Source organism: Dufourea novaeangliae, unplaced genomic scaffold (genome assembly GCF_001272555.1).
Source record: "Dufourea novaeangliae isolate 0120121106 unplaced genomic scaffold, ASM127255v1 scaffold7, whole genome shotgun sequence".
Classification (NCBI taxonomy): domain Eukaryota; kingdom Metazoa; phylum Arthropoda; class Insecta; order Hymenoptera; family Halictidae; genus Dufourea; species Dufourea novaeangliae.
Genome location: NW_015373896.1, coordinates 2664200 through 2734446, shown reverse-complemented (window position 1 = coordinate 2734446; position 70247 = coordinate 2664200). Strand labels below are relative to the sequence as shown.

Genomic DNA, 70247 nt, shown 5'->3' with positions numbered 1-70247 from the left:
ATAATATCGCACCAGTGGTGATTCTGCACGGGCTCTGCTTGTGATAACTGTAACGCCTCGAAGGGTTATTTATTGCGTGAATTCCGTAGTTTGGACTCTTGCGCGCGCACGACCCCTTTTATTTTCATCGACGGGAATAGACAATAAACGCTGTGTCATCGTTTCATCCGACGCTTTTGTCAACCCCCTTCGTTTCTTCTTCACGGTGGCCATTATACGGCGGAAAATAGGGGAAACTGGAACCTTTTCAGGCTTTGTGTCGGACTATTTTTCCTGTAAAAAAGAAATGAAGTTATTTTCTTATTACTTCGAACACTCATCGAGGATTTACTGTAACCACTATTATTGGAACAGCGTATTTAATTATTTCGAAACTAAATACGTACAAAGTTTCAACAATAATTACTGAACCATTTATTCCCAGATCTAATTACATATAATACACCTTTTAAGTCTGTATCGAGGCCGGCAGAGAGCAGTGGCGGGGCGTCGGCTGAGGGCCTAAGCCTAATTTATAGGGATGTTTCGTGTCCTCCACAGTTGCTCTGCAGCCTGTGTCCTATTACTCCTATTCTCTATTATGCCGTGCCCGCCGTAGGCCGGAAGCTCCCGATATCTATATGCCATTCTAAATTATTCCGCATTGTCCTCCCGTGATTCCATTGTCCGCGTCTGTCTCCACCGTGCCGGTGATACGCAGCGCGCGGCGGGTTTGGGGCGTAGACCTACAACGACGACGACGACGACGCGCTGTGCCTCCCACCCCTCTGTCTCTTCAGCTGCACCATACCGTTCGCTTTGCCCCCGGTCACGTGTGTGTTGTATCTGCTTCGAGTGCGTCTTGTCATCGGTCAAGAGAATCCGCCGTCGTTGCCGCCTACGGACTTGTACCTACGTATGTACACCAACCGAGGACGACGTCTAATTAATCGTGTACAGTTGGGAGCAAACTCGGCTTCGACCAGGGGAAAAAGTAACGAATTAAGGAAAACGCCACTTACCACTTGGTATTGGGAATTATTGAAATTTATGCCAAATTATCACTCGGTTTAACATTTATTACAGTACTTGGAATAAATTTACCAGGTGGTAGGAGACTTTTCTTCTATGCCGCTTTTTCCCCTAGTGGAGAAAGTAACGTAGGGAAAAGGCCTCCTACGTTTTGGGTATTATTAAAATTCCGAAATTGAATAAATGAATTGATTTGAACTGAGAATTCCAAGCTCTGTCACTGTGTTAAATCTTATTGAAAAATCAGCGTTACATCTGGGGACTGTGCCCTGTTAGCGCCGAGGAGCCTTCGAACACTCATCGATCATTTACTGTATGTTGATAGAAACCAGATAGGTCGAGAAACCTCGCATAAAAGTTACACAGAAATCGTCGTAAACGCGATACTCATGAGCGTATTAGGATTCTGAACGTTCGATTATGAACCGGAACGGATTATCCGGGTCGGTTTTCGTATCCGAGGGGAGTGATGATCGTGCCTCTGTGAATCAATACGGTGGAGAAAAGGTGTGAAAACGGAGACCATTGTGACAGGCTACGCCCAGAAACGCGTGGACCAGCGTGAAAAAGAAACGACGGGAGCACAGTGTCGCGATCTATTTAGGAATTTGTATTTTCTTTTTTGTCCCCCGTATCGGAGCTATGGTCTCGTATTTCGAGAAGGGTGCTCGCAATTTATTGTAATCTCTCTCTTTCTCTCCACACCTCTCCGTTCACTTGGACACACACGGCCGACGGAATCTAACTTTCTCCACGGTGTAACGTATCCCGATGTATTTCGAGACGTCAAAGGTGAGTTAATAAAACTCGTTTCGATGTCGAGGAACCGGCTGATAGAACCTCCCTCTGTAACGTCAGACGATTTATTACCAGTTCAGATCACCGAATGGAATCCCTCGTTTGACACTGTGCGTCAGAATCGCAGGAACGAAGGAATGGGGGATCGAAAGTAGGGTAGGTTTCGATTCTTTTGGAATTTCTTTCAATGAAATGCCTAATCGATGGCTAGAATCGGGGAATAGATGCTAAATAGTCTTAGACATTGGCAATTCGAACATAAATTCATGCGTCGGGTGCTAATTTTATAAAAAAAAAAAACAATTCTTCTACAAGATATCAGAGAGGTACAGTGAGTTAAAAAACATTCTCCGGAAAAGGGGTTTAATTCGACGCAGATGAAGAAAAGGAACACCACGGTAATTAACCAAAACGGTCCCCCTAGTGCACTTGTTATATAGTTGCTCTGGACGAAGATCGGAGTGGCACTCGAAGCAACCTTGTTATCGGAAGCGTGTGCGCGCGCGCGTCAAGACCAAGGAACAGGAAGCTCGAGGGATGAAGAAAGAGCTCTGGGGGGTGGTCGGGCGTAACCGCCAGAGTGGAAGCTACATTTTCTCGTTCCTCCACCCTCTCTTCGTTCGCTAATAAACGGCCGGTTAAACTTTTTAACGAGCGGTCAGCCGAAGCGGAGTTTCTTGAGGCGGGCAACGCAACCCCCCACCCCTTTTGGAACACGGGGATTCTTTCACGCATTGCTGGGCGGTTGAATGGCCCCAGTGCCACGTGCATACGCCTCCACACGTTATAACCGCGCACTCGAAAACCCACCCCCACCCCTTGGTATTACGTTCTGCGATTATGTGGAGGGGGGTGGGGTTATATAGGTACGTGTGGACCCTCTCGCAATTATTTCTGACAACCTCGAGAGAAAGAACCGACCAGGGTTAACGTTTCAATTCTTCATCTGGTTTCGATCGACAGGACTCGAGCCCTCGTGATCGCGGTGGTGGTTTCCGGAACGATTTCGAGATCCTTTTTGAGGTGGTTAGAGTAACGACACCGAATATGAGATGTCATTTATGTTTCATTAATTATTAGGGAATAGAAAGGGATAAAAATTAAAAGTTTTTGCGCTACTGTATTTGTCAGGAATTTTGTACATACTTAAAGGTGCGTCTCCATTATGCCGATCGGCAGAATCGAACATATGGGGATATGTCATAGGCTGCGCGGCATAATTGGGACGCAAGACTGGCCGATCGGGTTTTTTCGATCGGCATAGTGGAGACGTAGCTTAAGAAAATCATTAGTTTCTTGGATACTATTATTTAGTACGAGAGTAGAGAAAATATAAAGGAGTACAGAATTAATGGTTTTAAGAAATTCCTCCTGATATGAGACCCTGCTTAAAATAATAAATTAAAATTATCATTAAAAGTTAAAAGACACTTGTTTTATTTTACTTTTTTAAGACAATTTGAACACATAAAGGCAGCATCAGTAGCCTTACTTGGATGACGTCATCATTCACTAACAGTGTTCCCAATATCTTGATGAATGTCTGAATTTTTAGAGAATGTTTTTTTTTTTATTTTTGACTGGAATTGATGACATTATTTTGGGGTTCGCTCGATTCTCTAACCGTGTTATGGAAATGTACCGTGTTGCACGAGGGTTGCCTATAGTTTCCAAGTTCCGATGTTTGCTTTCAAACATTTCCTGGTAACGAGGCCCCGTAACGACCACCGAGCGGAAAAATAAACGAGTCGGTTCTTGGTCTTCCGTTTCACTTGAACCCAACCGTCCCCGCAGAAATACAAGTTTCGAGCGGCTTGGTAACGACGACCGAAGAAACTTGAACAGCAGCCCCCGCCACTGACCGCCATTAGACTCACCGTCTTTCTCGGCATGACGACAGTCCAGGAAACCAGAAAGAAAGTTGATTACGTTTGCTGTAACACCAGTGACGTTTGACCTGAATCTTAAATCAACTCCGATACCGCAATATCTTAAAAGAGGATCCATTAACGTTAATAAAGAACATTAGAGATAGCTCAAGCTTCTGTATGGTACTTACAGTAAGTCAACATCGGGCCCAAATGATTTATTCAAATCCAAGCTAACCTTTCTACTACTCACCGTACAATATCATTTCATTAAGGTAAGAGTGGTATTTTTCGATTGCCCCATAAATATGTATTTCATTTTACTAAAACACTAACCAAGAAGTGTCTACAACGTGGAGATCACTGACGCCACTGTTTTCCACTGAACCGACTCAGGCCGAAAAAATTCATCCGAATCGATGCTACCCTTTTTACGATCTACTTCATAATATCATTTCACTAATATGGACAGATCCTCCTCGACTGCCCCATAAACATTTATTTCATTTTGCTAAGACCCTACCCAAGAAGTGTCTACAACGTGGAGATCACTGACGCCACTGTTTTCCACTGAACCGACTCATACCCAAAGAATTCATCTTAATCGAAGCTACTCTTTCTACCACGCAGCTATCATTTCACTAATGCAGATACATAGATCCACCTCGAGTGTGCCGTAAACACGCCAACAGCCCTGCCGAAGGGTATGTACAACAAGGGACATCAGCTCACGTTACCATGGGCTCTCGAGACCCCTGTTTGCGGGTTGCGCGTCGACCAAGAGGGCGATATATACGGGGTTGGTGGGTAAGGGTGGGTCCAACAGGAGGAATGATATTTTAATAACTGTCTCATAATCCATCCCAGCTGCGGCCGGCAGGCCAGACACGCGTGTGTCCGTGATACGACCCGGAGAAGGGACGGAGGGAAAGGCTGCTTTCCCTTTTGTGTCCCGAAAGGCGCGACTGGAATTCCCCACGGGTTACATTAACACCGGCGTCCCGATATTGCATTCCTTCTGCATCTCCCTGGCCCCCGGAAGCCGCTGTCGATCCTCGTTAATGTTGTTGCCGGCGGAAATTAAGCGTGAGATGGACCGAGAATTTAGCGGCAATGCACGAAGATCAGGGGATTCTTTCTTTTTTAGGGGTCCAGGAGATCGATTATCTAAGGTGTTCTTTAATCTCTTAATAGTCGCCGGTTAATTGTTGGGATGTAAAGAAGCGTAATGTCAGAGTTGGGCAGAAATTTATTGGAGTAATACATAAAGTATAAATCACTCGATTGGTGCTCAAACTTTCCACATTTAAAATACATTTTTTCTGCAAAACTAGACCAACTCCGTTTTGCTCAATTTTTTTCAAAAATTCAAGCGCACAATTGGTTCATAACATTTTGATATTTAAAATAAATTTCCTAGATCATTTTTCCGGGTTTCGATTACTTTGGAGAACGTGTACCAGGTTCGAGTGTACATTCTTCCTTCGGGTACAGAATCTGTGGGACACGTTTCCATCATGAATGGTTGAAACCTACGATTGCTTTTGTACGGCGAACTTCACTAAACCGCTCGAACGGGAGTGTATAATGCTCGAGCCGGCGGGGCCCGTGGCCGGCCGGTAAACACCGCGGGGTATCGCCGGCAATAAAAGATGCACAACGTTTTTTCAAGGGTGTCGAGGATCGGTAAGAGTCAATTCGGCGTGCGTCGTAGAACAATACAAAGTGTTTGCTCGCCGGAGAATTTCATCGGTATTGTGCGTACTAATGCGTGCCACTCTCTCCCTCTTTTCCCCCTTTTTTTTTTTTTTTTTTTTTTTTTTTTTTTTTTTTTTTTTTTTTTTTTTTGTTTTTTTATATTCGAGCGATACGCCCCTGTTTTGTTCCAGGCACAAAGAGGTCGAGAATCTCTGAGAGCACTACGGGAACAATGCTCTCCACGAGCGACACCGGTAACGAAGACGACCGTGACTCCGATTCTGGCGGGGAACTTCTTGCTGACCGTCCATTGGGTGAGTCCCCGTCTAAAGTCGTATATACAGGGTGTAAGAAAAGTGTTGTAGGTCCCTGAAATGGGAGACTCGTGAGGCGATTTGGAGCAAGTTTTTCCTTAGGAAAAATGTTGTCCGAGGCTTTGTTAACGAGATATCGACGAAAACCCCCGACCAATCAGAGTTTGGACCGCAGACTCGCAGTCTGATTGGTCGGGGTTTTTCGTGTTTCGACCAAACTGTAATTTCACCACGTATCTTTGTCAGAACTTCTGTTAAAAAATTTTTAATATCACCAAAAATCTGAGGAAGCAATATATCCTCAATATGGATAATATCAAGAATTTATTCTTATTGTATATTTGTAAACAGGTATGTTGAAAGCACAGTTTGGCCGGATACTTTTGGCAGCCATTTTTATATTTAACGTAAAGTTTAACAGGACCGTTTTTGAACATTCTGTACTTTATCGTTCGCGTGACAGGAGTACCAACGTCGGTCGGATTGACGGAGAACGAGACGACAATGAAACGGTCCAGTAGTTTAAATGATTCCGAGGAGGGAAGTCCGGATCCAGGCTCGCAGAGCCCGACTCACACGCCTCCGCTGACGCCAGCCCTGACGCCTCAACGAGAGGACACACCAGCGCCGGAAAACCTCAGTCTTCGTAAAAGTGGAAGTCCACAACAAACGCAACAGACACTCCAACCGGTGGATCTGGTGCAACCTAGACCTAGCCCACCGTTACCTTCGCTGGCGGTAAGTTCCTTTCGTCGAATCCATTGACCTCTTTTAGCCCGTTGTGAAAATTGCTGATTATCTAATCCAGTCCTTTTTGGCGCATTGGGAAAATTGATAACAACCCAGGAGTCTTTAGCTCATTATCAAAATTGCCAATGATTTAGGTTAGGAAAATATAATTCGATACAAACAGGTATCGATACTTTTGTTTCGATACCGAATAAGTATTGATACCTTCATGCAATACCAGCAATGAGTAAAAGTATCGATACCGTGGCAGTATCGATTCAATCCTACCTGTAAGTCCCCCCGATACTCCAATAGCTAAATGGTGTCTCAGCAAGAACTTTTATTATTGATATCTTCAGAGTTATTAATGACACTAAACGTGAAATAAAATGTCGGTCAAATGACCACCGATTTTAGAGACATCCTTTACTTACCACCCCAATTGTAACAGAAAATCAGTGATTGGGAACCGAAAAATATGGAAGTTCCTTTTGTTCCAGGCTGCAGCGACGGCGGTTCATTTCCCTCCATATGCGCCACTCTACGGGCCAGCGGCCAGTTCTCTCTACTGTTCACCGGCCCTCTACCAGCATCAGCACCACCATCACATTCCGGAGCATCGGGAGATCCAAATGCAGATGCAGATGCAGAGCATCCAGCAAACCTGTGGGCTGCAGTTACAGCAGCAACAGCAGCAACAACAACAGCAACAACAACGGTCCCCGGTAGACGTTTTGCTGAGAGTGTTTCCGGGAAGACGTCGCGCGGATGTCGAGGCTCTGCTGCATCGATGCAAAGGTAGGCTGCAAACACCTGGAACACGATCCGTGTACAATCTCATTCAATTCGCGGACAGAACACGATACGGCCGTGGGCCAGTCCCTTTTCAGAACGTTCTGCGCGGCGGTCGATTCGGGAACCGAATCGTTCTCGGGTTTCCACTTCGAACCGTCGCGGTAGCCTGAACCCCTTGCCCCTTAGGCGGGAATTTTGTCTTCGCGTTAGGATCGAGTTTAGGGACTTGGTGATTGTTTTTGTTTGTTTTCTCTTTATTTCGGTCGTGATACAGATGAATTATAAATAATGGAGATGCGGGGTTTGTTGGTTGGGACACTTGTCGGGCTCGATCGAAAGGGTGTTAGAGGAACGGACCTTTTTCGGGGTTTCGTTTTCGGTGAATGGGTTGTCAGGATTCCGAATTATGGGTATTGAAAAGTTTTATGTACTGTTCTTGGTGTTAGGAGGCTGCAATGTAATTATAGGATTTTTTACTAGTACCTTCTATGTGATTTTGATTCGTTATTTTCGAGGCCGATTCAATTTGATCGTATTCAAGGCTGAAAGGTCCAAGTCTCACTGTCTGAAAATATGAAACACAATTGTAATTTTCCTTCGTGAAAATTTCACAAATTCTCGGAATCACTGATCCAATAGCACGACAAAATACAGTATTCTCTCTCTACAATCCCGCATGAAACATGATCGCACTATTTTCACATGAAACTTTCTCAAATTCTTAGAAGACAATGATAGGCTATTATTATTATTCCTTCATAATCTTCTCCCCAAAAAATTCTCACAAATGCTTAACCCTTTATTGCCCGGGCTCTTAAATCGTTATTTCAAAATGATGAGACTGATATATACAATGTACATATATTTGAAGTCAGAACTTCGATATTAAACAGACCTATTTTATTTCTTTATTTTTGGAGGGAATACTTGAATTTCTCAAGTGAAACCATGGATATCCACTTGACATCAGTGAAACTACAGATCCTTGCTGATAAAAGTTACATATTAACCGGCGACAGAATTCGACAAACTTTTAACTCTTTAACGCCCAGTGTGACTATACGTCACATCTAGAAAGTCATATTTCCCGGGGTTTTATCGTGAAAATACATACGAGGTGCACGTATTGGTACCATACTCGAGTAAACTAATCGTAAGAAATAATTTTCTCCCCGGAAGAGGTGTTTGGGCATTAAAGGGTTGAAAATAAATTAAAAACATTTTCTAAAACAGATTGATTTAATATGGATATTCTCGACTTCAAAATACGAAGATAAAAAATATACATCAGTCTCATAATTTTTTAATAACAATTTAAAGGTCTGCAAATTAAAAGGTTCAAATCCCCATCAATCTCCCGAACCAAAAACGCCATAATCCTCACTCTATAATCTCTAAACCCATCGTACAACCATAGAAAAAGAGCCAGTACCAAGCAGTTAAAGGACAACCAAAGCCCAAAAAGACAAAAAAAAAATAATTACCCAATACCCATAACTTGGAATCCACCGATCAGTTACCCGAACCTAAAAAAGAAAAGTTCTGTCATCCCCTGTTGTCTCGACTGTACAAGAATCCGAACAGGAGGACAGACTCGTCAGAAAAAAGAAACAGCAAAGTCTCTGTCACAGGCGACGTGGTCTCCGCTATGGAGGTGTTGGTCTGCGAGGACAGTCTACAGCCGAAGTCCGCGTTCTCCCCATTAGCTGGTGCCCTCGCCTCGGCCGCAGCGGCGTCCGCCTCGGTTTCCGCTGCCGCAGCTTACGCTACGCGTGCTGCGTACTGCACGACACCGATCCCCTCGACCAGACACCGTTTCCTCGCCGCCCCGTACGCCGGGACCGGTTACCTGCCCACTGTGATCAAGCCACCCAATCAGAGCCTGCACGCAGCGGCGAACGGGACCGGGGACGCCTATCGGGAGACCAGTCCCGACGACGCCAGCGACAAGACCAGCTACTCCGAGTGACCGGACGACACCCAGCAGACGGCCACCTGGTCCTACCTGCAATAGTAGCCACGATGTAAGGGGAGCCTGGATCCGAAGAAGAGGACACTTCGATTTTCGAATGGAGAAAAATGGCGCCCGCGAAACCACGATCCAGGAGTTAGACATGGATCTGGAGAAAGGGACACTTCGATTTTCGAAGGGAAAAAATGGCGCCTGCGAAACCACAAGGTTCCAGCGACGATCTAGGAATCAGACTTGGACCTAAACAAGAGGACACTTCGATTTTCGAAGGGAAAGAATGCCGCCTGCGAAACCACAAGCTTCCAACGGTAATCCAGGAGTTAGACTAAGACCTGAAAGAGGGGGCAGTTCGATTTTCGAATGGAGAAAGATGGCGCCAGTGACACCAAGCGCTTCCAACGACGATCCAGGACTTATTTGGATCCTCTAAAGGCTCTGGGATTGGGACAAAACATTCTGTGGTTTCCAGAGACGCTATGGGACTCTAGGGGGTGTTCAGGAGCAGTTTGTTGTGTGTGACCCCAGTGAGATTGATGGAATCGTTGAATGGCCGTGTTGGGGGCCGATAAGTGAGTCTGTGGAACGTGGAGGTGGTCCGATGGTGAATATCCCTTTGTGGATTGGGATTGTCTTGAGGACGATGTACTCGTGGTGGTCTACGTCTCTGGGAGGAGATTTAAATGCTGACTCTCTGTCCCTTTGATTTTGAGAGGCGTGTGGAATGAATTTTGAGGATGATTGGTGTCTGGAATTAGAATGTGTCACGATGGTTGCGGTGTTTATTTAAGGGTCTTTATCTACGTTATCCAGTGCGACCAGGCTGGAGTCACAAGATGCTCTGGGTCTTGAAGGAATGCCTTCGGGGAGGGCCTGCTCTGTGTAATCGTGTATATGAGAGTTTAATGGTTTGGAGAGTAGGGAACGGAAGGAAGTTTAGTTTAATAAGCGACGTCGTCAGCCCGTGACGAAAAAAAGGGTCCCATAGAAGACCCTAGACGCAAAGCTCCAATCGATGATGGGATGTACTAATTTTTTGCCTGGAAGTGAAACGTACTATAACAGATTACATTGTTCTTCCCAAGTTATTCAGGATCGTGTGAATCGGAGTTGTGTAAAAAGAAAAACGGCTTTAGGGAGGAAAGGAATTGATTTTCCGTGGATCCCTTCTGGTGCTTCAGAGTCATCGGAGAATACGTATGTAAGTGTCGAGTACACTTTTGGGTACTCACAGTGTCGGCGAGACTAAGCCTGATGACGGCCAGTAACTTACTTGAAAATATTACTTCGTACTAAAGTCGATGTTTCGAAAGAAACGGGCTAGGCGTGTGACAGAGTGTCGTTGAATATGGACGCCATCTTGGAATCCGATGGGAGATACGGGTCAGTGACAGAAGTTTTGAATAATTATACAGGAGCAAACGTTTCCACCGAGAATGTTATTATTATCGATGAATTTTCATTCATTTTCACGAACAGTATTACAAGATCTTGTTAAATAATAGACGAACGAAGTGTAAATATAGTAGTATACGACGTTAATATCATTAATTCGATATTAAAGGAATATAAATAGCGTTCACAAGATGGCGGAAACGACATTTAGGTTCTTTCAGAACAACTCTTTTACTTGTATAATATATTTTAGACTCTTTTGTTCACTAACAAATAATCTATATTTTTTAATAATAATCGTACGAAGTAATATTTTAAATTACTTCGATTCTCCGTCGAATTCCAAGTTAGTGTCGTTTCGGTGGTACCAAGATGGCGGACGACGGCCTCGTTGTAACGATATACCTTTATACATGTGTAGATAAATCGAACGGTAATTAAGATGTATGTGTGTAGCCTAACAAAGTGCAGGGGTGCCGCGAAATTCGCGTGGCTCGCTTTATGAATCTATCGAACGGTCGAGAACAATAAACAAACGTTCGTGTAAACAATAATTCCCTCGGCAGGATAAGTTCTGCAGGATTTTTTAAGCCTTCTCTCAGTCTACACCAACTTACGCCAATGAATAACAGAAATGTTATTTATTGAGCTTTAAATGTCCCCTAAACAATATTTATTTTATTACATTCAACAATTTCTCGTAATGGCTTGTAAACATTTACTGCATATTCGTTGATTATCCTGATACTTATCAATGGAAGTGTACTGTACTTTTTCAATTATTCTCGATCGTCCAGCCAATATCCTCGGGCCCGCGAATTGAGTCCCAAAATTTGGGACACCCTGTATATCGATCGGTTACATGGAGATAGGAGCGAATGTGTAAATAACGCGTGAATCGCTTTTAGCTAATCCACCATTGTATTAATCGAGGAAACGCTGCCGCGTCTCACGGTGAACGGAACGTGCACTTACAGAGGTATCGGTCGAGAAAAAGAGAGAGGATCGTTTAATTGGCGCGGCAGCGTGTATTACGACGACTATTACCGTAAGTGTTTGCCTGTAAGTATAACGGCACCCGAGATGTTTAGATTTCTCCGGCGACCAGGACGCGTCGTTCGTTTGTAGTTACCATATGTTATCCGAAGAAATGTATAGACGGAATATAAGAACAATAAATAAGATATTGATACTCCAATTTATTCTTCGTCCGAGTTTCTGTGTGCAGTAAATCCTCGATGAGTGTTCGAAAGCTCCTCGGCACTGACAAAAAGAGGTTCCCAGGTGTAACGCTGACAATTTAATGCGGTTTAGTGCAGTGATAAATCTTGGAATTCTGAAGAAAATGATATTTGTTTGAGCCATGTACGGCCATTGGTTTATGAAAGAACAATTTATTCAAATATGTTTTAGAAAAAAGTAATTTTTATTTAAATGGAAACTGGATATTACTAAATATTATCTGGTTACGAATAATCATTATAAATGCTGAAAAATTTTTTTCTTCTGGTTACCAATAACAATTATCGATGACGGGAGTTTTCTTACCAGCCAAAATTTTACATGTAATAAACGATCTGCGGCTGCCCAGGTGCGGGGGCACCTTTTGCACCCCCGCAAGGAACGGCCCTGGACACACCGTTTCCAGTCGGATGAGAATCGCGATGAAAGAAGGTATCGAATGTCGGACACAGTTCGCAGGTGCTGCAGAGGGACTCTGAAGGGGAGGCAAGGGGGTTATATAGATCTTTGAAATTGGATCGGTTTCATGCTCGATCTGGCCGACGTTGGAGCCCCTGCGGAGCGGCCGATTTCCCGCAAATGGATTCCCGGCGACGCGGCTAATCGATTACAATCTGCTCGATTACCGAACCCACGTCTGGAAAATCATCTGTGCCCCACCACGATCGAATTCGTCGATCTCTGCCATTCTTGGGTATGTACGGTTTATTCTAGAGGGAGAATTTCACGGGCACTTTTTCGATTTCCCTTTTTGCGGAGGTACAGTGCAGGAGAAAAGTATTCGTACGCCCTTTAATATGGAACAACTTTTTAAAATTGGCCCAAATGACGCGAGTTCTTTTGTGAAGTTAGGGACATTAGTTTACTAAATGATGTGTAAACAAAAATTGAAAAAGTTGCAATTGGTCGGTATCTTTTTAATCTAAGGCTATAATGAAAATTTAATAAATACATACCGAAGATTTATGTTAGTTATTAAACAATTATATATTTCGATCCACTTTTATTAATTTATAGTAATATAAGCGTCGACTTTTATATCCTGTAAACAGTATTTTTCAGATCTTGAAATCGTAAGTTCTGGTGATACTTAATAGGTTCGAATAGTAATGTGGAAAGTGAAGCTCGAGGAACGGCCAGAATTCACTTTCACCGATCCGATATTCCGAACGATTTTTTGTTTCTTTTTTTTCTTTCCACTAATTTCTCCCTTTACCTGGGGTCGTGTTTTAGCGATAGAACGGCATCCCTCCGTTGCACCAGATCGATCTGACGAAAAAAAAAAACTGTACCTCGACGCCAATTAAACGTACTTATCCTGTGCTTAACACGGAAAGTATACTTATAGTCTTCCCCTGGTTCTACTATTTCATCTGAAATTCATCGTAAATGGTTCGAAGGAAGCTAGAATTTGTGAAAGTAGTAAGTAAAAATATGGATAGCGCGTTCTGAAAATAAATCTTTCGATTCTATTCCCGTGCTATTCGGAAATTTTGGGAATTTTGTAATAACTTTTGCAAATACCTAACTTAGACTTATGGCTACCTTTTACTCAATTTTATCCCTTAATGCTACCTTAATACTAAGAGCAAAAACTTCCGAAATACTTGTACAAAGTGCAATATGCTCGACTAACAACCAACCGGAATTAATTTTCCCAAAAATACAGTAAATGCTCGATGAGCGTTCCAATGCTCCCAGGCATTGAACACGAAATATTTCATATACTACTGACCATATGCACCCGAAATAAATATTATTAACCCACTAATTACCGCAATTACGACACTGAATACCAACCCTATCAACCTTTGTTCATCCTTACAGTGAAACCAAAGCAAAAACAAAACTACAAAAATGATTTTCCACTGCAAGGTGGGGGGGGGGGGTAGGTTCGACGATCGGTTTCGACTTGGCAAAACGAAGAATCACTTTTCCCCGACGGCACACACGATACTACTCGAATAATTACGGGGTCGCGGTGGCAACGTGCACCAGCAACCACCACCATCATCATCGTGGGCTGCCTCTGGTACACGTTATCGATGAAATACCGATAATCGATTGGCCTCTACAAGGCATATATCCGGTTAGGTCGATGCCTGAACACGCGCCTGGCGTTATATACCACACGGCAATTTGTACCGCGTCGCCGGTGAACGGTGCATTATAATAGCCTTGCGCCCGTTTATTATTTACGAGCGGTAGCTGGCTGGCTCCCGTAGGGTGGTGGCAATATATCGACACCCCGCGGAGTTTCCTCCTTTGGCTACTGGTTACCATTCATAATGGAGCATAATGGCGCCCCTCCGTTCTTCCTCGCCCCGAACAGCCCCCACCCCTTCCACTGCCCTGCTTCTATTAGGAGGGGTTAGAGTTGAGGTTTAATCCGCAGTCAGAGTGCAACAACTCCCCCTTTTCCCCCTGTATACCAGTCGGTTTCATATCTACCCCTCTGGCTTTCTCTCGATTTCCCTTTGGTTCGCCTCCACGGATTGGAATTTTAAGCCTCGACACTGGGGTCTCTTGCGGAGGGGCTCTCGCGTTTCCTGGAGACTTGGAAACCGATCCTGTTGGAAGCTTGAGGAAGGGGGGGGGGGCGACGACTCGGCTTGAACTGCGGGACGGATTGCAGGTTAGGACTGTTTCCATTGGTAAGTTAAGGGGTTATGCTAGTGTGACGGTTTCAGAAAATCAGATTATTCTTTTTGGCAATTTGCAATAATTTTTTCAGGAAGGGGGGGGGCGATGACTCGGCTTGAACTGCGGGACGGATTGCAGGTTAGGACTGTTTCCATTGGTAAGTTAAGGGGTTATGCTAGTGTGACGGTTTCAGAAAATCAGATTTTTCTTTTTGGCAATTTGCAATAATTTTTTGAGGAAGGGGAAGGTATTTTGTATGGCTCGGAGTAGGTGATTAGCTGTAAGTATGAAATATTTCCCTTTTTATGCTCTTGAAACTTTGATCGCGTTTTTCTCGAAGCTAGTCGAAGGTTAAAAAACCAGTCATGTGTTACAGGCTAAAGGAGCAGTCTCCCTTGTATAAAAAATTGTTGGAAAAAAATTCTTTAAATACACACATATATTAGGTGTACCTATCACCATTCTGTTCGAATCAAATAGTAATTACAACATGAATTTAGAATACATTTCAGTCTTTATCGCGAATAAGGATGCACATTACCAGTGTAGCAATTTTTTTATTGATTTTCTAAAATAATGTACATAAAATCTGACATAATACAGTGAGTTATTCATTAGTATACACATCTAATACAGTAAATTTTCGAGTCAATTCTGTACTGAGATACTCCTCGGTTTCGAATCGAGCCTGTTCACAGATGAACCGAAACATCGATATTTGTCGAATACTCGAGAATCTCGATCCGCGGGAAAAGCTACCCGAAACACAACGAGCCGCGGTTGGTTGGGTCGGTGTACACGGCTTTTAAAATTTTTTCGACTTCCATCAATATTTGCTTTGGCGTTCTCTTCCTCACTCTCTTCCACGTTCTCGGATACGGGTGTATGCACGACGGGTTTCACCCCTCTCTACCTGTATCGACCGTTTACACATGTGCCAGCCACGTATTTGCCCGTGCCAAAGTGCGCCTGGAAGCCAATCGTGACGGGGGACGAGGAGAGCAGCTAAGTCCTGGATCGGAGAAAAGTATGTATAGTGTTGCAAACAAGTCGTCTGTTTTCTTTTTTTAGTCTAAATACCCATATGACGGTCATCTTACCACCAACAATGTTGTAACGCAACTGAATACGGTATGACATATACAGTGGGTCCAAAAAGTATTCGTACACTCTTTAAAACAGACCAACTCTTTCAAAATTCGACCAAGTGACTTGAGTTTCTTTGGGAAGGATTAGTTTATATATTAGATTAGTTTATATATTAGTATTCGAACGTTTTGTTAGTCGGTGTTTTTCGTCAATATCTCGTTAACAAAGCCTCGGACAACATTTTTCCTAAGGAAAAACCTGTTCCGAATCACTTCACGAGTGACCCTTTTCAGGGACCTACAACACTTCTATTACACCCTGTATAGGTTAGAATATCGTGAATATATTAATACCAAAAATATTCTGAAAATAAATAAAGAAAAAAATTTTTTCAACTTACCAAAAATTTCTTTTGTTGCTTTCGAAGTGCTGTAGATTTAGTTCGAAATCATTAAATTAGAATTTACATCGCGACAAAACGGAAAGCGTCGCCCAGTTCCTGGATTCCTCGCGAGTAGAGGCGCCGTGGAAGGGGTTGGTCCTTTGTGTGCCGTTTCGCCTCAATTTCCGCCGGTATATCGAGGTATTTCATTGGACCAATACTTTATTATCTTCCTCGGGATATGAAACACAGGGGTTGAGGATCTCGCAATGGAACGACGGTTGAGGGGTGTTGCGGGGGTGAAAAAAGGACGACGAAGGGAAGGGGGTGGAAAAGTGGAGGAGGAGAGAAACAGAGTAATAGACTGGGCGACGATGACGGAGGCCCACGGACGTGCAGGGTCCGCGTGGGGTGTCGCGAAACAATTCCGAACTGAATAATATTAGTATCCAACAATGGAGCTGCTAAATTGAAATACAGACCGGGCACGACTCCCGCATTCTCCCGTACATCTACATAGACTCGGTCTACTCCACTGGTATACGGTAAATTCAGGAGAGAATCACCCTTTTTGGTTGAAAGCCAATAACTTTTTTGCAGAGCCGAAAATAACAGTTTATTTAAATATTTTTTGGAAAAGTCATTGAGTACAAAGTAATTTTCATTTAAACGGAAACTGGATATTAATAATCTCGCAGAAATTTTTTTAAAAATATGGATTTTTATCTTATTTGGTTACGAATAACCAATATAAATGATCAACATTTTTTTGTTTGGTTAGCAATAAGAATTATCGATGACGGAAATTTTTTTTGGTTGCGGATAAATATTCTGAATGACGGAAATTGGTTTTGGTTGGAGAATTTTATTTTGGTTACCGATAACCAATATTGATGTCAGGAATTTTTTTTTTGTTACACGGTAACTAGAATTTTATTTTGGTTACTTTCGACGACCGTCGATTTTCATTAACGTATTTATCAATGACGCAAAATGAATTATAAAATTTATATCTTTTAAGTTAAAATATAGATACGTTAATAAAAATTGATGTTCGAAAGATGCCACATTTCCAAAAAAAAAAAACAAAAAATTCATAACATCAAAAACACCATTTTATTGCATTTACAGCCTACAGCATATACAAAACTTTCATCAGATGCAAAGAATTTTTTACTTCATTCTTAATCCAACAAAATACTTAAGGGAAGAAAGAAAATCCTACTTTTATTTCTGTCCATAAGAATTACTTTATAAAATGTAATTTTGCATAAAAATTCGCAGTCTAGAAATTACATATTCTTCTCTAATCGGAAGATATACAAGTTTGACGTCTCTCCCCATGTGTCGTCTCTCCTGAATTTACCCTATCATCCTGTACTCCAGTCTGCGAGTGTATGTGTGTGTGTCTCTGCACGAATTTCCACGTGCAGATACATATACAAGGGATTACCCACCTTCACACTGACGTCCTATAACATTTTCGTACGGGGATGGTGGTGATAGTGGTGGTTCGAATGGCGTCGTCAGAGTCCGCACGGTTACAGAGAATGGGGGGAGGGGGATGCTCGAGAGGAGGACGAGAAATAGCATGCAAATGAAATATTAATTAAATCTATTAAAATTTTCACCGCTTCTGCCGCGACCCCTCCGCCCTGTTACCGTTCTTTTCCGTCTTCTTAGCTTTTAACGGGTTTCATCCCCTTCCCTTCCCCCCCCCCCTTGATCCTCAGGCTCTGGTCTGGACCAGTCTTCTTCCGAGGGTTGGTTTTCTGTTTCTTTACGTGGGTACCAGTAGGTTCATTATATTTATTAAATAAATTGTATTCCATGATAGTTCCAACGGTACTAAAATTACCGTTGTTTTTTATTCGTATAATAAACAAAATACCAAATAACCCGAATGGAATTTCCACTAGTGCCCACGCATGAATGCATAAAACGTTGCTACCCGACAGCGACATCTAAACGCTAATCAAATTACAAAAAAAATTACATACACTTATCTTACAGATAGGAGAATTAAGGGTGTTCCGATATAATGTTAAGACTACAACTTTAAAAACCACCCTAATATATATAGTCTAGTATGGGTCGTAATTGATCCGTGTCTATCATGCAAGGGTTAAAAACAATGCCACGAAAAATTTGTCGCCAATTTATAATTTTGTGTTACCTAACATCAAGAATTCCTCGTATTTCTCGCCCAGTCGAATTTTCACCTTTTAACCTTTTCACCCCCGTCGAATCCTTCCCGTACCCCCCTTTTCCGTTATGTACCACGACACACTCTCCCCCTCTCGAATGTACGGGTATTTCACTGTTCCCAACCCGCAGCTCGCGCGACAAGGCCGTGGGCGCCGCCATCGAATTCATTCTATCGGCTCCGGGGCATATTCCATTAATTACTTTCACTTTGCGTCAATGGCATTTCCATTTCAATGATCCTTCCTCGCCCTCTCCTCCTCCACCCCCGAGGGCGTCCCTTCACGACGGCGCCGTTTCCATCGCGAACATCGCCAGCCGCGCCGCCCTTTCCAATGGAATTCGCTGGTCTCGTCGCCCATTCAGACACGTTTCGTATTGTAAGTGAAATACAACGGGGCCTCTGTCCCGCCACCCGTCGACGAACGTTTCGATTTATCGCTTCTAGATGTGTTTGGGTTTCTCATCGGTGATCCTCGTAACTATAGAATAACGTTGTATATTATTAGGCAATCGATCGTTCAATTGTTATTATTTTTATTTGTATCTAGAAGTCTGAGACTCGGAAAAATTAAGGAATTAAAATGCAGATCCCTGTAGATTCAAAGCCGTAGGCTTGAGACTTAGAAGTCTCTAAACCCAAGATCCCCAAGACCCGGGGACCCAGGATCTTCCGGACCTAATAATCTAAGTTTCAGACTTTCCGAACACTAAGAAACCAAGTTCGAGACTCCTCGAAGCCAATGATCTGAACCCAAGATCTCCAAGACTCAGACACCGAAGACAAAAATTCTCGTTATTTAAATAATTTCTATAAATCCTTTCAGCCCTCTAACTCTACTTACAACCTATAATTCGCCTCATTCCCTCTATTACCACCTGGTAAACAAGAATTCACCGAGTCAAAGCTTAACTTATCCTTGCGTTCAGACAAAAAGTCTCATGTACACACGGTCACATCGCCTCAGCCCAGCTAGCGCAATCGGCTCGGTGTTCTTGCGTAATGTTTGACTCGTGACACGGCTTTTACGCAGGTACACAAACCGTTACGTGTATGTGTGTGTGTGTCGACTTCACCGTAGAGGCTTTACCTGCCACGGTTTCAATCGTGTCCTCCCTGTTTGCCCATCCATTATGGCTACAATAACAAGGACCGTTCGGTCCATCAGCTTCTTTTACCGATGGTCCAACCACCGCGGTCTCTTTCGTCCGCTCGATGCACTCGTAACAGTCCGTCGCGATCGTTATACACCGTGTTGACCCTATTCTCCGTTTCGAACACCGTTCGTCGAACCACGTTCCCCCTTCCCCCTTTTCCATTCTTTCTCGAGGATCTCGTGGACGAGCTGTATCTACAAAGTGGACAGGATCCCCGATCCTCTGCGTGAAAGAAGTACCTGTAACGTTCCCTCGACCAGGGAGGATCATCATCCACGCGCACTTCAAGTCTAGAGCTGCCAAGAGAAACTCCTCGGTTCTGTCGATTATTTTTTTTTTTTTGTTTTCAAGAAACCCGTTTCATTGACACAACTTTTCTTGTGATTAATTCAATGTGTCGACAAGTGTAATACAGTTCGACGAGGTTTTTCGTGTTATTTGAAATGAGGTTAACAAATTTAGTAAGTTTTCCAGTTAATACCATGTTTGGCCAGTGCTAATGTATACATCTTGGATTTTTGGCGGATAGTTACTAGCATGTTAGGAGCAGTAAATTAATAGTTTTTTAGACTACGATTTAGTTCATTTTCGGTGGCGCCAAAAAAATTTTTACGTATGTTCATTTGGAGTATTTGGAACTGTTTTCCATGATTGTCCATGAAAGAACGAATTCAATGACCTCCAGCACGACGGTATTAAAAAAAAGATGCATTAACCTTGAAAAACTTCAAGATCACCTCGATATTCCCCAAAAAAATCCCTCAAATGCAACACAATTCATTAAAAGACTCACCCTGTATGTTATACAAAAATCATTACGTACCTCATTGAATTCTAATGACATAATGACAAAAAAAGATATTACCAGTCATTTATAGCAAACGCCCATCGAAACATTTGCCCCGACCCAACAAGCAAAAAAAAAATCGATCTCTGTTTCGTACAGTACGAAACATCAAAGCATTGTGCATTGTCTCCCGAACGAACCAGTAACGCAGGGCACACAGATCATTCGAAAGGAGAACTTTAACCGGTCGTGAAATCGCATTCGACCACCAGGGTATTTAAAACAGGGGCGCGCACGTTTCAGTCTGAACAGTTACGCGTTGCGTTCGACGGATCGAATTAAAAGATGAAAAACGAAAGAAGAAAGGAAGAAGGAAACCCTGGTCCCGTTCGAAGAACCGTCGACGCTTCGCCTCCCATCCCCCCACTCCTCCCGCAGTGTCGAGAAGCTCCCCACAAAAGCGTTCGGGTAGGGGCGCAGTTAATTCTAAAGCGATTAGGCGCACGCGACGCGGGGCCAAAGGTGTCGACCTGCAATTGACAACGGGGTCCACTCGAGGGTCCGGTGATCGTCGCGAGAGGGGAGACGAAAAATTAAATTAGTCGCACGTTCGAAAGTAATCCCGGATTAATATACATGGGACGACGTCGTACGACGGGCACGCGTGATTGATCGTTCTGTGGCGACCTGAAAATAGGTTAGGTTAACGTCGCCTCTGTTTAACGCTGTAACCATCATTAGAATTTCAATAATGTTACCTTTTATAAATTTTTAGGAAATTAAAATAAATCGGATGGGAAATCTACAATGCCATAATAATAACGTTCCGTAAAATTTGTTTACTGGAATAAAAATTTCCATTGGACAAAATTTGGCTGCGTTGGCTGCCTAGGAGTGTACCAATCCCCGTTGACGGTCAACAGTATTCGAAAACCCCGAATTTCCACTCGTTTAACGTACGGTCGTAGTTAACCTCAAAAAAGAATAAAGCCACAGCTGAAATTGTTGCCCGTTGTTAATCAAAAGTTCACTCGACGACGAGTGGCCGCCAAATGATACCACCGAGGTAAAATCGTCGATGACCGCAACAGTAATTGATCGTCATGGAGCATCGAAAATCCGGCGGTCCACTCTCCGAATGACGCGTGTGGTTTTATTGTCGCCAATAAAACGTCATTTTTCGCGATGGTTTTGAAAAAGATTCGGTCGCGTCCGATGCGAACGAGGAGAAAGAGAGAGAGCATAACGCGGCACTGGGTTCCGAAATGAACGATGGAAAATATGATTCTACACGCTGCTCGCTGGGCCCTACGAGTGGCCACGGCTCGCGGCAGCCTGTTGTAATGGACGAGCTCCGTGGTGTGTATATCGGCGAAGGTACTTATGGCAGCACGTTTATGGCGTACAGCTGTACAAGCCTAGCAGCGGCCGACATGAAATCCCAGTCGAGTACCCTCCATCCACGTCACGTCCGCCACTGATTAACATTAACTTCGTGGAAAAAATTGTACCAAATGGCAGCAACCACCGCCGCTGCCGACCACGAGGCGATCGCAGTCACTGTGTTTTGGCGGATTGCCTCGACACACGATTTTTCGACCGTATTTGCACGATGCAGAGTTGATTCCGCGTGGACAAGGTAAAGGATCCGACAGTTTTATTGTATTTAATCGATTGTCGCGAGAAAGTGGTGACGTTTGTTTTTGAGAATATCATGTGTAACGATTGTAACCTCACTTTTTTTTATGATTGGGTAATGTATCCTCAAAAACAAACTCGACTTCCACTAGGGGAAAAAGCGGCGTAGAAGAAAGGCACCTACCACTTGGTAAATTTATTCCAGGTAATTAAATGAATTTTAAATTGAGTGATAATTTGGCATAAATTTCATAAATTCCCAATACCAAGTGGTAGAGAGTCTGTTCCCTACATCACTTTTTCCCCTAGTAGAAGCCGAGTTTGTTCGTGTGTGTAGGTTAAATTACACTACCTTACCGACCGTTCGAAATTGATGGGTTTGTGTGTGTTTTTCTTAGAAATTTGTCTACAGAGGATCGACGTTTCTCATATGGACAGTTGCAGAAATGGGTAGAAATTATCATACATTGCTTTGATTCGTTGATTCTTGTAAAGCCGACAAATCATATCTTGATCTTCATAAGAAGCAACCAATCGAAGTCACGTATAATTTCTAAACATCTCTGGACAGTAGTGATGTTCGATTTCGATTCGATTCTTCAGAAGATCGATTTTCTGGGGTTAACGTCACTGGCATGTATAACACATACGCTAACGGTCAGGAGTATGGGACCACGTCCAAGAAAAAGAATTAGTTAATGAAGGTAATGTGTTAAAACTGATGGGAAGTGATTTGTATGTGTATATCTGGACCCCAGAGCCAGAGTATTTCAGCAAAATATTTCTTTAATCAGACGTATTACTTATATAAAAGAATATATCTATATTTAGGTTATGAGTCTAAAAACTTAAAGTTACTTTATTTATGTTAACTAAATCAATATTTCAACTTAAATTTGTGATTTCAAGTTAAATTAAGTGTATTACGTCATACTTTTCAAACTTTAGTTACTGTTCCATCAATCATAAACTCTCGCCTATTTTGGGCCATTAGTGTATGTGTTATACATGGCAGTGACGTGTTACGCAAAAGAATCGACCCTTTGAAGAATCGAATCTGAACTGGAACATCTCTAACGTATGTGTGTACGTTCGGCACGTCCTATAACCTATAATTTCGTCGGAAGAAAAGCAATCCAAATGTAATGGATAATCAGGAAAGTGTTAGTTTCAGTATCGTTTGTTAATTTTGCAGGAAACGTTGAAACGAACAAGGTCAGTATTTATTAATTACAATCTACGATCTCTCGAAGTGTAACACACCGTTCTAATATCATGTCGACGCGGAGGACACGTAGTCCTCGGTGATCCATTGTCCTTTTTTACTGGGGAAGGGAGGGGGGCACGTGATCACGAAACCGCTCCCGGAATAGTTTCGCGGTGACAATGAGCATACCTACTCCTTCTACCGTGTGCCAAGCTTTCTTCCATGAGGGGGAAAGGATATTGAATACCGTTTCACATGCCCGCCACGTAGCCAGATCGCGGGGATCACGATCTTCCGTGGTGGCGGGCCGCCATATTTTTTCCCCGATTCGAATCGTCACGCGGTGACCTTAACGCTTCGCGACGCTTTTTTCCAGGACATCATACCCCGTGTCCCCCTTTAGGTTTCTCATCGACGACCCTCCGTTATTCGACGATATTAAAATTGTCTTCTATAATCGAGCCCGGTAGAGCTACGGCTTGAATAATTTCCGGGAGGGACCGTTTCCACGTGCCTCCTATTCGACCTAGAAATTTTAATTCTCGATAAATTTGACCTGAAATCGAAATTCACTTTTTAATTACCGTGTTGGATAACAAAATTTATCAATCACATTTGACGTTGGTTAGTTAACCAAGGAACAACCAGTCCATATATTATATGTATAATCACTATATGAGTTCCTTGTCACGTAAACCGTTCAACGACCTTGTTCATCGACGGGTCGCCAGTGACCCGATCACAGATGGTCCCGCGTCAACGCAAGACATTTGTCGTCCGTGCACGTTTATGTCGATCTAGGACGAACCACATGATTATTCAGCTATTATAAAGGAAGGGAGAAATGCATCAAGAATCGATCCGAGGATATACAAAAGGGATCGAGATACACGAGCGGAGTCGTTCGAAACGCTCTTCTATCTACCTACCAGTGATCGATATATCCTGGGTGAGGGGGGGGGGGAATAAGAATGAGAATCACTAAAGGTTAGTCGAATCGACGAATGAAACACTCCGCGGCGAGGCATTGTACGAGGAGGAGGTAGAGGTAAACCACACGGTTGTTGCCTGATGGACTGGAAGCTCCGCGGATAGAGAACGCTTGAGAAACTGCCGTCTTAACCGACGACCCCGTGGAAAAGGCTGCAAGTACGTACTCGTGCACGGCCGGTGAGCACGTACACGGCGTATTACTGTGACCGAGAGTATATCCATCAGGCCTCGTGGCTGGCTTCTGGGGATCCCGCTGAGCCTTTTTTATTTTTCTTTCTTTTTTTTTCGCCTCCCCCCAATTGCTGCCAGGCCCGTCGTAAGAGAGTATTTAACAGAGGCTTTCGCTGAAATAAAAAAAAATAAAGGAACCGAGGGAAACAAGTAGGAAATAATGTACCCCTGCGGAGAAGTGAAGGGGGGGGGGTGCGTGGTGGAAGGAAGGGCTGACATACCATTCCAGTCCATATCGTTATGACCGTGTTGGTTCCATTGTATTCTCTATACGTACTATCTAATTCGTTGGATAACTATATATTTTCCATTTTCTATGCGACAACAAACAATAACAATTTGATAGATTCAAAAAGAATTTTTTTTAAACTCAAGCTTGAAATGTCAATTGTCAAAATGTATAATGCTTTTATAGGTTAGAATGAAGTTGTCTTCTTGATAATAAGATTAACGATATCCAACTGAAAAAGAGGAAATTACTTTCCGAACAACCCAATATAACGGCTTCAGGGGAAAGAAACTTCGGAGATTTAGTTACGGGTCACAATTGACCCATCCAATGGCGTGCATTATCTAACTAGGATCGGAAACTTCAAGAGATAATTCTACGTGTCGAAGTCAAACAAAATGTAAATATCACGAAATCGTCCCGAGTGCGTCCCCTGAAAAAAAAATACGTCCTTACTTTTTAGCCAAACACAATGTGATATAGCAGGTACGTTTCCCTTGGTAGAATCCCAACGTCTGTAGGTCATTGTCTCTGTCTACAAGTTTTTATTACTTTTCTGTCCGCGTGATATTCGACCGTAACGTTTCCTTAGTTCAGTCGCGATCGCCAAGGTGAACGCATCTCACAAGCGCGAAGTAGTTATCGAATTTTCATTAAAGTATTAATTTAACTTATATATTATAGTGAGTTTCAATTTAGTTTACTTAAGTCTGTATTCCACGCGTGTGTTTTGTGGTCTTCATTTGAGGATTTGAACGAGTAACCAGAATTAACGACGTGCAACTAGCAATATTTCGAGTGTTTCGGTGACTTTGGTGTTCGACAAAATTGTCTTATAATCAAAAATGTTCCATGGTTTCGAAAAAGTTACGAATCACTGCCTTAAAGTTCCCGTAGTAAACTTAATATTTACGAATGTTAATCCGTTACAATTCGATCCTGGTGCAACAGTAGCAGGTAACATTTTCTAGCCACGAGTCGACAGAGTTGGCCGTCGGACGTTAATCGCGGCTAAATAACGACGATTAGCGTCCCCGCGGCGCGTCACGGCATAAACGGGGAGGAGGCCCCTCTGTACCATTAAAAGGCGGTGGCGGGTTCCTATTAACATCGGCGCTATCAATTGACCGTTCACAAAAACACAACTCTCTTTAACCTTCGCTCATTCATTCGATCCCCCTCCACTCGTCACTAGATGTATAAACCAAGGGAACGAGAAAGGACGAGAAAAAGAAATCGCGCACGTTCTTTTACGCAGTAACCAAAGAGGCAGAGGGGGGGGGGAGGAGTGGGTACGGTAGGCCTACCGTACACCCTCCCATATCTTCTAACCCGGTTAAAATGCGCACACGCGCTTATACCACAGTCTCGTCTAACCGCGGCCTCTCCCATTCATTCGCGTTATGTGTAGTGTACAGCGCCATGTAAGTATAATAAATAAGAACGCTCTCGAGGGGCCCATTGTGCCGATTGTTTTCGATGGCCTCGTCGAAAAACGACGACGAGGCATGTCGGGACGGATCGGGGTGCCACGCCACGGGGACCACTCGCGCATACACAACGGTATAATATGGTACATGGTTACCCCAGGTCCACACGCGATTCCCTTTCTGCTTCTTCTTTTTCCCTACGGTATACCATTTCCCTTCGTTTCATTATATTATAATATAATAGTGTGTGTCTTTATCGGCGGGCACGATGATATACAAAACGGAGGACAAAGAGACAGATTGAATAAGTAAGACGATAATGGGGTGTACAGGGTACATTAACTGGAGGTGTGCAACCACGGGGTATTGCTATCGATCTTTGGTGCCTGTTGGACGTGGATCGACGTAACCCCAAAATCGATGGTGGACTTTTTGGTCATGTTGAGAATTTGTGAGTAACGGGGAGAGTATAATATATAATTATATATATTATATAATATAAATATTATATTAATACAGTAGAGCCTTCTGTATTCAAACACCTATTATCCGAATACTTTAATATACTAAGAATAAATGGTCTCGATATGGTCCTGTCTCATTATCTCGACGTGATTCTGTTGTCAGGGGGGGGGGGGGGGGGTGAATTCACTGTGAACTCGACGTTGGGAAAGCGGATTCGACCAGCTTATTGCTCGCGAGCGTAGCCGATTGTTTCGCAAGATTTGCGGAAAATAGATTTCTGGACCTGATCGGTATTTACCTACCGTCATTGTTATATGCGTACCGGTTGTTTCGTAACGGAATAAATTCCGTTCGAATAAACAAATTATCTTTCGCCGTCGAATAGATTCCCTTCGAATAAAAAAATTATCTCTTCTCCCAAAAATCCCCTCTCCCCATGTTGCATCTCTCCTAAATTTACCCTACACCTGACAGTGAATTAGAATGAAATTATAAAACGACGAAGGAAGATGGAAATGGGTGGGCTGGTGGGCGTAACTCGCGATAATTTGCATGGAAATTTTTATCGGCGCGCGGCCGAAGAGGCAATATCCGGCAGACGCGTTTAAGATCCGACTCCGGATAATAATAGCCACAGAAATGGCATCGTAATGCCCCCTCACCCCCTTCGAATGGGTGACACGGGGGGTATATGTACCGAAGAGGTTCCGCTATATACGCGTTATATTTTCCACGTAGCTATCGCGCCCGCTAATGCACCCCTCGTAGAAGAGGGTTTGGGGGGTGGAGAATCGTGGTGCACAACCGGAAACGAGGCCCACCCATATCGTGCTCTGGCCACGTTAACGGTGAACCTAGAGAGAGAGAAAAAAAAAAAGAAAATAAAAAGTGGGACGACACCACGGCGAAATCCCCCTTGCTTCACCGTTCTCGTTCAATTATATATAGTCTATTTCTTTCGACCGTGCTCGCTTGTTCTTTATCGTCGACTTATGTTAATATTACTATTCCTCGCAGATGTCCGCTCGCACCACCCCCTCCCATCCCTTTTTTTCGCAGGGTCTTTAACGTGTTGGTTGCCGGTTCGAAGTGCGTTCCTAACAGTCTTTCTTTTTTTCACTGTGCTTCGTTACGGAGGGAGTCTGGCAGAAAAAAAGGGGTTAAAAATATCCATGGGGGTTGTAGTATAAGTGTTGAGAATAAGAAATATTTAACAGTAGAACTACCAGCATGGAATGTGTATTAAATTAAATTGCATAAAATAGTAGTATACGTAATACATAGTAAATTTTAGCTTAAAGTTAGATTTATTAATTAAATTTTGCTTAATTTTCGATGACTACAGTCTTCAGAATTACTTGATCGTCAATAATTTCCCAGGAATAAAAGAAATTCTGTACTTGTTGCAAGTGTGCATTGACTCGAAAAGTTGAATGTTAATACTAGTAAAATAGTATATCTGTTCGACTTAAAGAAAAGGAATAACATGGATTTATTGAACCCATATTGAATTCGTCAAGACGAGCCTGACACGATATTATGAGACAAGGGGTTAGCTATATGACTATAATTTCATAATAATCACTATACTACAACCTTAAACCATGAGATAACATTGAAATAATTTTGTCCACGAAAAATGAGTTTCCAGCCCACTTGTGCGTAAGTAGGAATTTACAATAATTCGGGAGAAAAGGGGATGGGAGGGGGTTCGACTGGAAAGAGGACTATGACTTTTCAATTAACCGGACAAATACTCGTTAGGCGAGATTATTATGGTAATCCGGTGCACGCTCCTCCACATCGTCACTCTGTATTCATCGAATTACGCGGGGCAAAACCGAGGGAATATCCGTGTGGCCACGGCCAATCAGTTCAGTCGAGTATTGTTTCGAGCAAACACACACGTACGGACGGCCACTCCGGTAACCAGTAGGGTGGTAGAGCGGGTGGGTGGATAGTGGGGTGTTAGAGGGGTGAAGGGGGCGAGCACCCTAATCCTTGCGGCCTATCGAAAATCCATGATCGAAATATATCTACTCTGTCAAACGCATGCGTGCCTAGATCGGGGCTACCCTTTCGTCCGACAAGGATTTTTACGGCTTTCAATCCTGTCAGAATGAAGGACGTGTCGCCTCTGGATTTGCCATCGAAATCTTTGTTATGTACTTTCGCGATTTAATTAGCTACCACCACTGTCTACACCATAGTTTCTCAACACTTTTTGGTTTATCGTTCCCATTTCAGATGTTCTTTTTTTGCTCTTCGGGTAAACTGTTTTTATTCCGAAATTTTCCAAACATAGGCGTAGCCAGGGGGGCAAGGGGGGCCATGCCCTCCCTAAATGTGATAAGAAGAGATTTTTATAGAAGACGCATAGAAAATTCGAAATGTGTTACTTACGTGCTATCATAAATAATCACGTAAAATTACTTTCTAAAAACACAAATGATCTATTTTAAGTCTTCTAAAAGAAGAAATAGATCTCCCAATGACCGGGTCACCGGTGACCCTTCCATCGGCACGCGTGAGTATACCATCTCTCTAAATAGAAGGGGTGATTGGTTGCACGATGTTTCGTCTCTCCTCGTTTCACGGCTGAGATTTCACCGTGTGGTTTCGCATCCCCCCCTCCCTCCTTTGTCCCCCCCAGGAGTCACGTGCCGTGATGTCGTCGTCGTCGAGCAGGACTGTAGAATTATCGTCCGCGGTGGTCGGTAACGTGGGATTACCGTGGCCAATAATTTCACGGGGTCGAATTTGTTTGATATACTATATCCATTGTGTGATCCATTGAAAGAGGCTTCCCACTCGGCATTGTGGCTAGAAGGGGTCGTGGTGAACGGAGAGAGAAGGATAGCAAGGGTGGAAGGAAGAGAAAGGGGTCCATTGGGGTTAGAGTGAAATCGAGATATGGATAGAAAGAGGGAGAGTGAGATAGAGACGGAGAAGGGTGGTTACGCCCGGACTCACAAGTGGCAGCTTTTAATCTCTTCCAGGGATAGCTCAACTCGAGCCTGAATTGTGCCTCGTTACCAGCGGTTTAATTGCTTGTTAATGGATAATCGAAGTGTTTCACGATTTACCCACCGGCTATGGGTGGTACGCACTGACCATCATTCTCCACGTTGCTTCCTCCTGGCATTTTGTAACTTCGACACCAGCCGCATGAGAGTGGGGACCGGCTAAGTAGCTAATTAGCTCGTCGAGGTTAACCACTCGAGCCGGCTTCCTGGCTAGATGGTAGGAAGTATCGAGGCTGGGGTATAATGGACACAGATTAATACTTTATACAGGGTGTCTAAGCTAACTTGATCATCTCGAATAATGACTTAACGGTTTTAAATGTTAAGGTTTGCAATGAAATAACGAATTAATTTGTACGCATTAATCGTAGTATCTAAAATCGGTTCTTAAATTTAAATAAGTAATTTTATTTTTAATATTATTTTTATTCAATTTAAATAAACATTTTTAAATTTAAAAACCGGTTCTCCAATTTGACAAATTTATCCGAAAAAAAAACCGTGTTTTTCAAAACCTGTTATATAAATTGAAATGATATTTCAACTTACGTTATTTCAGACGTGATCACAGGCATGCAAATAATTATGAACTAAAATAACGTGTTATTTGAAATAATATTTTAATCATTTCAGAAGTGCCCAAGTCTGACCCTCAACAATCTAAACGGTAACTCGTACAATCGTTCAGTAAACATTTCTTGGAATCACTCTTCCCAGCTCCATTTTTCGTGATATCCCCCTCCCCCCTACTCAACAGCGACTCCAGCGTTCAGGAACAGAAAAAGAGAGGATCACAAAAAGGGGTGGTCAAGGGTGGGCAACCCAGTATCCTTGTCGATCACCATTCTACCATCTCTCTCTTCCCACATTTATCCCTTTCCTTCTCGCAACAAGAGGTCGGCCCTCGATCATCCTCTATCTCTCGTCAATGCCCCCCTGGGGGCCGTCCCCGTGGACTTCCGCGGTTCCTGAATAGAAATCTCGATCGCCCGTGGCCTGACAATGCAATACGTGGACAATTGCATAGTCTAATGGACGCGGCGACCATGCTTCCCCCTTCCCCTCACATCATCGTAACTTATACGTACGTGTCGTGTTCGTGGAAAAAACGGAAATATCGACAAACGCGTCCATTCCGCGTGTCTTCCCCAACCGAGGCCGCCTCGAAACGAGATCGACATTTTTCTCTCTGTCTCTGTCGATCTCTCTGTCTCTACCTTCTATATACAGGGTGTCCGAAAATAGCTTCGATTCCCGGTAACGTGGGGTTCCTGGGACGATTTGAAACAACTTTTTCCTTAGCGAAAATGTTCTACGAGGCTTCGTTAACGAGATATTAACGAAAAACCCCGGGACCAATCGGAGCGCCAGTCTGCCGGCCGAGCTTCCGCGGCAGCGTTCGGCTACCAATCGGAGCGCGTTCCGGCAGATTGGCGCTCCGATTGGTACCGGGGTTTTTCGTTAATATCTCGTTAACGAAGCCTCGTAAAACATTTTCGCTAAGGAAAAAGTTGTTTCAAATCGTCCCAAGAACCCATCAGTTCCGGAAGTCGAAGCTATTTTCGGACACCCTGTATGTATACCTGGCTCGACGAGGTGTCTTTACGCTGTCATCAGCCTCTGGTCTGTCCCGTTCTTCTTCCTTGTGACGAGGCGTCGTTTTCGAATCACTCCGAAAAAAACAAACGACAGAAAATCCCGTTGTGGGAGGAGGCGGAGGGGGCGTAGATACGGTCGAGGTTTGAAAAAAACACCGAGGCCCTGTCGCGTCTGAGTGGCGTCGCGGCTGCTGCGAGGCCAAGTGAAAATTATCGGTTTAGGCCGCGGACGGTTATCGCTGTGCATCAATCAATACGCCGCGGTACTCTCTCCTCCTGCTTCCTCTACACCCCCTACACCTCCCCCTATTCGTGAATAAATTAATTAGGTCGTGTGCCAACGTAGTTGCGTCTCTGATATTCGACGACAACGAGTCTCTCGAGATTAGAGAAACTTTGCCAGGGAACACCTTGGGTGATGGTTTTCGATTTGGAGATGGTGGGTCACCTTTGACCCGCGTTTAGATATTTTTACGTGGGGTAGTAGATGCAGTGAGAGATACTTAAGAGGTGTGAATCATTGTGTCTGCTAAATTGTGCGGGGATATTGAAAGATTTTGGGAAATTTTGTCTGGTCAGTGACAGCTTATTCTACTTTTCTGGCTGGGCCGGCTTGTCTACTTGTCTGACCAGCGTGGACGTATTCCACTTGTTGGGATGTATTTGGCTTCTTCTACTGTCTGGCCAATGGTGGTGCCTTCTACTTGCACGGCTTGTTTTAGTAATTTATTTGAGACTCAATAAAGTCTTTTTTCTATTTGCTGTTTGTTCATATTCGACGTAGTGAGCATATCCTCGAATACGTTCCATAATGAAAGTAATAGATTGAGAACAGTGAAATATCTCAACAACGGTAAGTTTTAGGACAAATGCACCTTAGTACCTTTATACTCAGAATACGCCAATCTATTGGAATGGAGCATAAAAAATTGAACATTTTTTTTAAATAAAAAGGTGACCTCTAGATCTTCTCTACGCCTCCACTTGCAAGAATACCATTTATACCATATTATGTAGTTTCCTAAACCCTACAACGTCTGTAGGTAACATTTTCTCGTATTGTTTAAAATAACCAAGATATTTAAGTGGACAGAGTTATCAGGGACATTTACCCTAAATCCTTTGAATAAAAAATTTATTTTTCATCCGGAATCCAACTTTGTCCCATCATGATCGAACGGATAATGCTACCAAACTGTCTGACCAAGCAGATCGTTCTAAATAACAGTAGTGCACACATACATACACACAGGCTGAAACGACAAATGGGCGCGGTGCTAATTGAACGATCAATCTTCATTAGAAAACGGCTTAATTACAGTACAAGCTCCCCGTTGGAGAACCCGTTGGTCCGTCGCGACCATCTTTTCCCTCGCCTCCTTTTCTCTTCCCGACGGCCCGGAAAGTTTAATAATTCCGAAACCTTCGCGAAGATATAAATCACAGAGGGTACTCTTCCTCTAGGCGGGCGCGCGCGTCCTCCTTTACCTTCGTCTTTCTCGCAGCGCCACGGCCATAATTCGAAAAACTTTCGAGGGAACAAAAGTGAGGACTTTTGTTCCAAGTTTTAGTTCTCAGTCCACCCCTAACCGCCACCCTCCACTGACGTGGCCCCCTCCTTCATCGCCCAGTGTTTGCGGAGCGACGCCCCGACAGTGTTTTGTTCGCTTTGTCTCTCTTCCTGTTAGGTATACGGGGTGTCCTGTACCGGTGGCGCGGCCAAAAAGAGGATCCAAAGTTCTATTGAGTGAACGCGATGGTTTTCGGGGGCTGGGGTTGGTTCGATCTCGTTGTAAAGGAAATCGACCGTGTGTTGCCCTATTAACAATGATTTATTTTAATCGATTACACAATCGCCATTGATCCCTGTAACGAGTATACCGGTCGATAAGTGGCGTCTACACTGGACGAAATTTTTATAAAGTCGCCATGTTTTTTTTTTTTTTATGAATTCTTGTAATTATTTTGTACCAATCGAAATTGTATGTTTGGTAGCATTATGGGATTATTAATTAAAGAAAGCGTACAGATTGGTTTCGAGAAATAAATATACAGTAATGTCTCGATGAGTGGAACGTACACCACAGAGGTGGGAATAACGCCGTTGCTCGAGTTGCATTCATCGAGGGATCACTGTGTTAAGTAAAATGAACAAAGTGACAGGATCAGAGACATTGGCAGTAATTGGGACATTTACCCTATATAGCGATCCCATAACTTTTATTATATCGTTACAACATAATGACTTATTGTTGCATCGATCATCGACTTTGGTCTCATACTTTTGGCCGGTATTGTATAATAGCACACGGCCCACCTGGGCATACACACGAAAATTCGAGCTACCTACCCCCCCCCGCGCCTATTCTCCGATCTTTTCTATTTTTCATTCCCCGGTCCTATCTCCTTTCGGTCCGTTCATTGTCTCGTGTAATCTATACAGACCGGCCCCGACCAGTTTATTATACTTAATATGCCCGTGATACGTTGATCATAGCGCATCGCCGGCCGAAAAAAAAAATCGGGGGTTTTCTTGTTCGAGTATAATTGTTTCAGGGGGAGAAGGGGGCCGATCCTGGGCAAAAGGAAGTGATATGTAAGTGGAGTGAAGAGGGAGGAGGGTAGGTTTTTCACCTCATTTCAACCGGTACGATCAAACAGGAGATCCCTCCTCTTATCCGTGGATCTTCGTGCACGGTTCGATGACTTTACGGTCACGGAGCCTCGGCCACACGGGACCATCTTGCCAGCCGTCGATCTACGGACGATTTCACTGATCTCCGGGTGGATCGAAATATTCTGATAACGGTGGGATCTTCCGAAACCATCTTATTTACCCCGTTTTGTTCGTTTTTTTTATACTATATTTGTTCGTTCCTTTACACTATACTTTTTCGTTTTTTTTTTATTTTTTTTTTTTCTTACTTTCAATAGTAGCGGAAATAATTTCGGTGCTCATGTTAATATTAACACCCTGCATAAATCATTTCCAATTAACACAGTACTTTCAACAAATTTTTATAGAATAATATTTTCCTCGTCCTATACTTTTGGCCAGTAGTGTATGTGTAGTTTCGTGTTCGCTGACCCCCGACCCGTGTATCTGCCGACGCATCTTCCTGCTAATTAATCCAGAATGAGATTCGTTGAATAACTATCCACGGGGGATCTCGTTGAGCAACCCCCTTTACCCTCTTTCAGGCGGTTTCGAACGTCTCTGATGGCGACAAGTCGGGTTCTCATGAAAGATCTCCCTTGGGTCAGTTTCCAACGAGCATCGACGCGTTGAAACGTTGTCCTTCTAATTGAGCTTGAATACTGATTGTACTGATTGATAGGCTGTGAATGCTCTTAGATAATATCTAGGGTGCTGTTAAATAATACCTAGGATGCTCTCGCTAATATCTGAATATTATGTTTTTCTTGATGAATTCTCGCAAAGTGAGCAACGAGCAGAAATCGTAAATTATTACGACACTTTTTTAAATTACAAAATTTTATTTTCCAAAAGAGTAATTCGATTACAATTTATCGATTATATATTATTTTTATGTTTCATTCAAATGTCCTGAGCTACCCACTCTTCCCCTAGGCACGAAATAAACGTAGATCCATGAAAAAGGATCGAGCCGGTTCGTTACACGTCGTCGTAAAAATCGCCTGGCACCGCCCCGCGGGGGATGGTTTTTAACCGTCGCCGGTTGTCATCCCGTGTCCCTTCAAACAATAACGAGAGGACAATGACTAGTTCGAAATTCGCGGACAAAGAACGATGGGAGAGGGGAAAGGGGGATAGCGCGGGCCGGTCGAAATGGCACTTATAATGGCACTTATGAAAAGGAGAACGGTGCGTGGCGACGGCCACAGCCTAAGCGTGTACCTATACCTGTATCCCCCGCAGATACACGGCCGGTAATCGTGGGCACGATTGCAAAACCCTTTCACAGATTGGATTCATTGTGCGGCTTGATCCGGTACAACGCGTCCATTCTGGTCGATAACCACGCTCGGATCGCGGGGCAAAGCCACGCTTCGGGCACTTCTTCCACTTCCGATTATCTTTTTTTTTTTTTTTTTTTTTTTTTTTTTTTTATTATTCTCGCCCGATTGGTAGATATCCGCGGATCGATCCGATCCCACGGGGAAGCGTTCCCCTCCTTCTGTGTGTTCTCGAGACTCACGGGGATTGTGTAGTCCTTTCTTCGTGAGGATCCACGGAGCTTCTTCGGTGGCCATTTTTTGGCCCACGGTAGGAACGTTTTGTGGTGGTCTTAACGACGATCTAACGAGCTGATCGATATTTTCACGATGATACAATGGGAAATAGAGTAGAGTCTCTTGTATCCGGACACCAGGTATCTGAATACTCCTAATATCCAAACATTCTACTATCCGAACCGTCTAGTATCTAAATATTGTACTATCCGAACTTTCCACCATTCGAACGTTCCACCCTAATTTCGAAATTACGCCGACCCTAATTTCGAAATTACGCCGACCCTAATTTCGAAAAATAATTTCACTAAATGTGTCCTTTCCTTTTCATTTCTGCGTCACTAGAATCGAACATGTGTCCTCTTTCGTCATCGTTTCGATACCCATCTCAGAGGTATCGAGAATCCGCCACAGCTTCCACAAATGAAAGGAAAACTGGAACAGATCGGATCCCCTAATTCACCAAATTCCCGACTGTCTTTCTATTCTTGTCCCACGCAAAACCCAATACGCCTTCCATCGTCAATCGACCCCAATTCTCTCTATAATATCCGAGAAACTGCTACACCGGTCACAAAACGAAAAACCGTACCAGATGATCGGTCCCTTAATTTTCCATAATTTTCAATACCCCGTACCCACGAGAACCCAATACCGTCTTGTCTCCCATCACTCTGATCGACCCCCTCCATGTATCTTCGACATCCACAGTCTGCTACATACATAGTGTTTCCGAATTCTCGATACTTTTCATTTCTCGAGAAAATATATGTTTATTGATAATAGTATATAGATTCTTAAATTCAATTCGATTTCGTTGCAAGTGGATATTTAAATCAGCGCTGTCCAAAACATTTTTCGATGGAAAATTCTAGGTGGAAAAAATTAAAAGCCCTAAAAAATTCTGAAAATACGTATTTCTTATTGCAAATTTGCAGCAAGTAGATTTATATTTTCACAGCAACACCGTATTATTACAAGTATTGTCCTTTAAATTTTTCCGATTTTTTGGTATGGTGTATACAAATAATAAAAGAATATTCTGCATTTTCTACAATCAAATTTCTCTATAACCTTCTATTTTATACACTACAAAATTTCCCAAGATCTCTAGCAAGAATTCTCGAGAAGACCCACTACTGTCACAGCATCCAGAAAAATAAAACCATAGACCCAAGGTAGTCCCCTAATTAACCCAATTCAGTGGGCTCGCTACTCCCTGTACGGTTCCGTGAAGCACTAAAATCTTTGTTACACCGTGTCCCACCAAGAATCTCATTCGATCTAGGGTGAAACACTAGGGTTGGGGGTGGTGGTTCCCCGAATAAAAACCTTTTTACGGGGATGGCCAGGAAAAATAAAGGAACCAGAGGAAGAAAAATCTCGGATTTCCTCCTTCCTTCTATACCCCCCCCCCCTTGTCTTTCGCCCTCTCGAGTTTCCTGGATCGTTCTCACCACGCCCAAGCAATTTGCCTTGTGCGGCTACAACTTGCCGATCGATTATTCCTCGATTACCGTGGTGTAACGGGATACCCGACGGCGCGCGTATCCACAGGCCCCATTGTTCCGATTCAAAGGGAGGGGGGGGAGGGGACACGGCTGTGGTTCCATTTTTTTTCTTCCGTTTAATACCACCAGTGGTCCAGCAGACCTGTCGTGAAACAATTATACCCCCTCGAAGACGGTCCTGCGTGTCGCATTCATTTCGAATTACACAATGTGTCGCCGTTACCGTTGTCGAACGCCCTCCCCTCCAGGCTGATCCACATGGAGAAAGGATACGACACAGGAGCCCACAGTGACCGCCTCCCGCGTGGAATTTGGGCAACTCGGGGGCGGAGGGGAAACGTCCTAAATCGGTCTCGCGTCAAGACGTAATTTCGATCGTCGATCTCGAGAGGTTTCAAGGATGTTCGAGGATGATCTAACCGCGACAGGGGGTTTTCTTTCTTTCTTTTTTTTTTTTTTGGTACCGTGTAATGGATATGGGGTCAGACGACACGAACGTGTATGTTTGTACAAGGGTTTTCTTAGACGGAGTTTTCGGAATTTAGGTTATGTCGGTTAACTTTTTTTTCTCTTATACCGTTAACGTTTTCGAGCTTGCGTCGAAAGTTTCTGGTTTGTGAGATTTATCTAATGTCAGTTTTGTGCAGTAACACTCAGGGATAACTTACGCGTTCCATTAATCGCAGTAACTTAGATAACACATGCCACCTTGCAGACGGCTTAAAGGCGCCTCGGACGTATAATAGCCGTAAAATGGGCGTCTTTAAGGCGTCATGTGCTATCTGGGCGTCAACAGCGTCCCTTAAATTTGTAACAAAGCTCACGAAAAGAGCGATCATCTCCGTCATTATATGGCGGCGGCAAGAGTAAACCTTTCTGTTAAAAGTACAGCCGTCAAAGTGTTAAGATCCAAGATACACACACAGTTTACTTTTAAAACACCCTGTACAGGCACAACCCCCCCTGTAATCGCGTTCATCGAACAGACACCAATAACGTCTAAATGAGAAGGATCGTAATGGCGATCGGTCCTCTCGAGGAACGCTCATAGCCGGTGTCGTCAGCGTACCCTCTCCCCCCCATTTCCTCATCCCGTTCTTCGCGACGAAGAACGCGCGGGAATGAAGAATCTTTTACAGTGGTTCACCAAAACACGTTTAAATTGCGGTTTCCTTTCCTCTTGTGGATTATATGCACACACACACACACACACACGCACTGCCCGACATGGTGCACGCGATCTAAAGTGGAAGGGGGAGGAGGAACGGGAGAGGGACGGGTTCCCTCGTGTGCATGCGTGTCCGTGTGTCGAGGGCCCGATTGGTTTCGCCGGGAGGAGGGGCAGGGGCGTGAAGGGGGAGGGAGTATCGTGATAGAGGGAGAGAGAGGTGGAACGACGATGGAAGGGAATCCAATATAACTGCACACACGTTTATAGGGTCGATGGGAATATATTGGAGCGGATATTGAAATACTTGTTGGTAGTTTGAGTCGAAGGCGAGAGATGCCTTTCTCGATGCCATCTTGATTGCGCAATCGAGGCATCGGTCCACGGGGGTACAGAATTTAACGATAAAGATGGTACGGATTATGGAGTCGTGGACTGGGGAACCCCCTCCCAACCTCACCCAGTACGCTGCCACCCATTTATGGCCAGGGATCGCACCTTTTTCTCTCTCTTAACCCTGTTTACGAGGAGATCGCATTGTTCCAATAAACGATGGTCGGCACGATCTTCGATATTTTGTGTGGTTATGATATTAGTTGTGGAGGGTTTGATCGCGGGGGTGGGTACACCGTGTGAACCGGTTGACCCTTTATCGCCACGTTTTGCTTCGGTGCAAGAGTCATTTTAAAAGTGCGTTAAATTCTGTCCCCGGTTAATATCTAGCTTTTGTCAGCACGGATTTGTGGTTTCACTGGTGTGAGATTGATCTCCGCGTTTTCAATTGAGCGATTCAAGTATTCCCGCCAAAAATAAATGAAAAGAAAATGGGTCCGTTTCGTATCGATGTGTTCGCCTTAAGATATGGAGTAACTGAACAATCGTATACCTACGTTATGAATGCATAAAATCCACGGTCCAATAATAACCATGACCAGGTCTTTGTTACATCATAGAAAGAAGTATATACAACAGGAAACCAAAGGGAGAAGAAAAGTAAAACCTAACCCCCAATACAGTTCATTCATCACAACTGTAGTTTAAATGAGTGCAATATTATGAAAAAAAAGTCTGTACATTTTTCGTGAATATATTATAATAAATAGGTAGGTCAAAGGGTGTGAAGCAGCGACGTCTTTGATTCAAGAGGCGGGCGCCCCCACCTTTCTTCGGGAAGCATCGTTTCCATTCTGTTCGTCCGAACCGACACGGACGCGGCAATTTTATTCTTCTCCCCTTCCCCCCCGGGGACTCCACCGTTCACGAGCACCGACAGGATACAAAATGTTATTAGATAGCGTACCAGAGGCCACGGGGAATCACCTTTATTGGGAACGGAAATTTCTTTTCATCGCAAATTGAATGGAAGATCTCCGTGCTCCGGTCGCATTCAGTTCCACGTTGGATCAATGCTAGCTGGGGAGGGAGGGGAGCTCTCGATGAAATATTAATTAGAAAAGAGCAAGACGGGGCCCGAAGATGCAACAGAATGTTCCACTGTTCTCAGACGATATTGGATCGAAACACAGGGATGCAAAGTGAACGTAATTGAAGCACAATTCTTCGAGGGATCGGTTGAAATTTCGAGTGGGGCTGTACGGATACATTAACCCGCTCACTGCATCTTTCTGGTATCTTGTACAAAATTTTCTTTCTCCGTAAAATCAAGAACCAATAGTTATTATTTATTACATTTTTTAACTAACATCTTTGCTTTACCGATTTGAGATAAATGTGTCAATATGGTGGGTATGGAGACACTAAACATCGATTCCAATCCACGCGTAGGGAATACCAGGGACAAACGTAATAATTCATCTTTTTGAGTCTGTAATCGTTAAATGTAGAATATTTCAAAAAAATTTGTACCCGATGACAACCTTGATTACTGGATAACACAATCGAACGTAAAAACTTTGAACAAAATTTGGAAAGATTGTTTTTAAGAAAAGAAACTTCTTCAAAATTTTGTTAACGTAAGTTTACAGTGTCTGTTGTACCATTAAATTTTTGTTTGAAAAATCGACAAAAAAAAAAAAAAGAACAAATCGACTGGAAGAATACGTCGAGGTAAGTCGTCGATTCTCCAGTCGTGCAGGTTCGCAGAAACAAGACTGTCACCAACAGTTTCGTCGGTTCTGCATACATCTACATTACAAAAACGAATGGGATTAAGGGGAGGGCGAGGAAGATAGAATCCTCGAGCGCGAACGATTCTGTCGAACCGGGAATGCAATTCGCGGCAGTGGTGGTGGTGGTCGGGTCTCAGCTCGAGTCGACAGATAGATAGAGTCAAGATTCAATTAGCTCTAGCTGTCAGCTGCATGATACTCGTCGATTCAATACACCTTTCCCGTTCGTGTGCCACCCCCCACCCTCTCCCTCCCTCCGGCACATGTTTCCGCGCGATCCTCCGAAGATCGTGTGCGTGCGCGCGCGTTCGATTCTCTCGTACGTTTCACGTTAAACCGTGCACACGCGCGCGCGTTAGTTGGAAATTCGTTGAGGATGTTCCCCGCGAATTTTGGGAATGATCGCGCACGAGACCGTGTATAAATTAATCGACGACCCTCGATTTTCGAATAGATACCAACCTTAAGAACAGTTCCGATCACAAAAGACCCCCGTAGTCTGCAAATAACTTTTTTTTTTTTTAATTCTCTGTAATACGTTATGTACGCGTAAAGCGTCAGTCCGTTGAATTGAATTCGTTAATTCTCCGCGGCGGTTTCGATTACCAACCGTCGAGAAACTGCGCCCTTTTTGTTCTGCATTACAATTTCCCTCCGTCGATCGGCTCGAATCGGGAAGTGTGGGTGGGTGGAGGGGGAGGGGAAAGCCGTTTGAATGCGCGTTTCGAATACGCGCGCGTAAAGAATACCAACCTACCCGGTGAAATTCTGTGGCGGCCGGGTTGTACGCGTGTGTAGGTGATATAGGTATCACTTATCCGAGAGCAGGGCGATACCAGCCATTTTCAATTTATTTCAAGAGCCTTTTCGCGGCGGAGAAAAGAAGGGTGACTATATACAAATATACAGGGTGTACCACGAAACGTGATCAGGTTAGATTATTCTACTGCTACCTGTTCGATCAAAACCATTTTTGGATGCTTAACAGTGCAGACGATACAAATAGAATACGCAGTCCATTCTTAACCCTTTACGTGAGTGTATTCCAGCTGATCGACACCATTTTGAATATTGTTTTAATTAAGGTGAATGGTATTTTCTTAATGTTTCTTTTTGGTTTAGAAGAAAAAAATATATTTACGATTCTTGCCCAATTCGGCTCAGTATCTGCTGAAAGATGGGCGTAAAAAAATTACAGCTCTACCTATAAAAAAACTGAAGGTGACCGTGAAAATTCTAGGGAGAAAGGGGTTGATAAAAAAAATTAGTACATCGTCTTAAAGCCTTCCTTAAAAAATTTCGATCCAACAGCTAGTTGTAGAATAATTTAAGTTGATCACATTTCGTGGTCCACCCTGTATATATACCACGACTGCCGGCAGAGAGATACCCTATACAACGACCTTCGACCTCCGCTCCACCACCTCCGACCCGTCTCGATCCGTAGGCCACTGCCAATATAGCTGTATCCGGAGTCTGATATTAAGATATTAACCCCTGGTCCACCGACACTGGGTCTCATCTTTGTATTTTCGATGTAACGATAGTACATACGTATGTAAAAATCACTGTGCATAATCATTGCGACATCGTAAAAGCATTATAATAATTCATTAAGAAATTTCCCCAATAGAGCTCGTTTTCGTAATCTCAATTATTAGTTTTTCCATCTTGTACTATAAAAAAGTGTCTTGGCTTAAGCTACAGTGAGAGAAAAAAAAGTGAATTAGTATGAATTGATGATACACTATTTTAGATATAGTACTAAGCTAAAGATTATTTAATCGCAATAATTTAAATTGTTATTAATATGTAATCTAACGGATATAAATTTTCCCTTAATGTGTGTGCGTAATGTTACAGAAAAAGATATTGTTCGATTCAGTTCAGTTTTCCCTCGATACGATTTGTGTTTAATATATTTCCTCTCTATCACCTTTTCGTATGTAGTTAAATGATACTCGCTCTCCGGATAACACATTACGAAATAACGGTCGAGTAACCGCGGCGGGGTTGAAAACCATTTCAAACGGCCCGCTTGAAAAGCCTTCCGATATTTTTGCCTCGTTAATTTCTTCCACGAACGTGCTCTCGAAAAATACACAGATAATACATGTGCTCTCACGAAACTAAACCCCCACAAGTGTGTATAAAACGCAGCTTGTAGAGGAGAGAAATAAAAGCGCGGGAAAAGCGGTATTTTTCGAAAATACATATCTTTGCGTACGCTTTATTCCATACATACTCTCATTTAAACCGTCAAGACGTAAAACTGATGTCTGCGTTTCGACTCTATTGACGTGAACAGTTCACTGCATACATTTAATCTGCATTCTGTTGCGACACAAAATATATCAATCGACCCTTTACGTAATTTTTTATCAACATATCTCTATGGTGGAAACGGGTTCATGTGTTCTGTAAATCGATTGAAATTTATTAGTATTGAACTTAATCGCATGCCTGCTTCCAGGTTGCTTTGCAATGAAAATAGTTGTGGGACAAGCTATAGTGAGAGAGAGTAGGATGGAAGGCGAATGCGTGACAGAGAGAAAGAGAGGCAGCGCTAGGGCGTTACGGCCGCGGAATTATTGAACCCCATTGCAAATGTGAGAGAACAGTCGGTAAAGGGGAGAAGGGGACGAGCGAGAGGTAACGCGATAGGTGGATGGGAGTGAGAGAGTTGTAAAAATGACGCAGTTAATTAGCAGCAAACCACTTTGGCGAGCTCGAGCTCAGTGCACACACTGTAATAAGCAAAGAACAACTCGCGGGCAAAAAAACGCCCTCGAACGCGAGGCAACTGAAACGCGCCAAGGCCCAGACTAGTCGTTCTCTCTCTCTCTCTCTCTCTCTTTTCGTTTCTGTTTTGCTTTTCTCCTGCTTCCTTCTTTCTACCCCCTCTCCTCGCCCCCCACACCTACCGTCAGTTCGACTCGCTCCTTCGTAGCGTACTGTTTCCTCCTTTACCGGTTGCTCCTACCGAGTCGACCATAAACAACGGACGTTTTAACAATTTCGCTGTTGCGCGCTGCTTCGTTGCTCGTTGTACCGAGAGAAAAAACTCCGGGTCACACCTCTTTCTCGCTGCGAGCTACGCTGTTTTTTTCTTCTCTTCCACGAGAATGGTTAACGCGCTCGCGGGGCACTTTAATTGCCTGCTGACCGTTTACCGTGGATCTGGAATAACTTTTTTGTTTTTGGTAATGTTAACCCTTCAACGTACCCTGGCAGATGGTCGATGATTGTACTGGTCAGTAATATTGATGACAGTGACGAGTACGTATCGTTATAATACAGTATATTCATTCAGTCCACTGACTGTCCTGACATTACGGAACCATTTGTAACGCGACAAACATCGTAAGTACGATACGAAAAAGTTTTCCCGAAAAGAAAGGCACGCGAGAAACGTGGACGACAAGAGCTGTCACGTGCACAATCGCGAAAGATAGAAAGATTCACGCTCGAGAGGGGGAACCCCTTCCATGACCGCAACCCTCTTTCTGCCCATGACAATGGTCCACCAGGAGGAATTGAATTGGCAACATCAGTAAACGACGCCTGAGTTGCCGGCGCGAACCACCGAAAAGGAGCAAAGAACGTGAAGGAGCAGGGTGGAAAGTGAGTGGAAGGGGTTTGCAAAAAGAAGTGGGAGAAAGAGAGAGAGAGAAAGAGAATAGAGTCGCGTTTCACGCCTCGTGGATTTCAAACCGTTTGAAATCCAGGTGGAAATAATACAACTTTGCGTTCCTTGTTAAAGATCAAAGGGAACTTACCCCAATCTCAATTTCGAGGTCCTCCGTTTCTCTTTCTCCGTCCCTTCTATCCCTTTCGATACATACAACCACGCGCAAGACGCTTGATATCCGTGGACTCTATTCAAAACCATTTACGAATAGCATCGCATTGTTTTCCCCGACACAATTGAAACCCTTTGTCTCAAATATATGGATATGAAGTTCTATTTTTATTTTTCTTAGAAATATAACTGTGCGTACACTGTTTATTAAACTACTGACTAGTACTTAAAAGTTTGGAGACAAGCAGAATTGAGGAAAATAGAGGGTTTTGAAATAGATAATTGTAAAAAAATGTTTATGTTTTCTGGATCCAAATAGAACACTGAATGAAACATTCTCTTTTTTGAAAGACAGTTATTTAATTACATACTATTTCAAATAGAAATGTTAATACGATTTCAACATGAATTACTAACAAATGTAAATATAGTTTGGCTATAGAGAAAATATATTTTTTAATTGGAATGAAATTATTATAAAAATGTGCATTATATGAAACAGTGATGAAGGGAAATATATAAATGAAGAAATGTATATATTCACTTGCAAACTATTATTTTTCTTATTTTCATCATTTTATTTACAAACAAATTGATAATTATATACTTTTGACTTTCTTCCGTTCCCTGTATAGAACCACAGATCTCACTGTAAACATACAAATCGTCTAGTAAGTGAAAAATCCTCGAGCACCTTGTAGAAATTCTAATTACTGTAACCATTATTAAAATTCACGTAAGCTTAATAGTGTAGACTTTATGAAAAAATAGTTGAGTTTTAAAATCTAATAGTATTAACTATTAAGTTTGAATGTTGTCACATGTTCTTTATCAGTTTATGAAACTCAAAATTTAAAATGTAATCACAATGTACCATATGGATCAAAACGTTCCAGTTCCAACTTATCAGCTAACCTTTCCCTTCTTAATACATATTTGTGTCCACTGGCTATACTTTCCATCAATACCAAAATGTATCTGTAAACCAAAAATGTAGTTCTTAATTGTTATACATATGAATTACTCAATAGCAAGCATATAAGCAGAAACGAAACTGAAAAATGTCAATCGTTTGATTAATACCTTTACATGAGTTATAAAACAGGAATAAATTCAATAATTTCACTGAATGTACACTAACCTAACATTTATATTTAAAAATGAATTATTTGTTGATTTTCGTATACTCACTTGCTCTTAGCTTTTTTAAATAATATGTTTGTTAAAAACATGGTTCATGGATTTGTTTATATCAAATTGAATGCTTAAAATCAAACACTTTTCGGAACGCTCACAGCAAACAATTACTCGAAAGAGGTTATCTATAAAACTTTGAACAGGAATTGACATTTTAATGTAGCGAGCTTCTTTACCATTAATCGAATAGGAAGAAAATTGTCTATTAAGCATTATGTATGTAAGTACATGTACTGTAACACTGGCAGCATACATACGTAATTCGTATTTTGTGTTTATATTAGATGCTTATATAAATACTAGTTTCTTAGATATTTATTAAAAAAGAATTCTAATAAGAGACTCAGGGATAATATTGTAAAATAAGTATATTTGTACGACATTTTGTAGAAGCAGCTTGTTAAACGTAATTCAAGTATACAATTTGTTATAATTTTATGTAAGGAAAACAACAAAGATTCGAGTTTTTTTTTTATATTTCTGAAAGACTGTATTATCATTACATAATACGAATTACCTTCAAAAAATACTACAAACTCGATCGGAAACGAAAATATCGCTTGGTGCAGGGTCACTTCACTTACAATTATGATATGCATAGAGAACGAAATATGTACTGTAATGTTTAGGAGAATCTAAATCTATATTATCCCTATTGAATCAGAACTAAACTATTCTACCGAATAAAATTCATTGCAAGTATAATTAAACAATACAGTAAATTATAGCAAATGCAGTAATATACTTAGAAAAAAATTGCCATCGTAATTAATAATAATTCGCATACAGATCATAAACTGAAGACAAAAAAGAATCATCTGTTTTATAGTATACAATCCATATCATGTGGATCTTACTTTATCATTGGCCATAATTTCTAATCTCTTAATCACCTTACCAAGATCAACTTCTTTTTGCAACTTCAAGTGATCTACTTTTCTTACGTTGTGTATACTAGTCCATGTAGGTAGTAATTTACATAGCAGACGTATATGTTCTTCTAATTCGTTGGGACTTAATTTCGCCTTAAACGAATTTTCTAATTTTTCAACCACGAATTCCATAGCCAGTACTCCCTTTTTCTCGGCTACAAAAATGTTGCGCAGAATCTTGCTCAGTTCCGGAAGCCTCGAATACATCGCGGCTTTTTTATTAGCGTCCGGTGTACGTGTCATAGCTTCCAATGCTTTAGCTGCCTGTTTTGCTCGAACCTGACATACAAAACACGTTGTTAAAAAAGTTCAAGAAAAAAATGAGTGAAAAAATAACTTATAACTACATAAATATTTGGAATAAGATCTACGATCATATGACATTTTTTTATTTCCTCATTTAAAGGATTTACCTTCTCTAGAAGGGACTTCGGTATGCCTTTAAACGCCACACTAAGGTAGCTACTTTGCGTGGTGGGTGTAGCGGGCGGTGTATCCACAACGCTGATATTAACTTTCCGCAAACCATCTTCAGTCTCTGTTGAAGCACTCTTTTCATCTTTCTCTGGCGATGCCTTCGAAGTCATCTTCGCATCAGCTAACCGTTGTAATGCTTTCTCCATACGAGTACCACAATTGAACAACGATTTCGCTTTGTCTAAAAAATTCATTTATTATCAGTATAACTCAACTATTTGAGAAGAGTGAATATTATCTAACAAGTGCGTAATGCTAATCTTACCAAGAACATCCTTTGCTGATGTTAGCTTTTCTACGTTTGGTGGCTGTGGCAATTCAGATTGTTCCATTAATTTGCAACTCTCAATATCGAACTCGGGATGCCAACGTAGTATCTTTTCCTTTGGTACACGCATCGGCGTCTCCAAACTGAGTAAGAATTTCTCGTGCTCGTCTTTTACTTTATCTGTAACAAAACAATAAGGTATTGTAGAATGATAGCTGAAATAAAATTTCGACATTTACTGCGAACCGTTATTACCGAGCAAAATGTTGTAGAACTTCCTTCGTCTATCCAATAATACTTTCGGTCCCATACTAACTGCAGCAGCTGTTTTCAAGACATCATCTGCGTCTGGTGTGTTTCTTCCACTCTTCTCTTCAACAACTGGTGAAAGAACTAGCTCGTATTTATCTTGTTTGGATGTAGAACCAAATGTGCGATGCTTTTCCTGATTATAGTTGTATGCATTTGGATAAATCGTTTTGATTTGTGCTAGATGTTCCAACGTAAAGTTTTTACGTAATAGTTCCTGAACTGCAGGCTTTAACTTCTTGAAAGTTATTATTTCCTTACGATTGAAGAGCATTGCAGAAACCTGTGAACAGATTACATTTTATGTATAACATGAATGAATTGAGTTTATAAGGAACAGTAATTGTATTAACTATTTTTTTTTATAATAGATAAGTACCGTATCTACACATCTAAATGCTTCTGCTAAAAATCGGTAATTGTAAGGCAATGGTAGAGCAGGTGTGCCACTTTCAGCTAGTGACAGATACTGCTGATAAGCTGGTGCTTTAGTCGGACTACTCTTCACTGGACTGGGAGTTGATTCTTTAGGTTCAAACAAAATTCGTTTCTGAGGACTAGCTGCCAACAATTCCTTATTCTTCATGGGACTCAACCTTATTTTACTTGGTGATTTGTATGCTTTCTGTGGACTGTGAATTATAGAAGCAAACATAAGTAATATGAACATAACAAAACATAAATTCTTTTCTCATGATAAATATATTACCTGACTGGTATTTCAAGCTGAATCTTCTCAAATTTCTGTATCTGTGGTTTCTTGACTTCATTCTGTTTCTGTAGTTTCTCCAACTTTTGTTCACAGTTCCTGAACCTAGCAATAGATGCCTTTAGTTCCATCAGCCTGGCTGACTTGTTGATTCTATTTTTTATCTCGGTTAGAGACAACTCTTGCTTTGCCAGTCTATCCATAGTCGACTCTTTCTTCGGTGTGGTACAATTAACTGCAGACTGCACATTTGAGATGTCTGTAGAAGCAGTATTCTTCTTCGGTGTACCTGGAGGCTTCTTCTTTGGGCTCAGTGTTCCTTTCTTTTCAAATAGCACCTTGTTAACGTCCAAGTCTTCTGCAATCTTCTGGAAGCTATCTCGAATATCTGTTTGTCCCTCTTGTCCAGACAACTTCCTCGAGCGTACAGCTCGAGGTTTAGCATTACTTTTTGGCGTTTTTTGTGCATTTGCCTTGGGGGAATCGAATTGTATGTTCCGAACGGCTGAGTTGGATTTCACAGTACGACTACCCACCAACTCTTTTCCTGGGACTAGTACCACTTTCGGACTTGTGCCCATGGTTTCGTCTTCTCTGATCGGAGTCAGTGACCCAGACGACTCGGAACAATCTTTATTTAGCGAATTCCGATTTTGATTACTCACCAACCTCGATTGATCCCGTTCAAGAAGTAACACCTTTGCTTTGCTTCGCAAATCGTCAGTTGCTTGTCGTTTACGCGTATTAAAATACGCCGTTACTGATGGCTGAGACATGTTTTTATATACGTATATATATATATGTGTGCTGCAGAAGTCCGTTAAGATTTTTTAAATTTCCGAAGCTTTATTTGCGGACCTCTGCTCCCTGCGTTGATTCTCAGTGATCTCTATGGACGATAATTCACGCCTAAAAGCCCGCCTTTTTTATCAGTTTAGGCGCCAGATCGAAAAGAACAGCTGCTGCGTCAACGGTAAAAGGCCCGCTAAATTCGAATGCGATGTCCGGTTTACGTGTCCCTACGTAATTACAGTATATTTAAAATGCAGTATTACTTAACTGTAAGATTAAAAACTAGTTTTGGTGTTCGTACAAAGGGCGACAATTGATACAAAAATTTGTCATGGAAGTAATATAAAATGTAACAAAAGAGTTATAAGTAAAAAAAATTATATATTTTAATTAATTAAGACACAGTACTTTATTATTGTAAAAAATTGATAAAAATCTTTATGGGCAAGAAGTACTTTCAACAGGAAAGCAAATTCTTCTTCAGAGTTACAAACACGACTCCATTATGCCTTGGCTTCTTTGGCGCCAATTCGTCGTTTCATAATTACATTTGAATAATTTCTATGTAAAAATTACTTTACATGAATGAAAATTTATAATCCGTATATTTTATATATACCAACTACGAAGTGTACGTACTTTACGTTGTTATGTCATATGATAATTGCAAAACTGATCAAGTATAGTCATGCACGTGACAATATTTCGGATCTTGAAATGTTCCGTATTATAGAATCAAAAATAAATTGGCTAGGCTCTTCATATTTAAAAATAGTTTTCAGCTAAGTACAACAGATTCTTGAGTACTCAATGCTAGAATTGACTCTTTTAAAAATTCCATTGCTTTTCCAAAATTGTGTGATATACATGTGCCAAGACCTCGTGTACTGAAAATAATAGTGATTGACGATATTTAATATTAACTTTATTTTTATTTCTACAAGTTTTATCGCCGTTATGAATTTAATTTAAGTTTTTTTTAAACCAATACAACTGTAAGTAAGCGAACTGTAACGAAAAATGTGTAGGTTATAAGTTCCATTTGTTTATCTCTGAATATTATTTAACCTAAAAATTATGTTAAGTGCTATACTTGCTTTTCAGATTATGAACGTTACTAGAAGTATGAGCTCGGTTCTCACCAAGATACATATTATCAAAGAACTATTATTTTCACCAAAATATTTACTTTACACAAATGTGGGTATATCTATTTCTCTCTCTGGTACGGGGGATATATTAGAACAACATTATGAAATACTAAAGGTACATGGTCAAAATTCTGATACTATTTATTCATTTTTAATGTAAGTTTAACTTTCTATTGATTCTTCCTTCTTATCATAGGGTGAGTGGGATAAATTTAGTATAAATAGAACCAGAAATATGGCTGCATCTGGTATGTCAGTCGGTGTAGTATGTCATTATTGGTACAAATACTTAGATGCTAAGTTACCAGAATGTACACTTAAAGTAGTTTTAAAAAAAGTTGTTATAGATCAATTAGTCTGTTCTCCACTTTGCATAACAATGTTTTTTTTATCATTAGCCATTTTAGAAAAAAGCAGCTGGTCTGAATTAAAGAATGAGATTATTAGGAAAGCACATAGATTGTATATAGCCGAGTGGATTGTCTGGCCACCAGCACAGATTTTCAATTTCTATTTCTTACCAACTAAGTATAGGGTACTCTACGACAATACTATATCACTAGGTTATGATGTTTATACTAGTCAGGTAAAACATGACAATCCAAAGTGCAATTTGAAAAATGTTGACTGACATTGACTAACTTTAGCTAATATAGGATAACAATTCTAAAACCAAATATATTTGATACTAGAAGCAAATTTTATACAATTGATTTACATTACAATTGTAAATAAAGAATATATGGGAATGTATAAAAATACAATATTAAACTTTACTTTCGAATTGTTTATTTTTCTTATTATAGAAATAAATAATGTAAAGAATTTAATAGATTGATTTCTTGTATATTCCGTGTTTTATGAAACTTTGGTGAAAGAATATTACAAAATTATGTGCTTATTGTGTATAATATTTACATATTCTGCAAAAAATGTTTCGAAAAATATCACGTTCAAAACATTCCATCGTGGATACCTATTGGTACAAGGATTGCAATAAATAATAACAAATTACGAGCGACCAGTCTCCAATCATTTGGTACTGCGTACGGTGCCAGAATCTGGGTCAATCTATGTATCTGATAAAGTAAACAAAACATTGTTATGTTCCACTAAACCGTAATACACATTTGAAAAGTGGATACTTACTTCGTGACTCGCGCATATAAAGATAAATGATGTGACTAATAAATTTAATACTGGAAATCTTGGTAGTAACACTAACACACCATGTGAATCTGCTGCTAGCCAGATATGGCCCTGTGCGACTAGAGTTTCTAAACTGATTCGTCCTAAACCAGCCAAGAGAGCTGAATGTTTACTGCGCAATGCTAAAGATGCATTTCTCAGTGCTATATATCCTATAATCTGCAATAAAAAGTTGCTTAATTCTAATATCCTGAAACTGATTTGTATTTATAGATGATTACCGGTATAAACGCCACGTATGAATGAATTTCTTCACACTCCGATACTGAGTGACACAGTATAGTGAATGTAGTATAAGCTGTTAAAGAAATCAGTGCCAGCACAGAAGATAACGCAGTTCCTGGAATGTGATCTATCCTTTGCAAAGCAACAAGACCCGCTCCGAAAGTTACACCCCATGCCACACTGTATCTGTCCACCCTCCAACGTGACCACCATTCACGTATGTCATCGTCTGTTGTTACAAACAGTGCTTTCCAAGGTCTTGTTACAAAAACTTTTTCAAAGAACACCTATCACATTATTGTACATCACATTATTATACATGTTTTGTTACAATACGAATTTCTATGTACTAGAAAAGTTATGATTCAGTACCTCCGAAACGTATAATATAGTAATCATCGAAACAAGGCCTAAAAGTTTCAACGCAAGATAGAGTAAAGCTCTCGGGCCGTATTCGGTTAAGCTGCCGGAATATATTCTCGGTGGCAACCATGCTAAGAAATAGATGACTAAAAACCAGAACGAGACCAATGGAACGAAATGATAAAATTGATACGGTCTGTTCATACAAAGACACAATGAGACTGTTAAAAAGTTCAGTCTAAACATTACCTGAAAAATAACGAACATATATATACCGTCGTATCCGAAGTTCCTGACGGCTTTCTAATACACTTACTCTAGTAAATCTAACAAGAGAAACATCACCGGTCTGCCAAAAGTAACAGAAATGTCCATATCCAGACAGAAATAAATATGCAGAGTTGATTAATCTTAAGTACATATAGATAGGTAAGACGTTCTTGGCTCCAGTGACATGGTATATTAAAACCACAGCTTGCATTAACCCTCTCCACTCGTCTGTTTGTTCCCGGTTCAAAGTCCTTGGTCCTCTTTCTCTATCCTCGGTGAAAAATAATCCAAGAGCCAGTATATATCCGAGTGGTAACCAGAAACTGAACTCGCTATAATATTTATTCTCTTTCATGAAGAAATTTGTTCTGAATGTAACAAGAGGACACCATATTTACAATTACAAGTAACATTGGGTATTAATGAAAACAATCTGAACATACCTATCGCACAAGTAAAAGTAAGCTAAAATGATGGATAAAAGAGCCAAGGACGTCATCAATGTATAAAAGTCTTGTACTTCAGGTTGTTCGATCTGCATAACTTCAGAAGTATTTGCTTCTTCAATATTCTCCAGTTCGGTGGTGGTGACGCGTAGATAGGATATTTCGGTCCGATACTGACAAAACTTTCTGTACAACCACATTCCACCACCAATTATTATACTGCAACGAGCTACTAGTTATTTCCTGTTTAATAAACGACATAATATCATATAAGAAATTACCATAGAGCCAGACCAGACAAACTTAGTAATTGTAACGTTGTCGCTGGTTCTGGATAACTACAACAGCTACCATCATCGAAGTTCATATGATCATTGCAGTAAGTGTTTAATAGTATTTGAACTTTGTGTCTTAAGGACAGAGGACTAGCCAAGTATCCGTCTGGACTTTGTTCTAAAACACCTGTGCCAACGAGTTTACTGCTTTCCCATAAATTTACTTCGCTATGGGATAGTATCTGCATATAGTCAATGTATAAATAATTTACTTCTTTCCACAATGATTACTATGATATACTCTAAACGACGATTACCTTTACTGCTGCCTTATTGCACAAATTGATCTGCTTATTATCTATACCCGCTAACTGAGCTGGTAATCTTTCTTTCAACACAGGATCCTGTAGCACCCATAAAAATCGTGTATTCTTTTTAGATAAAAAATCTACTGGCTGTACAAGCCTTACTAATCCCATGTTGTATTCAGAATACAACTGAGTATCGCTATTATTGTTTGCAAGAATTGTCATAGCTGCATTGCCTGCAACAATCAAACTGGGTGCATCAGATTTCTAGAAAAAAGAAAAAGAACAACACAGTTGTTAATACACATGTTGAAAGAGTCTCACAAATTATAGAATACACAAATTACCATCCAGCCTCTGAGATCTTCTATCATAGAATTGTCCAATCGAGGTCTCCATAAAAACTGTACATTTAATCTAAGCTGGGCATCATTGAAATTTAAATCTGAATTTTGTGGTAAATCTGTTAAATCCGATGACTTTCCATCTACTATAAATTGTGATATAAAAGACTTGTACAACTGCCTGATTCTATCATCTCCAATGAGTGCAAAATGATTCCGGTGGCCCATGAAAGCTAGATACCTCAAGCATCTTCGACTGTCTCTGTGTTGGAAAAATTTGGTTGAAATTTTTTTTTCTTACTGCTTAATATATGCCATGGAAATTAAACTCTTACGTTTGGGTGTAATAATGCATCATACAACCATGAGGTTGCCATTCTTTATCCCCTTTGTATCTTCCTTCTGTTAACAACCACTTACAGGAATCACTACCTACAAAAATTAATTAGACTAAATACTGAGCCTTAAATTTACAATGTCAATGGCAACAAATAATATGAATTCAGAAGGAAGGTTAAACGGATGTTTTACCATAAATAAGGTGCATTAATCCATGATACAGAATAAAACATAAGACAAGTGCAGTAGCCAACTTTTTAGCACTTGCTACTGTGATTAAACTAATAAAGTGTTCCGCTGAAGTCATGAATATTTTGTTGTTGGGTTACATTGACTCTAGAAAAGAAATTCATATTTTAGCAAACAATTACATTTTTTTTATAACACCTAATCAATTAACAGGAGACATGAAGACTACATTAAAATGAATTTATATTAATTTTGTACACTTTCTTACATAAACATAGTCACCTATATAAAGTGTTTATTACATTCACTGAAATCGCACTTTAGCAAATGTTACATCGTGCATAAATATATCATTAATATCTCAGTTTCACTGTCAAATCACAAAATTTAAATAGTACCAACTTCAAAACTGTTGGAGATAAAATATGTTAATAATTTTATATAAAATATCTGCAAGCACAGTTCGCACAGTTCGTACTTGTAACGGTCCCGGCTACTTCTACCCCTTCTACCTAATAACGCATTGCAAACGCAACAGAAAACATAGAATCTGCAACACGATCGATTTTTCAATTGGTTGTTTAATTTGCAGTTTTCAAAACTACGACAGCCGCACCACGAAAGAATTTCAAAAATAACGAAACGGTTTTGTTTTGATTTGTTTTTACTAAAAGATTACTTTACAATTTAAAATCGTACCAAAATATCTCCAGCAACATAAAAAAGTATATGCTGTTTTGTCAGTAAATCCCACGTAATTTATTTGGAAACTGTACTTTATTCTATTTAATACAAGTCTTCAAACGGGGGTATTTTAAATCGATAAGCACGTTATTTCTGTTTTTATCACTTTGATAATGATAAAATCGAGATAATTTAATGTCTCGACAATTTCGAATGAGTAATAAAAGTGATTGAACTGAATGAATAACAGACTTCCATATCTATTTATATTGCACGAACTACATAAAGTGTTCGTTAACATTTTCTATATCGATACTATTAATTAAAAATGGTAGATAGTTGCCTTTCTTAAGTAACCCTTAATTTTTTTAAAGAACAGGCATTACAGGAAAGTAAGGCACCATGTCTGTGGTGTCATCCATGGCAAAAGTATACTAACTAATCAGTTAGTAGCTTGGGCATTCTTTTGTAGGTGGCACCGCGCATTATTTTTACCAGTTCTGTATCTATAAAACATGTAAACATTAATTGAAAATACGTTATCTGAGAATTATAGATACACAATATTGATTCAGGGTGTCACAAAAATTGATCTAATAACATCGAAAACAAATATAATGGTCATTATATATCGTCGAGTAAGACAGCATGAGAAAAAAAGAATTAATTTCAATCATTAAAATCGATTTAGGCAGCAACAGATTTTATGAAAACAGATAAATAATAAAAGTTGCTTTACTTTAGGCTGCAATGTATAAGCAAATTTACATGATTTTACCTATTTTCGAAAATAGAATGAAATTATATAAAAATTTGTTTCACTGATTTTATTAGGTTAAGAATAAAACAAACGCTATGTTAAATTTTTTATTCAATTATACTTTCTATACTGGAATATGTTGTACATTTATAATTAGACTGTGGATATTCATTCAAAACTATAAACTAATTTAGAAAAACGTAAAGTACATATATATAATAATAAACACAAAAACATCAATTTTAACAGCGAACAGGTTTGTTAATGTTAAAACTGTACTAAAATTTGAATTACTCTTTGTTAAAGGTTTTATTTCCTTGAATTGCACATTCTTTGTTTATATTCAAGATTAAAATGGAGTAATAAGTTTACTATAATTTATTAGAGTCTGCATGTAATCGTGTTCTCATTTACAATCTATTTATGATCAATCCAATAATACAAGCATCCCTTATATCTTATAGTATTCGTAAAGGGGTAAGAAATGCATGTTATAAGGCGCTTCGATACGTGGGCACGGCTGTCAAAGTTTGACTGATTGACGCGGCGACCCTACTACGACGCCTCAAGACTGTTGTGTACGACCGCTAATTTTTTTTTTTCAACACAATATAACACCGTACGAAATTTTGGGGGAAAAGAAATGCGAAACGCTATTGTCGGGGCGGCATTAGATTGTTGAGCCATGGAATAAACAAAAACGAGCGATCCATGAAAATTGCAATGAACGACGGCTATATTTTTCAATGGAGAGCGACATAACGACAATGGCGGCAATGTCCCCGTCGAAGGTAAGTTAATATCAAAGCTCCTTTAATGCACGCGTATATCCGTACATCTTTACGTTACGGCGAGATATGAGATCGAATCGAGACGCTAAACACCTGATACGATCTAAAACACCGAAAAATGTCGCACTTTTTATCAACAAAATAAGCATATCAAGTCGCGTGTCACTCGTCAAAATTCGGATGACGTTTTACGTCAAGCGAGACGCGCTACCCTTTAGTACAAAATGTATTGTTACGGGTTCGATGAATTTTTTTGGCATGTAGGATTGTTTATTAGAAATAGGTTAGTTTAATATAATTTATTATGTTATGTTATAGATAAAAGTGTTCAAGGAGAATATAAAAAGTTATAAAGGGCAAATATGACATAACAAAACATTGTTTTCATGATCATTTATTTACTTTGCTATCAATGCTAATAGTATTTTTTTTAAATGGAAAAGAATACATTCCTTTTTCTTGTACGCATATCTCTTGGAGTAAGACAAATGAAATGATCAAGGATACACTGACATTTTTTTTATTATTATTGTACCTGAATTTTTCAATGGTGATTCATTCATTCTTCTTTGTTTGTGATTTGTGTGATTTAGGTCAAATAAATTGAAAATATATCAGTTTCACTCATTTGTATAATTTACTATTAAAAGAAGAAACTGGTATGATATTGATCAATGGTTAAAAGACAGTTACTCAATGTAAAAATGCATTTATTCATTATAATTGCCAATTAGTAATTTCATACACTTAATGCTGAATAGTATATTTTTTAAATATTGTTTCAGCGGAGGCTCCAGAAGGAGTTGATGTCCTTAATACGTGAGCCTCCACCAGGTGTACGTGTGGATGGAGATCTTGCTGGTCAGAATTTAACGCAATGGATTGTCCACATGGAGGGTGCAAAGGGCACTTTATATGAAGGCGAACGGTTTCAGCTACAATTTAAGTTTAGCTCTAAATATCCGTTTGATTCGCCAGAAGTAACTTTCATAGGTGGAAACATACCAGTTCATCCACATGTTTATAGCAATGGTCATATCTGCCTATCAATACTGACTGATGATTGGTCTCCGGCACTAAGTGTGCAAAGTGTCTGTTTAAGTATTGTGTCAATGCTAAGCAGTTGCAAAGAAAAGGTAAAATATTCATTTGTTTGTGTTTTGATAAAGCATTAATGAAAACTATTTACACCGTAGAAGAGGCCACCTGACAATTCATTCTATGTATCAACATGTAGCAAAAATCCAAAGAAAACAAAGTGGTGGTATCATGGTAAGTATTACATTATATATGTGACTTGTGCAATTGAATAATTATTATTTTTTTTTACATTCCTTTTACGAGTAACAATATATAAAAATCTTGAATATTTTAATAAACATTTGCGTTTAAAAACTAGAATTACCCAGCATTTACTTTTGTGTTTGAACAGATGACAGTGTGTAACATCAACTGCTAAAATCATTAACACCTTGTCAATGTGCAGTTATTGCTGGATCAAGCGGAATGACATGTTTTGTGTCTTTAATTATTGTCTACATATAAATATTAATGTCTGTAACTATTGAAACTTTCATAGATGAAATTTGCTGAAGTAACTTTATCACGTATTAAACAAATTAGGGGCATAAGTTAGAAGAGAAAAAAAAAGCAAAGGCTGCATATTTACTTATTATTACAATAAAGAAGCAATGTAAAATGCGTGAGTTATCCGGTTATAAATTATTATGATGTTATTAAGAATTTATATATTATCCCACAGTTGAATAGAAAGAAAGAGAAATGGCATAGACTACAAAAACGCGGATGCCGAAGCGTATGGTGCACATAAAATATTAATACACGATAAAAGCGTTTTATTATCTATGTAGGAAGTGCGCTGTAAAATGATATCAGATTAATATATTGCAGTAATCACTATTACTAGTATAACACCAAAAATATACAATGTTATCTCACTTGTTACCCCATTTATTTAACATTTGTCTTTTACTGTAACATAAAAACAAAAGGTAAGCGATTATTTTGAATAGATTTCGTGATGTGCAGTCATGATTCGAATATGCAAGTATTTGTTTATATAAATCAAATGTACATTTTAATTTCGTTTACATCTCATTATCGTGACAACAATAAATCGCTAATTATCTATTGTTTCAATCGAGATAAGTACGGTGTTAAAATCGTTGAAATGTATTCTTACTGATAAATAAAATTCAAGCTTTTATAGAACCGCAGTCGAAAAATTCATTATAAAATGTTCTAATATCTAGTTTAGTTACATAAATATTTAAATGAATATATGTTTATATGCATGTAAATATGTACCTCAATTAATTTTGCAATTTATTTAGACATATGTACTTAGTTGGTACTCCGAAAAATAAGAAATTAACAAAGTTGCAAATAAAAGAGCATGTGAAAGTAAAACAAAATTGCAAACGAAAACACTTGAGTGTCAGGCAATAAAATTACTTTAAAATGTAACGAAATTATAGAGAGTTGAGTTTTCTATAGATTTTTAAAGCAAGTAATCCATTTTTGAATTATTAAAAAAGTTGCAAAGAGGGGGGGGCAGCAGTAAACATTTGAGTAAGATTGGTTAGGTTCTACTAGCCTAACTTGTCCTTTCAAAGTGTATATCACGAAATCATTCAAAGAAATCAGGAAACCTGATAATGTTATATTGAAAATAATTTGTTGAAGAAACAATGTCATAAAGCTTTGTTCATATATATTTAAGGATAACTTCAAAATACGCCGAAATAAAAGTGTACTTTTTTCGAACACTATGATACTTCGGTGTATAATACAAAACTCAGTGTCATTGGTGTATTCAAATAAGTTAAAAATGGCTGCGTACCGAACAATTAAAATGCTCGGCGTATAAATTCAGTCAAAATAATAGATCGAGGGAATTTAGGATAGTGTTTTACAATGCATATCAGAATGAGTGTGCGTACGAGAAGAATGATTTGCTGCGTAATAATACTGTCACTATGTGTTTTATATTTGTATACAAATCGAACTTTGTATACGAATGTCCGTGATAGAAATGTTTCTTTGAAGCTTCTGCTTGCTGCTGCTATAAAAGCAGCCGAGCTCGGTGGTTCTGAAGTTATAGCAGTTCACGATCAAGTTAAATTTGAGATAGAAAGCAAAGGAAAAACGAAAGAAGGTAAGTAGTTTCTCCATCTATTATTGTAATTTGTACAAGTAAAGACCATTGATAATCTTCTGTTTAACTTTGAAAGGTGTCAATGATCCAGTAACAGAAGCAGACTACAGATCCCATTGTGCAATGTATCACTCTCTGGTAGAAGCATTTCCAGGTATAACAGTAATATCCGAAGAAACATCAAAAGACTGTGATAAAGTTACAGTGTCTGATATAAAAAACTCTGTTAATAGTTTAATCGATTATCAGATTACGGATGAAACTGTGAATGCGAATGACATTACAGTTTGGATTGATCCCCTTGATGCAACAAAAGAATTCACAGGTGTGTTTGTACTACATATCTGCATTTTTTATTCTTGGACTATGGGCATTTGTGCAAATTCATAATTTTAATGTTTCAAGAACGGGCAATGAATAAAGCCTTCATTGAAGGTTTTCTTAAACTTAAAAGATCGTGTAATCCTTATGAAAGTTGTCTGATTTAAAATGTTAATATCTGTTGTTTATTAATCCTTTCTAATTTAGAAAACTTGTTGCAATATGTGACAACTATGGTTTGCGTTGCTGTCAAAGGAAAACCTATAATAGGTGTAATATATAAGCCATTTGAAACCAAACAAAACTCTAGTCTCTTTTGGACATGGACAAGTCATGCAGTGTCACGAAATTTGCAAGTTCTTCCTAAGGTAACAAACCAAAAAATTATTCAGATAGATGCATTAAATGGTACTTTTTGAAAACTAGCTGGAAGATGATAGAACACCAGTCTTAATTGTATCACAATCACATGCTGGACAAGTTCATAATGTTACCAAAATTGCATTTGGTAAAGGTATTGATATTGTCTCTGCAGCTGGTGCAGGTAATATTTATGATTACTTTGATACTTCAATTTGTTGTATTATAATCATTAATTTATATTTTTCAATATACATTTAGGCTTCAAGTTTTTAGAAGTTGTAAGTGGAAATGCAACTGCCTACGTTCACATAACAGCAATAAAAAAATGGGATATTTGTGCAGGCACTGCAATTCTTACTGCTCTTGGTGGTACAGTCACACAATTGTTTGACCAGCAAATTATAAGTTTTGGTCCCAGCGATTCCAGAGTACTTACATTGGGTCTTCTAGCTACTATGAGTAATCATGCTTGGTATTTAGACAAATTCTCAAATATTTAATGCAATGTACGGATTCTTAAATGTAAATTGAAAACACCCAAATTACTCTTTCTGTAAAAACAAATGAATCTTCCATATTGAAAGATTTAATACGAAAAGAAAAACAATTGAAGTGAACAATTCAGAAACGTTTATTTACAAGTCTTCCTAGATAGATGTGTTCTGTTTGTATTGTAAACAATTATCATGGTATTAATTGTTGAATTCACTGTATTTTATGGACAATCATTCATACATTCTTAATTGTAAAAGTCGCGATGTCAATACATTTTAATCAATGTATTTTGTTGAAAAGACAAGCAGGTAATATTAAAGTGTTCCTTGTATAATAGTATTTTGAACGTTCTAAATTTATCCACGATAAATCCTAATTGACAATAATCATAAATAATAGCAACGCATGAATTTTTATTACACTGTTCCTCAAATTAAGCTAGTTTCACTTTCTCGTCAGCAATTAATATACCCGGCACTTTCTTTAGTTTTTTATTAAATTTTGCCAATGCCTTCTCATTAGTTATTTTATGTGAACAGAAGTTCATGAACTGAGAAGTTACCTTTTTCTGTAATTTCTTTAAAGAAATTTCCTCTTTGCTTTGTACTATGTGTAGAATAGTACCTTTCCAATCGAAAGCTGACTTCTCATTGGTCTGTTCTTCGTCACATTGAGCAACCAACGATTCGGAAAGTACACCATTTTTAGTTTTCTTCTTAGGGACTATTTCCTCAGTCTGATCATCTGAAGCAATGCTTTTACGCTTTTTCTTCAACACAGGTTCCGCTATTTGTTCTTCCACTGTTTCTGATATTTTTCTCTTCTTAGACTTATTTTTCTTCTTACTAATACTATTTGGAGTATTAATCTCGGCATCATTGTTACTCTTATTTTGATCATCATTCTGATTTTCTCTAGATATATTTTCATTATTTTGATTTTCAATGATATTATTCTCTTGGTGTTCACTTACATTGTGTTCCTCGTCTACTTTATGATCTGCATTGCCTATGTGCATTTCAGGTGTAGATGTTATAAACAATCGTGTGTTTTAGATTTTGATAAAATTGTAACAAGTAATGCTTACCATTTTGTTGCTGCTGCTGCTGCTTCTCTGCTGCAGTTTGTACATTATTTTTATAAGCACTTTCCATTTTGTCCCAGACACTATCTACTATTGCTGGATTTGCTCTGTGGCCTATGGCACTTTTCACAAAATTTAAAAATCTAGCTTTCTTCCTTGGAATATTTTCATACTTTGACAACATATTTAGAAAACTTCGCTCAGCATTTGTTAAATTTGTCACACTGTTCAGTATATTGCTAACAATGTTAATCCATTCTTGTTGCTTTCGTTCCCCCTTGTTTGCTCTAGCCTTTGGAACATAGTCCTTTCCTCCGTATCGTTCAGCTTCAGTTATGCACTTTGTGTGTGCTACATACTCTTCTCCCCTAAAATTAATAAAAGACCCAAGCTATGTTAATATAGACTCATATGTTTCACAATACACCCATACCTCGCTTTACGGCTTAGATACGTTCCGGAGAAGTTGGCCGTAAAGCGAAAAGCCGTATAACGAATCAATTATTTGATACAAACCCATACAAATTCAATTGAATCTGTTCCAATTTTTTATAAAATAATATAGTTTTTAGTTCATAAAGCATTTTTTCTTTTTATTTCCTATAAAAATGCATTTTTTTTGGCCGTACGACGAAACATTGTGGGCCGTAAATCGAAAAAATGCCATAATTAAAAAAGGCTGTTATAGCGAAATGCCGTATAAAGAGCGGCCGTATAGCGAGGTATAGGTGTACATTAGATCAGTATCATATTTGTACATACCGGAAATCTTTAAAACAATCGACGCACGTTAAAAAAGGTGCAGTACGACACTGAAATTCGTAGTGTTTTGCAACCTTTGGCTTCTGTAGCGTTTCTCCGCAATGGTTACAAGTAAATACCACCATTTTTTTTTATACTACCTTACATTAAAGTTACAAAACTTAATAGTATAATAACAGAAATAAAATGGAATAAACAAAAGTTGTTTAGTAACCTATAAATTGTGTGAAAACGTCACGGCGGTTAACCTTAACGTTTCAACGTGTCTAAATACACACGTGTGAACACTGGACTGTTACGAAACTTAAATTAATGTACCCGACTATGTCAGCGCCATCTTCCTTGAATAAAAAATTATGAAATGAAATTTAATAAGTATTTATAGGTACGTGCTTTTTTGATGTCAAAGTACTAATTGAAACTGCCGCGTTTCCCAATAACAATTGTTGCATTTCTTAATTGATAATCCATTATATATTAAAACACGCGTTTAAAGATTATGATGGCGCTATCTAGCAAAAAGATTATAGTACTAATTGACTAGTAGTTTACGCATTTTGCCATAGATAGTCTTTTCTTCTGTGAAAAAGTGGGGTCATAGAGCCCCTGGCCGAAGATGGCCGAAGCGGTCGAATGGGAGCGAGCGAGAGCGGTAGAGCGAGCCGCGGTATCGGTGCTCTCCGTCTGTGTCGACGCATACCGAACGATGCCGAAGATGGTCGGAGCGGGCGAACGGGAGAGAGCGAGAGCGGTAGAGCGAGCCGCGGTATCGGTGCTCTCCGTCGGTGTTGGAGGAATTTCAAGGGTCTATGGGGGGAGGTGTGCGAGCGAGAGAGTACGGTAGAGCGTGCCGAGTATCGGTGCTCTCCGTCGATCCAACGCGCTAGTGAGTTGCGTCACCCAGTTTATTGACTTAGCCGTGTACGCCGTGTACCAAGGTCGTACCATCCCGTGCAGGTCTGTGCTTGCTTCCTCACTTTCTCGTGAACCGTCGCGGAGGGTGGTCGCGCGTCTCATACTCGTCTTTTCTCTTGTTACTAACCCATTGTTTGTTGCAGGCATTCGACAACCATCAATTTATTTACTGTGCATATTATTAATTTATTTACTGTGCATATTCTTGTGTCCCCTCTCTTGTTACTAATCCCTTGTATGTTACAGATGTTCGAGAACCATTGGCTTCGATATTTATTTTCTTGTGTACTGTGATTCATTTACTCTGATTTATTTACTCTGATTTCTATACTGTGATTTATTTACTGTGTATATTATTAATCTATTTACTGTGCATATTGTTGTGTCTCCTCTCTTGTTACTAATCCCTTGTATGTTACAGATGTTCGAGAACCATTGGCTTCGATATTTATCTTCTTATGTACTGTGATTCATTTACTGTGATTTATTTACTGTGCATATTATGTATTCTATGTGTATTGTATAATGAAAAATATTTTTCCAAACAGTTATTCCATCGAAAGAAGACATCGATCAACGTCTACATCTTCAAAGCGTGCGTCTACCACTGCGTTAAGTTACTGTAAGTTAAACTTAAATCATAATTCGATATTCATTGTTATATTCATATTCATCATCACATCGTTTATTATTAATTTTAGTCTATCTATTAATAGACTTAAATTGTGATCAGCCATTGTGCATACCAAGTTATTATTAATTCATTTTGCTCGTTGATTTCTCTACACAGACTTGGGGTATGGGCAGTGGGTCTGTACCTATTATGGTACGGGCAGTGGGCCTGTGCACTAAGACTGTTTGCCGATCCCTCTGGTTTCTATTGAGAAGCCAGATATCGGACGTGTTTAGTCTTTGCCTGGTAAGTAGGATTTGGAGTAAAGGCTCGTGCGCGCCTGGGTACAACGTACCCGCCTACGGAGTAGACGGGAGTCTGCTCCGTAAAAGGACTCTGTTTTACAGGGGATCTCGCTTGCACTACCATGCTTGGTCATGACCTGTGCTCGGGTCTGGTACGTAGGTGACCAGCCCAAAGGGCCTGGAAAGTGAGAGATGGATTCGGGTTTGCGAGGTTGCGCCCGTCTTTCCTATTTTCTTAAACCAGGTTCTGGCGACAACACTTTCATCGCGATACTTGTTCATACTGTAGTTTAACGTGGTTCATCGTAGAATTAATTTTTGGCTTGGTATATTAGGTGCGTAAACGAAATGATCGATGGAACTTTTTCCATTCCGTCTATCTCTTTCGTTTGAGTATTAGCGACTACATTGCGTTAAATTTGTTATTTCGTATTACTAGCATTAATTCGTATTAATTAGAATATTAAGATAATATTAGTTCTAAGCTGAAGAACGAAGACAACCGACGAGGGAACTTAGTTTTTTATAGGTTTAGGCTCAAGAAAGAAGTCATCCGCCGAGGGATTTTAGTATCGGTAGTATTATATAGTTAAGATTTAAGTAATTTATAAGGTTTATTGTGAAAGGTGGGTAGATGTAGAACTTGTGATTCCATCTACTTGTCTTGGGCCTCCACTCGCAGCAACCTCCTCGTGGTGAGGCCTGGGCAATCGGTATTGTCATCGGTAAAATACTGTAAACTGAAGACAATATCGAGCCAATGGCTGCGAACTTCGAATATATCTCATGAAACTACGTTCTATATTACATCGTACTAGGATTATTTTAGAAATCGATATGAGATTCAAAGTGTAAAAATGTCTAGTACTTTGAATGTTTTAGAAAATTATTCGAGTTAAAAATGCATGGAACTACTGAAAATTACTTTACATTCCCTTTCCTTATTATGTAAATTCTTTGATTGGAATATGAATGTTGGTGGAAGTATGAACATTTTCACAGGACAATGATATAAATGAAACTTTAACACTTTTTTAAGTGTTACAGTGATAAGTTACTAATCTCTTGTATGTAACAGTTGCTTGTTGATTCTCTACACAGACAGAGAAAAAGTTTTTTTAAAAATTTTTTTAAATGGAAATTTATCGATCGACGGTTGACTGGTTTTTCTCCTTGACAATAACTGTTACAGCTTTTGGAATAGAATATTTGGCTTACATTAATTCGCACCAAATTATTTTACAATAAATTAAATATTTTCGATAATGTAATATCGATGTGATGGGAGCAATTTTAGATTCCGAGGGAGCAAATCGGGAGCAATTTTTTAAGATATAAATTGTTAAGAAACACTAATATTCGGCGCCAACTATTTTTCGGTTCTGCTGACACATATTTCTCAAACAACAGCCTGCAATAAACGAGCTCCTACTGTATATCTTGTTTGTACCGAATGATACGGTTAATGATATTATTATTTCATCGGTATTGAAGTTTTCTATTATGTCAATATGATTTTAGGATATCACTGGTAGATGGAGTACACTATCACAGTTTTTAAACCGCGTTTTAAGTCATTTTTATGAATTCTTAGTTTTTATAGAGCAAAATTAAAAGATTTTGCGTTCTATTTCTTCATTAATTTATTTCATTTCTCGTTGATAGTTTTTCGTATCTTACAGTTAGTACACTTTCAATATTATCAATCATAATAATAGTTTAGCTCTTCGTAAAATATATATATATACGAAATCGAATCATCCTAAACATTTTTTACATATTGCCCCACAATACAGACAAAACTATTATATGTATAAGCTTTTATTAAATATTACTTTTTATTTACATTATTCCCGACATAATTGTCTCCTCTGTACAAGACTGCTCCGTTTATATCTCGACGTCGGTCGACACAGGATAATCATCCTAAAATATATAACTATATATTTCCTTTTTTCCACTCTACTAATCGTCATTACGAAATAAACAGAATGGAAAAGTTAACAAGAACGCGTACTTTCCTCCGCAGAGACTGCGGCGGCGTTTGACTTATAGTCAAACCATAAACGGTTAATTTCTGATGGAATTAAGAAAATTAAAAGGTTACTCTTCACGAGTGCCGCGCCTCGCAACTTTGTTTCTGATCGGTATACGTAATGTTTTAGCACGAAAAAACTAGGCGACGAATCATGCAAAAATTTCATTTTCTTTTATAAGATAATTTTAAAACATTTACTGCGTCCGTGTATCTCACTCCAAGGATCAATTGAGTCAATTCTGACAAGCGGTTTGACTACCATCGTGTCGAGACAGAAAAGTTACATTCAAATTTGATCGAGTTTAAATGCTGGTGAAATTAAAAAAAAAAAAAACTATTCTTTTGATCCGCCTTGTACAAAAATAACCTGAACTCGGTGTGCCGTTCGACCAGTGCAACATGATTGGGGTAAACATATAAGGTGTTTCGCAAAAAAGCTTTTATTTACATTTCTTGTTCCTCGTTCGTTAGCGCTATTAGTTAATCTAAAATTGCAATTAAAATCCCACAAAAAAATCGATCGCATTCACACTGATCACCTTTGCTGTGGAATGTTTCACATAATAAATACAGCTTTTTTTCCATTTCTTCACACGACATAAATTAAAAACAAGTGTTGCATTTACAACTGAGAACGATTTTACGAATGTGTGTGTGTGTGTATGTGTGTTTTGTCGAAAGAACAAATGCAGTGACATTCCTGAGAGCCGCGCCAAGAGTGTGCTCTTAGTTGGTATTTTTGTAGAAATTATTTGAATACGTGTATATTCACAATTCTTTAATTTTCGCTGACTACATATTTTTATTCGTGTGTTAAAATCGTGTACTATTAATATTTAGCAAAAAAAACCGACAACAGACGGAACCATAAGAATGAAATTTACACTTAAAAAATCGTTTCACAGAATTTCAGTGTTCATTCAAAATTTAAAACAATCAACGTATATTAGAAGAAAAATATACCATTTCGTAGATAACAATCACCTTTGTCGTTAACTGTAGTAATCAACGATACTGACTAAAATCGAGTCTTATTTTTTTTTGTCATGGATTTTTATTATTTCTTATTTTGGATGAATCATTTTTCTTTGTTCTTTTTTTCTTTTTTCCTTGATCCGTTCAACACATAGTGCGACAACATTTGAGTCTATTGTGTTCCAAAAATGTTCTGGTAACACTAAACATCCTACACTTTCCCACGAAGTCACTATATTTATTCCATCAATTATTTATTTGACTGTTGTGTACGTGTAGGCTGTGTGTGTACACTAGTGAACGTGTGATTTTGTACGTGTGAATTCCCGGTGTGGGGGTGGGTGCGTATTGGATAGAATCTGCGTCAATTCTATCGCAACGATATTTAATAATATCTACTCACGACGAGCCCGTATACCTTATTTACAATGTCCATATAAACATATACACTGCGTTTGACCGCTTAAACCTATTATCGATATACGAAGTTGAAGAAGGTAGAAAGTACTATTTTGTACGTTAGGTTCTGGTGGATAAAAACAGGAAAAATGAAACGCGTACAGACGAATTTTGTAACAGACCGTGGATGTAGATGCCTGTGTTAATTTACATTTTTGTAGAATATTTCACAAAAAAAAAAAAAAACGAACAGACAATAGTGTATAATAAAAACATAGGCAGACGTATCAACGAATCATTCAACCTTACATCCACTGTGAAACTACCGTCGAATGTGGTATTTTACAATAAATTTAATAGCTTTTTTTTTAATCCAGTGTCGATCGAACAGGACTCTGCGACAACCAGGTTCTGATGTAAGGTAATTCATTCGTTAATTGTTCACGTGCAAGTAGTTTTCATTCAGCCAAGTACACTGTCAAATACACTAATTAAATGGAACACACATCGGTTCAAGTGCACAGCCCAACACAGGAACGTTATTTCTGTTTCTATAAAATTTCTTCTTTAATCGCGTTTCGACCATCGCTGCTATATAAGTACGCAGACATCCGCGGTCTAATAACGAAACATCACGGTAGATTAAAACAAAGACAAGGAAGAAAAGAAAAGAGGTGTGGGGAGTTGAGAAGGGGATTAAAACGAACTAATGCTGGCCTGTGTGCGAAGATCAATCCTTCGTGGTCTCCGACGCGGAGAGGAAACATCGTTACGTGCTTGGTTCGCCCGACATACTAGATTCGTTTAACAGAAATCGCTGATATCCGTCGCAACGAGCGAACGACAGTGGTATCGCCTACCCCGGCTACACCGACGTAACTTAATATATATTTAACAAGGGAATCCTTAATCGAACCTTAACCGCTAAATAAATCTTACAATTGGACTGAGTGATAAATTATTATCGACTGTACAACGCCGTAGTCTTTTTCTTCTATTCTCCTCCGTTTTTATTCTCGCTTAAATCGTTTGTCAAGCTCTCCGACTCTCACTCTCTTTCTCTCGACGCGGAATCATCACACATCCCCGAATTATCGTCGAATCGCGGGGATCAGATAGATTTTCTCTCGCGTGTATGCGCGGATGCCGTGCTTCGTTTGGACCACGTGAACATGAGGTTTCCACTAGTTACATCTTATTTTTTCTCCTCTTTGTTTCTTTTTTTTTATTCATTACAAAATATACTTCCTCTTGTCGATCAGGAGAAGCGGTCTAGAGGGGGATCATCTCGAGGAAGATGAAGTGTATCGGTGTGTACACAGGGTGGTGTGATAGCAACGCGACTAATTCGAATCCGTACGGTGCGTTTCACTTCGGAGAGGGCGAACTCAACGAACAAGAACAGGAAGGAACTGGGAAACATTTTCGATGAAACGTGTCCCCCGTTCGTGTCGTTAAATTATTCGAACTTCGACTGCCAGGAGCACGAGTAGGATAGTACTGACAAATAATAAAGATACAGTAGAACTCGATGTATCCGATACGGATTAGGGTATGGGGGATGAAACGACGGTTTCAATAACCGGGGACATCTTATGCAGATTACAATCACAGGTTACAGTGGCTCCTGTAATCGAACCTTCGTTCGTTTAAACCAGCAAGTGTTTGACGCCCAAGCCTCTCTTAAGATCAATTTTGACTGTATACATACGTGTCCATCGTTTTGTTTACGCTACCATCATAAATATATATACCACCGATAATCATTTCGTAGTACGAAGGAACGTGACTATACTTGTACGCGTGTGTGTAAAATGTGCCAAAAATTGAACACTGGGAGATACGCACATACACGGTTAAGGATATAACCTAAATACCAATAAAAGTGAAAAATTGTATTCTATATTCCTTATTCGCTTTAGCGTGTAGAATCACCTACTCTTTGGTCATACCACTCGTTCTGTGATGAGCGGTTAGTTTCAGCGATTCAAATATTTATACAGTCAGTGTTCGTGGGGGGAGGGGGTCAGTTAATCGGCCGTTCGAAAAACTATCGTTCGGTTAAATAGAGTTCTACTGTATCCACGATCCCACCGTTGCGTCGTCCCACAAAAATCACATGTTGCACCGATACGTTCCACAGCCGAGTGTTTCTTACTACTCGAAGGAAGGGAAAAAAAAACGAAAGAATGCGCCTGTCCGCTACTGGTCTCGCGAGAGATACAACGTTCGTTAATCACATGAACCTTAATAAGTACCAAGTGCCTAATATAAGGTCAAGAATTCGAGATACCCTGAACTACCCATGTAACGGGGTAGAGGAACTCTGACGCGGAGAGTTCGCCGTATACGTTTTTTTTCTTCTCATTTTCTTCTTCATCTTCGTCTTCACCATATCTTCTTCTTCTTCGCTTAATTGAGAACGTCAAATAAATATCGATGCCATACGGCCCAAGGATTCGTCGGCTCGGACGTGGATGCGAAGCTGGAGAATGCGAATGGCAATGTAGGTATCTATACACAAGGACATATCTTACATAGAATAAGATAAAATTAGTTCTTTAAGGTTTCTTTAGACCGTAGGTCGCGACAGCCTGGAACATCCTATTTATTTCGTTGACGATCGTGAGACACGAGCATCTGTAACAAACCAAAGGGGACAAACGATTAGAAACTGGTCCTTCCATAATGTACAAAGTTGTGGTAAATTACAGATAAAATAAAAATTTCTTTGGGCTTCGTTGATGATATTTCAATTCGAATGTTCTGTGTGTCGATGTATGGTTGAGAATACATTAGAGAAACAAGTAATAAAAAAAAACATACGAATGGAGTGTAGAATTTTGGTTTAAAAATGCAAAATAAGGTAATAGTTTAGAATTCGGTCGGTATCTCGGATTTTCTTCCAACTTTAACTTAAAAAATGTCGCAAACAATTATAAGTATCTTCAATTATCAATTATAGATGATTATTAGTATCCGTTTTTTTTTTTAAATATTAAACGCGCTCTAATCAACTCTGATCAGTACAATGCT

General features: G+C 40.0%; 9 protein-coding genes across 9 annotated transcripts in view; 4 read left to right on the top strand and 5 right to left on the bottom strand.

Moving 5' to 3' along the window:
* Nucleotides 1-9625, top strand: part of LOC107193197 (doublesex- and mab-3-related transcription factor A2) — a 21735-nt gene extending 12110 nt beyond the window's left edge. The window contains exons 3-6 of the mRNA XM_015582604.1: nt 5567-5689; nt 6153-6427; nt 6919-7216; nt 8845-9625. Of these exons, the coding sequence (XP_015438090.1) occupies nt 5567-5689; nt 6153-6427; nt 6919-7216; nt 8845-9182 (1034 nt within the window). The 3' untranslated portion in view covers nt 9183-9625. The remainder of the gene's footprint in view (nt 1-5566; nt 5690-6152; nt 6428-6918; nt 7217-8844) is intronic.
* Nucleotides 9626-44279: 34654 nt separating this feature from the next.
* Nucleotides 44280-45052, bottom strand: LOC107193313 (39S ribosomal protein L33, mitochondrial). The gene is made up of 3 exons (XM_015582717.1): nt 44917-45052; nt 44600-44703; nt 44280-44374 (listed from the first exon to the last, which is right to left on the bottom strand). The coding sequence occupies exons 1-3, from the start codon at nt 44955-44957 to the stop codon at nt 44325-44327; spliced, it is 195 nt and encodes a 64-aa protein (XP_015438203.1). The 5' UTR covers nt 44958-45052; the 3' UTR covers nt 44280-44324.
* Nucleotides 45053-45764: 712 nt separating this feature from the next.
* Nucleotides 45765-48554, bottom strand: LOC107192620 (DNA replication factor Cdt1). Its single transcript, XM_015581928.1, has 6 exons — nt 47618-48554; nt 47288-47540; nt 46855-47191; nt 46597-46779; nt 46268-46512; nt 45765-46133 (listed from the first exon to the last, which is right to left on the bottom strand). The coding sequence occupies exons 1-6, from the start codon at nt 48391-48393 to the stop codon at nt 45765-45767; spliced, it is 2163 nt and encodes a 720-aa protein (XP_015437414.1). The 5' UTR covers nt 48394-48554.
* A 1241-nt stretch (nt 48555-49795) lies between these two features.
* LOC107191741 (mpv17-like protein 2) lies at nt 49796-50191 on the top strand. Its single transcript, XM_015580845.1, has one exon. The coding sequence runs from the start codon at nt 49796-49798 to the stop codon at nt 50189-50191; it is 396 nt and encodes a 131-aa protein (XP_015436331.1).
* A 322-nt stretch (nt 50192-50513) lies between these two features.
* On the bottom strand, nt 50514-53646 carry LOC107192644 (CAS1 domain-containing protein 1). Its single transcript, XM_015581956.1, has 11 exons — nt 53532-53646; nt 53336-53432; nt 53004-53262; nt 52666-52923; nt 52355-52590; nt 52071-52292; nt 51674-51995; nt 51367-51606; nt 50991-51281; nt 50710-50928; nt 50514-50639 (listed from the first exon to the last, which is right to left on the bottom strand). Exons 1-11 carry the CDS (start codon nt 53644-53646, stop codon nt 50514-50516), a joined length of 2385 nt encoding a protein of 794 aa, XP_015437442.1.
* Nucleotides 53647-55512: 1866 nt separating this feature from the next.
* On the top strand, nt 55513-57695 carry LOC107193266 (ubiquitin-conjugating enzyme E2 W). Its single transcript, XM_015582672.1, has 4 exons — nt 55513-55763; nt 56549-56899; nt 56960-57035; nt 57196-57695. Exons 1-4 carry the CDS (start codon nt 55719-55721, stop codon nt 57207-57209), a joined length of 486 nt encoding a protein of 161 aa, XP_015438158.1. The 5' UTR covers nt 55513-55718; the 3' UTR covers nt 57210-57695.
* Nucleotides 57696-58700: 1005 nt separating this feature from the next.
* LOC107193300 (putative inositol monophosphatase 3) lies at nt 58701-60125 on the top strand. Its single transcript, XM_015582705.1, has 5 exons — nt 58701-58941; nt 59018-59266; nt 59470-59630; nt 59689-59806; nt 59884-60125. Exons 1-5 carry the CDS (start codon nt 58701-58703, stop codon nt 60123-60125), a joined length of 1011 nt encoding a protein of 336 aa, XP_015438191.1.
* A 209-nt stretch (nt 60126-60334) lies between these two features.
* LOC107193277 (cell growth-regulating nucleolar protein) lies at nt 60335-62241 on the bottom strand. The gene is made up of 3 exons (XM_015582681.1): nt 61967-62241; nt 61208-61572; nt 60335-61128 (listed from the first exon to the last, which is right to left on the bottom strand). Exons 1-3 carry the CDS (start codon nt 62089-62091, stop codon nt 60554-60556), a joined length of 1065 nt encoding a protein of 354 aa, XP_015438167.1. The 5' UTR covers nt 62092-62241; the 3' UTR covers nt 60335-60553.
* A 7544-nt stretch (nt 62242-69785) lies between these two features.
* The window catches only part of LOC107193378, a 5236-nt gene continuing 4774 nt past the window's right edge, over nt 69786-70247 (bottom strand). Inside the window, exon 3 of the mRNA XM_015582818.1 lies at nt 69786-69851. The gene's annotated coding sequence lies outside the window, so the exon portion shown is untranslated. The remainder of the gene's footprint in view (nt 69852-70247) is intronic.

What these genes read in the sequence shown, in the direction of transcription:
- LOC107193313 (XM_015582717.1), bottom strand. Translation starts at nt 44,957, where the DNA reads ATGTTTTTAACAAACATATTATTTAAAAAAGCTAAGAGCAA. An exon ending in TTTAAAAAAGCTAAGAGCAA is followed by an intron (nt 44,704 to 44,916) that starts GTGAGTATACGA and finishes TTTGGTTTACAG; the next exon opens with ATACATTTTGGTATTGATGG. An exon ending in GGAACGTTTTGATCCATATG is followed by an intron (nt 44,375 to 44,599) that starts GTACATTGTGAT and finishes GTATGTTTACAG; the next exon opens with TGAGATCTGTGGTTCTATAC.
- LOC107192620 (XM_015581928.1), bottom strand. Translation starts at nt 48,393, where the DNA reads ATGTCTCAGCCATCAGTAACGGCGTATTTTAATACGCGTAAACGACAA. An exon ending in GTTCTACAACATTTTGCTCG is followed by an intron (nt 46,780 to 46,854) that starts GTAATAACGGTT and finishes GTTTTGTTACAG; the next exon opens with ATAAAGTAAAAGACGAGCAC. An exon ending in ATCAGCAAAGGATGTTCTTG is followed by an intron (nt 46,513 to 46,596) that starts GTAAGATTAGCA and finishes TGAATTTTTTAG; the next exon opens with ACAAAGCGAAATCGTTGTTC.
- LOC107191741 (XM_015580845.1), top strand. Translation starts at nt 49,796, where the DNA reads ATGGCTGCATCTGGTATGTCAGTCGGTGTAGTATGTCATTATTGGTAC.
- LOC107192644 (XM_015581956.1), bottom strand. Translation starts at nt 53,646, where the DNA reads ATGACTTCAGCGGAACACTTTATTAGTTTAATCACAGTAGCAAGTGCT. An exon ending in GCAATAAGGCAGCAGTAAAG is followed by an intron (nt 52,591 to 52,665) that starts GTAATCGTCGTT and finishes GACTATATGCAG; the next exon opens with ATACTATCCCATAGCGAAGT. An exon ending in TACTTTTACTTGTGCGATAG is followed by an intron (nt 51,996 to 52,070) that starts GTATGTTCAGAT and finishes TGTTACATTCAG; the next exon opens with AACAAATTTCTTCATGAAAG.
- LOC107193266 (XM_015582672.1), top strand. Translation starts at nt 55,719, where the DNA reads ATGGAGAGCGACATAACGACAATGGCGGCAATGTCCCCGTCGAAG. An exon ending in CGGCAATGTCCCCGTCGAAG is followed by an intron (nt 55,764 to 56,548) that starts GTAAGTTAATAT and finishes ATATTGTTTCAG; the next exon opens with CGGAGGCTCCAGAAGGAGTT. An exon ending in TAAGCAGTTGCAAAGAAAAG is followed by an intron (nt 56,900 to 56,959) that starts GTAAAATATTCA and finishes TTTACACCGTAG; the next exon opens with AAGAGGCCACCTGACAATTC.
- LOC107193300 (XM_015582705.1), top strand. Translation starts at nt 58,701, where the DNA reads ATGCATATCAGAATGAGTGTGCGTACGAGAAGAATGATTTGCTGCGTA. An exon ending in CAAAGGAAAAACGAAAGAAG is followed by an intron (nt 58,942 to 59,017) that starts GTAAGTAGTTTC and finishes TAACTTTGAAAG; the next exon opens with GTGTCAATGATCCAGTAACA. An exon ending in TGCAACAAAAGAATTCACAG is followed by an intron (nt 59,267 to 59,469) that starts GTGTGTTTGTAC and finishes TTTCTAATTTAG; the next exon opens with AAAACTTGTTGCAATATGTG.
- LOC107193277 (XM_015582681.1), bottom strand. Translation starts at nt 62,091, where the DNA reads ATGGTGGTATTTACTTGTAACCATTGCGGAGAAACGCTACAGAAGCCA. An exon ending in GATTGTTTTAAAGATTTCCG is followed by an intron (nt 61,573 to 61,966) that starts GTATGTACAAAT and finishes TATTAATTTTAG; the next exon opens with GGGAGAAGAGTATGTAGCAC. An exon ending in GCAGCAGCAGCAACAAAATG is followed by an intron (nt 61,129 to 61,207) that starts GTAAGCATTACT and finishes AAATGCACATAG; the next exon opens with GCAATGCAGATCATAAAGTA.